This window comes from Gymnoscopelus microlampas (assembly GCF_963454915.1).
Source record: "Gymnoscopelus microlampas genome assembly, chromosome: 9".
Classification (NCBI taxonomy): Eukaryota; Metazoa; Chordata; class Actinopteri; order Myctophiformes; family Myctophidae; genus Gymnoscopelus; species Gymnoscopelus microlampas.
Genome location: NC_139946.1, coordinates 32,682,030 through 32,744,108, shown reverse-complemented (window position 1 = coordinate 32,744,108; position 62,079 = coordinate 32,682,030). Strand labels below are relative to the sequence as shown.

The window sequence follows — 62,079 nt, the reverse complement described above, 5'->3', positions numbered from 1 at the left end:
CGTTGCTTTCTCTCCCACAGGGGCCGCTGGGAAGCCGGGGAAAAACGAAAGAGAACGCGCAAGAGAGAGAGAAACATGGCAACGTCTCCTCTGATTCCACATCCCAGGGAACTTTGACCTCCAGCAGAGAAACCAAAATAAAAAAATCCCCCCTCTCACCGCCAAGCCAGCACAACAGGAAGATGGGGTCGGCGAGGAGAGATGGAAGGAGAACAATGAGCCTCTCTCTTCCCCTCCAGATGGGTGCGTTTCTTTGACAGCTCAAAGCTTTTGTTCCGTGAAAATAAGGGGGCATTACTGCACTTTACAAGGTTGCCAGACATTGTATAATCCCTCGTAGATGCTGTTTCTCTCATAGATGATCCTCTGTATTGAGGTTTAATATAACAGGGTACGATCCTTCACCCCTGGGGAGATGTGGTGAGGGAAATATCTCCCCTCAGTGTGATGCATTATTACTAGTCCAAGCCCACATACTGTATTCTCACGCATGCACCCACTGGGACAACCATGCAAACACATGTACACACCAGCATTCATACAGACAACAACTGGTTCACCTTGGGTGGACTGCGCGTGAGGGAAGATGCGAGCGTGTAGAGTATGTGTGTTTCAATGTGCGCCTGTCGTGGCAAGAGTGCGAATGCATATTATAGTGCGTGTCTGTCAGTGTGCACGCATAATATTTACCAGTGTGTGTGTGTTATGCATGTCTGTGACTGTGCATGTGTCCTTGTGTCTACAAATGTGTGTGTGTGTGTGTGTGTGTGTGTGTGTGTGTGTGTGTGTGTGTGTGTGTGTGTGTGTGTGTGTGTGTGTGTGTGTGTGTGTGTGTGTGTGTGTGTGTGTGTGTGTGCGCGCACGTGGCATTCCTCCAGGACTTGGATGGATGAGGTGTGATGCTGGTATTATCCCCCCGCGACTGAGGGCCAGCCAAGGGAGCAGGGCAGGGACCCGCATGTCTCCCTCTCACACCATTCCTCATGCTGACTGACTGAGTGGAGGAGGCAAACGGTGACTTAACCTCATTACTGCTCCAAAAATAGAAAAAAGAAAGAGTCACGATTTGTTTTCAATTACAGTCTAATTCAACTCTCCCCACTCAATCTACAATTTATTCACATTGGATAAGAAATGTCCGCCTCTGCAATCGTAAATGTTTTATGGTACAAATGTGAGTCAAATTTGATTTGATTATGCATGGGCTCGAGTGTGTGTGTGTGTGTGTGTGTGTGTGTGTGTGTGTGTGTGTGTGTGTGTGTGTGTGTGTGTGTGTGTGTGTGTGTGTGTGTGTGTGTTTGTGTGTGTGTGTGTGTGTGTGTGTGTGTGTGTGTGTGTGTGTGTGTGTGTGTGTGTGTGTGTGTGTGTGTGTGTGTGTGTGTGTGTGTGTGTGCGCGCTCGCGACAGAGAGACTGAGACCTTGAACACTGTTAAGCCAACAGATCCTCCATTTATAAATCAAAGTGGATGCACATGTTCTTGTTTTCCTCGTCCTCATAAAGCATATCACACGTTTGACTCCGGGAGGATGCTGTAATCTCCGTGCAAGTCATTCTTCCTGTGACGGCTTAATGTTTGTATGTCTGTTTTCACTAAGCTAAATGCTTGTAATAATCTGCCTGCTGCAGGGCCAGGGGTTAGTAAAGTTGTTGTATGAAGGCTGGTGGTGGATGGGAGGGGGGGCTCATTGCTCTTCACAATAATTCAGGCCATGCACACGCACACGCACGCTGCACACGCGCGCGCACACACACACACACACACACACACACACACACACACACACACACACACACACACACACACACACACACACAGTAACAGACGTGAATGTTAACAGGTGTCGTAGTTAGGTCTAATCATTATTTCAATCACTGAAGACCTTGTGCCTATTGACTGTGTCTGTGTGTGTATGTTAAACATGCCTGCATGTGCGTGTGTGCGTGCATGTATGCGTGCGTGTTTGGGAAAGCACTATTTAATTTCTTTTTAATGAAAACCGACACACGCACACACACTCTCTCTCTCTCTCTCTCTCTCTCTCTCTCTCTCTCTCTCTCTCTCATGCACACACAGCAGGTCAGCGGCCATATCTATTTCCTATACTACAAGCAGGGATTAGATTTTCAGCAATATGACAGTATGTGTAATGACAGCATTAAAGCTTGTTCTGCATATATTGAGTTTCAAGGAAAATGAAGACAGATGCCTATACACGTCCTTCACTGGCCTTACACGTCAACAGAAATAAGGCAAAAAACACATTCCTGGTGGCTGCGCTAGCTGTGTGTCTGTGTGTGTTCTGCCTCAGCACTCCAAGGGCCTAAATAACAGGCGATGGTGGATGCCTGACTCCGCACCGAGGTTCCTTGCCATCGTCAGTCGGTAATGTGAGTAATGAGCTTTGTCAGACGCTGGCGGCTGACTGACGTTTTCCACCGCAGACGAACCTCCCTTAGTGCTGACGGCTACATGCTAACGACAGCTCCATGCAAATGGTGGCACATCTGACCCCTGAAGAGGAAGGTGATGAGATGATTGGCTGATACTGTATAGGTGCACCCACTACTTTCTCAGCTCAAGGTCAGGGCCTGTTGGAATACCGATATGGTTAAAAAAAAAAATAACAATACTGTTATGGTTTACTGTATGTTTACAGCATGATTACAGTGTGAAGGACCACACCTTGAAGCCTGAGTGCGCTGTGAATTTTTGTAATTGCTAATTTGAACTGCGTTATGCACAAAAAGCCTGAAGGTGATGACTAGCTGCAGTATAGTACAACCACTACTTTCCCAGGCCATATTGGAATATTCGTTTGATGATTCACTGTGGGATTAAATCAACACCTCAAATTGATGCTTGAAAAAAAAGGTTTGAAGGTTTGAAACATGGCTTTGAATTTCTGTAACAGGGTTTGAAAGGCTGAAATGAATCTCAGTGGGCATGAATTTGTACTCGCATTAAAATGAAACAAGAATGCAACACCCATTTGACAAAGGTAGCATAGTATGTAGTGAATGAAGACTTTGAAGGAATATGTTTTGGGAGATCACAGCTACCTCGACTTTGACCTTTGTCCACCTATCTCCTGAAATTCCTTCAAGGTGTTTCTGAGATATCTTGTTCACAAGGTACTGTAGGTATAGGTAGGTAGGTTGGTAGGTAGGTGAATGTACGGACAGACGGACGCACGCACATAATGTAAAAAGGGACCCCATTCTTACTATTTATGTTATCTTTTATCACAGTTCCTCCATGCTGATAACCAGCCTTCCTTCTGAGCATCCAAAGAGAGCCAATTCCCTGTCAGGTGAGTCCTGTGGTAAACCTCAATAATAAAACCAGAATGTATGAAATAATGGACAATCCCAAAATACGTATCTCTGCATCTTGGATCTTAGCTTTTTTTTTATCACTTAACAAAAAAGCCTTAGGTTGGACATTGTCTTTCTGTTATATGACTTTGTTGTCTCCGCCAGGCCGAAGGCATGGCGAGAGAGTATGTTTTACCCTCCGTCCGTATGTCCGTGTGTCCGTGTGTCCGTGTGTCCGTCCTTCTGTCTGCGACCAGCTAATCTCCGCCACCGTTGGCCCGGTCGCTGTGAAACTGCACACACACACCCCTTGGATGCCACAGCAGAACCTCTGCCCCACATTTTTCAGATCAGCCTGTCATAGCGCCACCATGAGGCCGACTTTTGCAAAACACATTTTTTGCTATTACTCCTACAGATTTTGTCCAAAAAACACGCAAATCGGTACACAGTATCTCTATAGTCATGTGATCAACACGGATCTGTCTGATTCTCCATATTCCATCCTGATTGGCTAAAATTGGCTTCCAAAGTTTGCAGGATTGGCTCATTTTGAACAATATGCCTCAAATCATGAACGCAGCATGCGATTTCCATGAAATTTTCCACAGAGATTCCCACTTGGCCCAGGAAGAAATGCCATCCTTTTCACATTGGCCTGTTATAGCGCCACCAGCAGGTCTAATTTAGCAAACCACATTTTTGGAACAAAATGCCTCAAATCATGAATGCAGTGTCCGATTGTCGTGCAAGGCCTAAGAAGAAATGCCACCCTTTTCACATTGGCCTATTATAGCGCCACCAGGAGGCCACAATAATCTACCTGACATGGCGGAGACTTGTGCTCCGAGGAGCACTTTTTCTAGTTTCCCTTGTTTCTTCTCTATTCTCCACGATTAAAACATTGGTAGCTTTTACACAAAATAATTACAGCCACTTTTTGGCAAAACAGACCAACATTCTGTGAAAATAGCAGATCTACAAGCTCACAACGTATGAAATTGCGACGCATTGTGAGCTTGTAGGGATGAAGTAGACCCCTGGGGGACCGCAGTCAATCAAGTAAATAGGGTTTAAGTGGTCAAATGCCATCCTGGAAAATACTTTTATCGAAGGACTTTCCATTGTATTAACAATGTGTTATTGTTTGATTCCGTGTTTTTATTTCTCACTGCACTTAAGATTTTAATGCATTTTATTGTGTCTTTATTCTGTTGCTGATTTAAATCAATAACTAAAAGTGATATGGGTTACAGTAAACATGGTTGTTTGAGATTAGAAGACAGCTAAAATTGCTCAGCATTTTCTGGGATCCAAATTACAAACTTTATCCCTCACCACACTGTGCTCTAGCCTAATGAAAACATATATTATTATTTTTTTATGCTTGTCATGTGGTGAGCCATCAGACATGTACCCATTAGTCCGTTAGTGTTGGGTATGATCCATAAGAAACTCTGACACGAAAACAGTTTAACAGAGAAGCTCAATCTTATCCACACCCCATGAGATTTCTGTCTCTTAAACTAATGAAGTTTCAGACTGACTGACAACTCGGGCGTTTTGCATCTAGAAAATTAAATAGGCTAGTGTAAATGTTTTCCTATTTGTTTTTATGGTGAGTGATTGTTTCCTTCATTGGGCTGATTGGGTGGAAATATAAAGGAACAAGCCAAACAAACAAAAACAGCATTAAAGCGCTGTGCTTTAAAGAACACACCCTCCGTGTTCCTGACACATTAAGGAAACCTTGCGGCCACTCGTAAAATAAAACGACATCTTTTTCTCTTGGTCATAAAATAAAACAACGTTGGCTCCCTCTGCCAAAAAAACCCAAAAGAAAAACACACACACGAACATGCGAGCTTGCGCACACACTCACGCGCACAAACACAAACACACACACACACACACACACACACACACACACACACACACACACACACACACACACACACACACACACACACACACACACACACACACACACACACACACACACACACACACACTGTTTTTCTCTAAGAAGAATGATTGTAAATGTGTAATTAGATTAATAAAATAGTCCTGGATTGTAAATCACTGCCCCTGTGGAAGCCTGATTGTATTGTGTGTGCCTGAGTGTGTGTGTGTGTGTGTGTGTGTGTGTGTGTGTGTGTGTGTGTGTGTGTGTGTGTGTGTGTGTGTGTGTGTGTGTGTGTGTGTGTGTGTGTGTGTGTGTGTGTGTGTGTGTGTGTGTGTGTGTGTGTGTGTGTGTGTGCTTGTGTGTGTACTATGGTTTAGAATATTAAACAAAAAATGGTAACAAAGGCTGAATGTTTCCTAAACCTCAGGGTATGGCTCTGACATAGTATTACCTCTCGTGGTTACTTAGCTAGCAGGGGTGGGGTGGGGTGTTGCTGTATTCGGCCTATGGTGTATTGTGCCAGATTCTGCTGTAATAAAGGCATTAAAAGCTCCTCATTAAACTATTTTGGGCACATGGGTTGGCGTGGTGGGGTATTAGGGTTTGGAGGGGGCATAAACATTAAGACGCTGCAGCATTAAGATGCTGGCTGCCAATGGTTCTGTGCCAGGGCACCTCTATGTCGCTGGTGCCTACAGGGATGTAATTGTTAACACATGCCTATTAATGGGACTTCAGGAGACCTGTACAGTCAATGGATTAGAGAGGGAGAGTAGGAGAGAGAGAAGAAAGACTGAAAGAATTACCTTGCAGAAGATTGAGCATTGTTCAAATCAGCAAATACATTAGAAAAAATTAGAAAAACCAAGGGTTGATGTACAGTTTGACCCTACCTAACTAGCCTGCACTTATAGTGTTTAACACCCTGAGAGAAAGAACAATATGGCATTTTCTTCCATATGTGAAGTGGACTTTTTAGGTCGATCTAACTTAATTAAACAATCGTGTTAGTACCTGCATCAAACCGTTAATCAACTGTCGGGCATAAGAACTATTCTTGAATTTGGAATTTTTGAACTAATTTAAGAAATGTTGTTTTGGAGATATATGAGTGACATAAGTAATGACTGCTGTAAGTCATGGGTAGCTCTAGTAGACTGCAGTGGAAACAGATAGATTGTGTAACATCTGAGACGGCTGCTGATAATGATGATGATGGGGAAAAAGAGCTGGCACGAATGGGCAGCCTTGCCAGGCTCCCCATGGCAACCCCTCATGTTTATGTTAAATGTGGGATATGTAACAGCGCCAGAGCTCTGATGTGGTGTGATGGTAATTATGTCACTGAAAAAGGGTTTCTGTGCTGGGGAAAGACAAAAAGAGACGAGTGTGTGTGTGTGTGTGTGTGTGTGTGTGTGTGTGTGTGTGTGTGTGTGTGTGTGTGTGTGTGTGTGTGCGTGTGTGCGTGTGTGCGTGTGTGCGTGTGTGCGTGCGTGCGTGCGTGCGTGCGTGCGTGCGTGCGTGCGTGCGTGCGTGCGTGCGTGCGTGCGTGTGAGAGAGAGAGAGAGAGAGACACATAGAGAGAGAGAGAGACAGAGGAGAGAGACAGGAGAGAGGGATAAAGAGAGGGAGGCTCTTTGAGATCAACAGCAACAAACTCTCTGATGAAAGGGCTTGGCCACGGTCTGAAATGCCTCATTTGATGAATAAATTTAGACGGGCGTTAAGAAAAACTCCTGCGGTGGCGACAGCAGATATATTTTATGAGGTTGTAACTCAAATTAGATAAACAAATGGCAGAAATCAAATTACTGGCCTGCCTTTGGCACTGGACTGGCATTCAATGAGAAGATGGCCAAGGACAATTTAACTAAAGCTGTTCATGGTGCAATTTTCAGTGTCTGCGATACATGCCTCAAAAGACGAAGCCAACAGCTAATCATCAAGCATCTACCCATGTACATTATTTAGCACTTCAGCCTTTTCTCTCTCAAACGATAATTAAAACTGAATAGAGATAATGTAACACAACTGCTGTATCTCTCGTGCAATTGAATGTCTGGTTGCATCATTTTTGTGCTCTGTTAAAGCTTACAGTAAAAGGCAAATGATTGTTTCTAATTTTCTCACAGGGGTTGAGACAACAGGGTAAAAACGATTTATTGCTGCATGCAAGACATGAAGTTGGAGCGCTGGTGGCTTCTGCCGTATGAACTCCTCAACATGAGGCTCTTAACATGAACTCGACATGAGGTCCTCAACATACATCACATCAGTTATATTCATTGTCATTTCTACAACATTAAGACAATACACATCATGCAACCATGTCCTATAAAGTAAACCGATCATAATAGGGATCCACTGGAGCTTATTAATAGATCAAGATGTTCACCAATAATATGAAACAACTCCCTGCAATGCAATAAGTTCCACATGTACTGTAGCTTGTGTGTGTGTGTGTGTGTGTGTGTGTGTGTGTGTGTGTGTGTGTGTGTGTGTGTGTGTGTGTGTGTGTGTGTGTGTGTGTGTGTGTGTGTGTGTGTGTGTGTGTGTGTGTGTGTCTGTGTCTGTGTGTGTGTGTGTGTGTGTGTGTGTGTGTGACTCTGTATCCCTGTTCATCTGTGTTGTTGTGTGTATCTCTGCATGTGTACACAGAAATGTGTATTTTCTGTGTGTGCGTGCGTGCTCGTGCATGTATGTGTGTACTAAGTGGCATGAATGGGGGACAATTGCATATCATCTGTGTGTGATTAATTTGGAGGGGACAGGTCATGAAAATATTTGATTCTTTATAAACATAAAGGCCAAGTCAACCTGTGTGTGTGTGTGTGTGTGTGTGTGTGTGTGTGTGTGTGTGTGTGTGTGTGTGTGTGTGTGTGTGTGTGTGTGTGTGTGTGTGTGTGTGTGTGTGTGTGTGTGTGTGTGTGTGTGTGTGTGTGTGTGTGTGTGTTGCATACATGTGGGTTTGTGGTTGAGGCAAGGAGGGGTATGCCTGCAAGAGTGCCTGTATTTGTGTCTGCGTTCATGGCTGCATGTGTGTTTCTGATCTTAGAACTGGTTCCCATGATATCAGACCACCATGTTCCCAGCCCCCCGGTATCAGCTGGCCTGTTGTGGCTTGATGAGCCAGCACAGGAATCTGTCACCCAGAGCATAATGCTTCATGATGTTTATAATCAGCTCTACAAAATATGGACTCGGTTTTTGAGGGGAATAGTTTGGCGACATCGTCCCTGGATCTAATTAACTGTGTATTTGTATGAGGATATGGTGTTCATTGTGTGTGTGTGTACGTGTGTGTGTGCGCGCGTGTGTGTGTGTGCGTGCGTGCGTGAGTGTGTGTGTGTGTGTGTGTGCGTGTGTGTGTGTGCTTTTACAATGTGGCCCCTCCACATATCCCTTTCACAATGCATTCAAAATCTACGTAAATTAAAGTGTCCCATACATACGTTTCAGTGTCTGTTTTGTCATACAAGTGTGTATGATGTGTGTGGGAGGCGAGGCATACTCATTTATTCTGTACAGTCATTAATTCCATATTTTTTAATTATAATGCCATTCACTCCTTAGTTAATCACTTAATACAGCTTCATCTGACTACGTTGGTGCGTCCCTCTAATGATTATGAGCGATTAAACTCATTCAAAAGATTTCAAGCAGCTGGTTCTCTGAAATAGAAAGAAAGGGCAGATAAATACCACCAAAAGTCACAACAGATGTTGAAAAAGACAAAACAACATCAGATGTCTTTAACAACTGACTGCTACTTTTATGCGAGCCTTGTTTACATGAATGCTTTCTATTAATGGTTTTGGAGTCATCTTAAAGTGTATGACCCCTCATTTCAACCCACATTTATATTGTTTCATATCCACAACCAACTGTCTCCAATAAAACTTCTTTTTTTTTTAACTAATCAAATCAGTTTGATGTAATTGTTTATGAAGATCATAAAAAAGGTCTAACTTGGAGACGGTCATAAATTAGTGTGATTATTACAAGCTTTGTGTTTGGAACAATGAGCCATTTTGCTCTGCATATCCACAAACACAAGGCATACTTCATATTTAATTAAATTAGCCCGTGCAGTGTGGGTTCAGCTGCGCTAGGCATTTTGGGACCATAAATCTCTATTTTCTACTCTCAGCGGGGGCTCCTCACCCCCAGGGCTGCCAACAACCCAAATCCATGACTCCTGTTCATTTTGTTCCCCTTGTTTAGCATCTAATTAAATCAGGTAATAAGGGTGTGGCGAATGGGCTGGGATAGAGAGCTCATACACAAACCTACCAGTAACTCCAGGGGAGATGAAGCACTGCTGTACACGGTACACTGATGCCAAAGTGAGAGACTGCTAATAGGCATTATTTCACTCTTTCACTCTCTCTCTCTCTCTCTCTCTCTCTCTCTCTCTCTCTCTCTCTCTGTTGTCCTTGATTGGGAGCAGATGTGTGTGTATCTCTGTGTGTATGAGGCTGTGCGCATTTGTGTATGTGCGTGTTATACTCTGGGAAATGGCTGAGATGAGAGACACTGAGGCTGCCAGAGCCACAGTAAATTCATGGCAAGGCTAATGAATAGAACAACACCAGATTAAATGTGCCACAGCTAAAAATAATTTGATTAAAAATCTTGATTCAGGGGCCAAATTGAAGGGCCCAAGCTCGAGGCAGAAGCATCTTTATTTGAGCTCTGGTGTATTAGGCTGTATTTCTTACCCTTAACATGCCTCTGTTGTCTGTGAGACTTCAATCTAGGCCTATTTAGGGGTTTCTGTGCAAAGCATATGGTCTATTTAATCAGTTGTCATCACATGTGATTGCCTTTTTAAGAGACCCAGCTCTAACTTTATTTTGGCTGCAATTACGTTCAGTCTGGGTTGATGTGAAGTCACAACATTCCTTAGAGTACTTGGCCAATCAGCTCTCCTTAGAGTGTCTATCCAACTCCTTGTCAATTATTCACTAATTAGCTACTATCTCTGCATCTTTCTCTCTCTCTCTCTCTCTCTCTCTCTCTCTGTCTGTCTGTTTGTCTGCAGTGTCTCTCTCTCTCTCTCTCTCTCTCTCTCTCTCTCTCTCTCTCTCTCTCTCTCTCTCTCTCTCTCTCTCTCTCTCTCTCTCTCTCTCTCTCTCTCTCTCTCTCTCTCTCAGTGTGTCACTCCCATTTATCTGTTTGCAAAAGTGACAGGGTGATTCTTCCACTGGTTTCTCATTGAGCAACCTTTCTCGCTCCTGGGTCTATAGAGTTAGTTCTTGGCTAGCCTGGTTTGTGCCGCATGGGTAACAGAGGCCTGGATGTCAGAGTCTGGGGGCATGAGTGCAGGGATGGATGTGGGTTTGCTGGGGCTGTTGAAGTCCTGTTGAAACCCATCGAAAGCCTGGGAGCGATCCAAGGAGCTCACTACTAGTGTGTACAAAAGCGCCGCACATGGAGCAAGCTGCCAGGGGAAATAGAGCTAGGAGGCAGGTGAGACAGGGAGCTATTGTTTCTCAACGTTTCTCCCCGTACAGGTGGGACTCCTCAGAGCTGGGAGCACAGACCTCTGTTCAGATGGACGAGGGACACTCTCCAAGAACATTAAGAGGGTTTGGCATGAGGTTGACAGGGCAGAGACAAGGAGCCAAGTCTGGAGGAAATGGTAATGATGGAGGAGGGACTCAAGTGCAGTAGTCGCTCTGAGAGATGATAGCCCTGCTCTCTCAGGTCTCCGGACGTATTGCTGCACACAGAGAAACAGCTGTGTTGAAATGACATGACATCCGTAGCTATGTTTATATGGTTCAATAATCACTGCAGCTCAATGCTGACCTACTGTACTGTATGTTCACTGACACTGGAGAGAGAGAGAGATGTGGGGCGTTTAAAAGGGAAATGTCAAGAGGTAAATGATGATGTGTAGATAATTGAATCAAATCTCTCTTCATCATCTTCGTCACCAATTTGATTGATTGATTGATTGAAATTTTTATTAGGCAAAAAGAATGTAAAACAACACAGTTACATTTATAATACTTTTGTCTAAAAGGTCCGGCCAAAAAAGTCCTTGCGGGCTTGTTTCCATTGGGGTCCTTGAATTAATTTCATAGACATATATAGTAGCAACCAAACAGTTCAATAATCAACATAAGAATACAGAGGGGGAAAAAAATACCATTATGTACAAAAAAAATATATATACAAAAAAAAAAAAAAAAAAAAAAAAACATTAGAAAATAAAATAAAAAGTATGTACAAAAAAAGGGGGAGGGGGGGGTCGTCTGTCTACAGGGAAACTGGTACTAGCTCCTCTTTAGGCCTCCAGAAAGATGAGTTTTTAGGGCTGTTTTGAATGAGCCCAGCGAACTGCATTTTTTGAGGGATGGGGTTAGACTATTCCATTCCTTGGTGGCAGTGCTATAGAAGGAGAATTTGCCCATGTTTGTTTTATGGGTGGGTGTTACCAGATTATTGTTTACGCTCCCTCTAGTTTTGTGACTGTGGGTGTCACTAACTTTTTCGAGGTACTTATACAGATATGCGGGTATAGGGGGCATTTCGGGCAGATCTGCATTTACAATTTTGAAGACCAGTCCCATTTTTAGTTGTATAACCCTGTCTTCCACCCTGAGCCAGCCTAGGCTGGCAAAGTGAGTGGGAGAGAGGTGGGTCATGGGCCCCAGTCCGAGAAGTAGTCGAATCAGTTTGTTTTGGGAGGTTTGAAGCTTAGTCTTCAGTGACACTGAGGTGTTGGAGTACCAAGAGGAGCTAGCATAGTCAAAAAGGGGCTGAATCAGGGCCCCCGAGAGGGTCCTGAGTGCCTGAGGGTTGACAAAGGAGGAAACACTGCCCATAAATCTGGTTCTCTGGTTTACTCCTTTGAACACCTTTGTTGCCATGCTTTCACCTGACAGGTGTTTGTCAAGAATACATCCCAAATAGGTAATCTCTTCTTTGCTAGTGATGATTGTGTCATCGACTTTGACCTTGAAGTCATTTACCTTCATTTTACTGAGGGAATGTTTGGTCCCAAATAGGATGGATTCGGTTTTCCCAAGGTGTAGTGACAGTTTGTTATCGGTAAGCCAGGTACGGATTTTTGAGAGTTCGGAGCTGAGAGCTTCCTCGACTTGCAACTTGTCCTCTCCCGAAATCAGGAGTGCCGAGTCATCAGCGAACAGGAACAGTTTGCAGTTACAGGCAGCATTCATGTCGTTAATGTATAGAAGAAACAGTAACGGCCCTAGAATGTTGAGGGTGGAGAAATAAAGGAAAGGCAAAAAACAAGTGTGAGGAAGACACTGGGGGAAGAGAAGGGAGCGAGTATGAGCGATAAAAAGAAACAGTGTGCGTGATGTCAAGCCGCTGGTTAGTGCTGCAAACTGACTGCAGATGGCAGGACGAGAGAGGTCAGGGATGGAAATTAAAGAACAAATTCAGAACAGCAGCAGGGGAAGACATGCTCTGGCCGAGACGGGGAAGAAGGGCTGAGGGGTCGACGCAGACCAAGCATATGGGCTTTTTAAACAGCAATTAGACGCGCCCCCAGCTTCCAGCCCAGAGCCACGGGGACGGGTTGACCCCTAATCATCCTCAATTTCTCCGGACCCCTCTGACTCTCTGATATGCGTCTCCTCAGATTGGCTGTTTATTTTTCACAGCACTTCCTGTTTGATTGAGCGTGAGCTGCGCGTCTTTATGGATAACAGGGAGGGCAAAGGTGACGCACACACTTGCTACATGCAATAAACCAGCCCTCTCTCCCCTCCCCTCTATTAGCCAATATCCTATTCAAAACAAATGTATGTCTTAAGTTTCCCATTTCTTACATTGTAACAAGACGTACATACATGTTAATGGCTGTTACTGTTTTTCCAGGTTTCCTTTCATATACAATACTTTGCATTACAGATTTTGAGGTGGACATTTGGAATACAGTTTTCCACACCTAATTTCTCAAGTTGTCCCATATATCATGTAGAAGGTCAGCACACACAAACTGCATTCTCTTTAATTAAGTTGATCAAAAGTGACTTTAGATTGATGTCCAGTTACTGTACGTAGGAAGTTTGTCCAAACAGAGTGAGGGAACTTTCCATAGGGATTAGGGGACACACCCCAACGCGCGTGGGCGGCGAATCTGACATGTTGAACTCCTGAACTGAGCACAGGCATCGGAACTCTACCCCCACTTACACCACCCCTTCTTAAAGGAGAGTTATAGTTCTCCCACCTCTAACCCTTATGTATCCCTGAAGGTCCTCTCAATAATGAGGCCTTTGGTCCTTGGCAATCAGGGACCCAAGGCTGTCCCATCCTGGCCTGCCCTTGTCTGACACTGCAGCAAACATGCTTTAAATGGCCAGCCAGCCAGCCAGCCAGCCAGTCTCTCACTGCCATCTGGCCCCCATGCCTGGCCCTGTCTCCACTCTGCCCTGGATTTATGCCCTTCTGAGGTGTTTCGCCTTTTAACTCACATATAATTGGCCCCCAGATGCGAAAAAGATGTGGAGGCCAGTTTTTATTAGTTGCCAAGCAGGGGTCATTGTTTTTGCATTGCTTTGACTCCTCAGTGCTGCCAAGGTTAAAAAGACAGACATCATATCCATACATTGACCAGTTTCATCAATCCATCGTATAACTTTGAGGAGCACTTTCAAAGTTGTAGATAGTTGCAGGTCATGATAGAATGGAGCAAGCTGTATTGCAATGACATTTTTATTTGTAGGAAGTTGTATGTGCAATGGTAAAGAGAGCTGTAAAATTAAAGCGTTTGGATTCTGTCCTTTCCAGCAGAGTCCTAAAACACCTTCTGTCTTGTTTCCTGACCATAGACCACCACGAACCACCACCATGGATAACTCACCAGACATGACCTGCCACCTGTCAATTTGTGTGAGTTAATAGGCGATATTCATAAGAAAATAGCACAAAACACACCCATACGTTTCTGTTGAGGAAAGCTAAATAGTATTTCTCTTGGCATTCGGGGCGGTTGAATAAGACCTCCTATTTCAAAGTTATAACCTATACAGTGCTAAATTGTGGGACGCGGAATGTATTGACATTTTTTTGTAGAAATAGATGCTGTAAAAAATACAAAATTAAACAAATTTGACACCCATAGAATACAACTTTGGATCAATAGTTATACTGCATTTGTTATCCATCCAAAAGAATAAGTGAAATAAAATAAAAGTGTGTATGGCAAAAACAGATTTGAAGCTTAATAATATCTATGTTGAAATGTATGCCTCCAATTTATCTTTCATCATATTTCTACAATAACACAAATGCATTAGCAAGCACAACTACACCAATTATGCCACAAAATCTCTGCTTGAAGAAAAATCAGATTCAAATATTAAGTGGGCTTTCTAATGCAAGCCTCTATACTGCAATGGTTATGGGAAAATGCCTTAGTAACTAAACCACTTAAGCTTCTCAATTAGATTTTACAGTGCATGCTTTTCCATGCCTCCTCGTAGCATGAATTGACTTTCTCTCAAAACATTGGTAGTCTAGTACAGGGAACTAAAAGTCCAGAATCATTATTTTTTTAAATAAAAGTACAAAAGTAGGCTATTGGTATCAAAATGTACTTAAAGTACCAAAAGTAGAAAGTGCTCATTATGCAGAATGTCCCCATTTCACAAGTTTTCAAATGTATAAAATGTATAAAAATCTTTTGAAAATAGCCAATCTACAAGCTCACAATGCGTCACATTGTGAGCTTGTACATCTGCTATTTTCAAATGGCCGAAATGTATACAGGGTTGAAGTGGTTAATGTATGTTTTGTATTAATAATCACAATCTACAAAGTAACTTGAAACTAAAGTTTTCAAATAATTGTAGAGTAGAAAGTACAATATTTGCCTCTGAGATGTAGTGGAGTTGAAGTAAAAGTACTGAAAACTGGAAATATTCTAGTAAAGTAAAAAATACCTCAAAATTGTACTTATGTACAGTTGTTGAGTAAATGTACTTACTGTAGTTACTTTACACCACTGCTTTTTGCCAACCTCAACAAATTAAATAATGGCGAAACACCATTCACAGGTCACTGGGATCCCTCTTTGGGAAAATACTGTAGATGTTGTGTATGTGTCACTTTAGTGTCTATTCTGAATGACTTTTCTTGCCAGACATTTGAATGCTGAAAGCTATGATTTTTTTGTTTCGCAAAACTATATCCCTTAGAGTTATGAGTAATGAAGTGAGTAGTGATCTTTGACATCTATTTATCCCTCTACTTTGCTGAGCCGTCATTTAAATTTCATGCTTCTTTAACAGAGAGCGGATCTTTAATTAACCTTTGACCCTTATGACCCCCAGGCAATCCCTGCCAATGAGGCAAGATCTGGATAAGATGTCAGGGGGAACAGGAAAACACAAATACATGTTAACATATATTTAATTTCATATTTAATTTTGTTATTTTAAACAGAAACGTCTATTATTTCTAAACAACATATTTGTATTATCTTTGCCTTAGGCTTAGAATAACCCAGGCAACAATAAATGAATGAATGAATAAATAAATAAATGCAATTCAGTCAGAGCTGGCCCATGCAGCCAATAGGCAGAGTAAGCAATTGCCTAGGGCGCCATTGGGCTGGGGGGGGCGCCCACCAAGCCAAGATGTACGTTTTTTTTTTTTATAATAGAAAAATATACATAGTTGTTCATAAGTAGTGCCTAAATAAACTAAAGGGGACTAAAGGGGTGTGCATTTTCGATAAGCACAAACGGACGTGCGTGCCAACCGGCGTGTAAATCTCTGATATGTGTGTATCGCCGGTCTTCCTCATTTTTGTCTGACAGTCAGAGGCGTGTTCACATGGAGAATCATTTGCATTGCTCCATGTCCCATTTAAGACCATAAAAGGCAACCGGAAACTGACGGAATACATCACTACTCTTCAAAGGGGACAGATCTACAAGCTGACAAAGCGGCGCAACGCACCGCATGACAAATTGGCTGCGGTTACATGGACAGTTTTATTCCACTTATATTCAGAATGAATGAATGAATTCATTCATTCAGAATAGAAATGCTCATGTCAACACCTCAATTTATCCGGTCTGATCTGAATACATTTTCATTTGGGTTTGGAGGGGTGGTATATAGCGTTTGAATAGGTATATACCAATCGGAATTTACCATAAACTCTTTATTCCGAACGTTCCTCTCTGTTTGGAATACAAGCATTCTTTTGCACATGTCCGTGCACCGTGCTTAGTAGTGCTGTCAGAATTGGCCAAAAATGACCTATCAAATCTCTAATTCGGCCACGGTTGGTGCTGAGAAGCTACAGCTTCTATCTGTCATTTAATAAGCCAGTAATGGTTAAGCCCAGACTTGTCCAGGAGAACGGACGCTCCGAGGATCTGAGCCTGTGATGGAGGAACAATCTTTACCTGTCCTTGACATGAAACGGGAACTTATAATCAAAAGAATCTATTCAGTCAGATGAAACGTTTTTTGTTCAAATAAAATTAAGGTAGCCTATGAGAAATGTGACACTGACAAGTAGTGTAGGCTAGCCTAAGTTTTACTGTGTCTGGTACCAATACAAAAAAAGAAACTGGTCTGAACTTGTAGATCTGCTACTTTCGCATTAAAACGGCAATAACAAAGGAACACAGGCTTGCACCGCATACAGCGCTGCCTGGCCAGGAGTCGGTGTGTAGCTTCCCGGCCTGCCTACGACCGACAGACCTCCGCCGCGGAGGCACAAGGGGGCTATTGCCTCCTCCCATGCCCACCAGGGGAAGCACATCCTACTTAAAAGTGTGGCGGAACACACACGCGTTGCATGATAAACTATATGTAACAACGTCAGAGGCTTGACATGTTTGACATTTCAAATCCGTTTCAATATGCAAATAACTCGACCTGTATTGTTAGAAGGATGCATTCCAGATAATTTAAGTGCTGCATTCATCCCTAGGTATGTGCAGAAACCGGTTTATTAGTTTCAAGGTACAGCAAAGTAGAACGCGAACGTGTGTGCACAATGCACATGCAACGGCCACGTGCCATGTGAATGGCAACTACGTGCCATACAGCACATTAAGTTACATTTCTTTGATAAGACTTTCAGAGGTATTTTCTCTCTCTCTCTCTCTCTCTCTCTCTCTCTCTCTCTCTCTCTCTCTCTCTCTCTCTTTCTCTCTCTCTCTCCCTCTCCTTCTCTCTCTCTCTCCATGCCAGGAGATAATAAAACACCTTTCTATCTACTCAGATAACGCCCAATACAAATTCATTAATATTAATATATAATAGTTTTGTTTTAAATGTTCTAGCCTTGACAATCATGCAGTCTTATGCATACGTTAAAATGTAAATTAGATAGCATTTTATTTAGATGCCAGGTCATTGTTGACCTGGCATCCTAAGTGTGTGTTTAGTTTCAAAGTACATCATTTATTTATTTTTTGATATTATTATAAGACTGTTTAGACTGATGATAGGTTATTGGTTTGTTTATCTATGATCCTAGATTACTGAGGCACTACACTATGCATTTGATGTATTACCTCGAGTTTATCTTGCTTACTGAAAATCACGTCGCTAAATGCCAAAATTGTAAATTGTAATTTGGCTTTTGTAATTTACACGGTGTCCTAGTTATTTGTGTTTGTGAAATAGCCTTATTTATTATTAAATAATAGGCTATGGGGGTGGAGGGTGACTGGGGGGGGGGGGGGGGGGGGGGGGCAGGAAAATGCTGCCTATAGGGCACCAAATTCCTCAGGGCCAGCACTGAATTCACAGTGGGGGGGTTTTTCTCCTTTTTTTTGCAAAGGTAGCCTATGTGAAATTGAAATGAAATCACTTATTAATGAATGAATGAATAAATAAATACATGCAATTGTGCTGTTGTTGTTGTTGTTGTTGTTTTTTTACATAAGTATGCGAAATCGAAATCGAATTGAAATCACTTATTAAAATGCTCCAAATATGACTGTTTGATAACTAAAAGAGAGTAAAGAAATAAAGTCAGGAGAGGGTAGTCTGTAAGACCGTGCCGATAAATATGCCTACATCATCATCATGCATGTCTCCAGAATGTACGCTAAGGTACATGAATTAAATATTTAAGGACATTCTTTCGGCCCCCTTTTATCACAACGTTTGTCCTGACATGGCAAAATCATGTTCTTCTGTCCATGTTTTAGTTCATTTTATTCAGGCGTCATACGTGACTTCACTCCACCGGTCTTTTCACGGGGGTCCTTGACGTGGCAGCGATAAACAAAGATGGCGGCCGTGGGTAGCGTTTGGATGAGATAAGCCGAGTACATGGATCATTTTAATGGTTTTAACCTGAATGGACACGTAAAATAGTCCAGATATACATTGTTTTGCGTTGACAATCCACGGAGATCTACCCCCACGGACTGTAGGATGGCTGGGTGGGCAGGGTTCTCTGAAGACGAGCTCCGAAAGATTCAGCAGAAAGGTAAGAATGTTCACTATAGGGCGCAGTGGTGTGAAAAGTACTACATTTCTTTACTTTGTTACAAGTAGAAGTCCCGCATTCACATAGCTCCATAAAGAACCTCTCCCTCCGCTACGAGAGGTTCTTTATGGAGCTAGCATTCACAATGCTGTACTTGAGTAAAAGTACAAAAGTATTGGTATCAAAATGTACTTAAAAGTACCGAAAGTAAAAGTACTCATTATGCAGAATGTCCCATTTCACAAGTTTTAAAATGTATGAAAATCGTATGAAAATAGCAGATCTACAAGCTCACAAGAGCTTGCTGTACATCTGTTATTTTCAAATGGCTGAAATAGATAGATAGATGGATAGATAGATATACTTGAAGTGGTTTGTTTGTGTTTTGTAAAAATAATCAAAATCTACAAAGTAACTAAAGTTTTCAAATAATTGTAGTGGAGTAAAAGTGCAGTATTTGCCTCTGAGATGTTGTGGAGTAAAAGTTTAGAAAATTGGAAATCCTCCAGTAAAGTAAAAGTACCTCAAAGTACAGTACTTAAGTAAATATACTCAGTTAATTTACACCACTGCCAACTAGGGTGAAGTAACTATACCTGTCAGACAGATTATGTTGACAGTATTTCTGGTCAATTCACTGGTCTTTGATGATGATGCATATTATCTCTGTTTGAAACAGACCAAGCGGTGCCAGCAGCAGCGTTGGGTCGTGGTCGGAAAGCTGCCCCCACAAACCGGAGTCGGCTGCAGCGGGAGAGAGCCTTGCAGTCAGCCGCTCCGCACAACACCGGTACCGCCTTGCCTGTACTTTCACCGGGACAGCAGCTCGCCAAGCCGCCGCCGCCACCCCCACAGCCCCCACAGCCCGCGGTACCTGTTCTACCTGCTGCCAAAGATGATGCTGAAGCTGTTGTTGCCTCCAAGCCGTTGGTGGAGAAGATGAACGTAGAGCCCGTCAATCATGTTTCTGCTGCAAAAGATGACTCGCCACCTGTTGAACTGGAAAAACAGGAGGTGGAATTGTTAGTAAGTTTTCGGTACTAAACGCTGTAGCTTAATTATCACTCTTTAATTATCACTTTTGATTTGCTAGTGGTTGTGTGTTCAATTCATCTCATACTTTTCTTTAATCTATTAAAATACAGCCGTTCAAGCCAAGTCTGTTAAACATTTTTGTCCATTAGTGTACCAATTACCAATATCAACTGTCCCCATTGGATTAGTAGGCTTTAAAAGAACTTCAGATTTTCTGACACAATGATAGTATAGGTATTAAGTGTACACTCACTGTCCCTGTAAAAACAGCAGAGGCACCATCGGATAATTATCATCATAGAAGCATTTTGAATGTTGTTAATTTGCATCCACACCTCACACTATTATACCCAAAACTCCTGCCTTTATTGATCCTAGTTTTTTATTTATATTTTGTGTTGCTAATAATTAACGTATAAAAACAGAATAACTCATCAATGTTATTATAATTAATGTTATTATTATAATTAGTCCTTGAAGTTTTAATTGTAGAAATAGTTGTATGACATAACGGTGTGTCTTTGTTCTTCCATCATAGACGAGAAAAGACTCGAATAGAGCAGCTCCAGCATGAGCAGAAAACGATGGAAGAGAAGAATAAACGTAAAAAGGCTCTTATTACCAAAACTATAGCTGAAAAGTAAGTACGGGTTCATTACATTCTTATCATTGGAACTCATATTTAATCACGAACAGTGTCATTGCTTAAACTTCACTGGTGTCACTGCGACCATGAATAATGTTACTGCTTTTGGCAAATTGCTAGCAATGGCTGATGCTTTCTTCTTAGGTCCAAGCAGACTCAGGCAGAGGCTGTGAAGCTGAAGAGAATCCAAAAGGAGCTCCAGGCCCTTGATGACATGGTGTCCAATGACATCGGCATCTTGCGAGGCAGAATAGAGCAAGCCAGTTGGGACTACAGCATCGCTAGGTACAGTATATATCTTGAATAAGGAGATAAAGGGCACTTAAGACATGAGGCCGATTCTAAAAATGTCTTCCAAATTCTAAACAGTTTTCTGAAAAAATGTTATGTCATGTTTCTATATCAGTGGTGCTCAAACTTTTTCATGTCAAGGACCCCCCAAATTATATGTATTTGCCCACCGACTCCCATCTCAAAACATTTTGTTCCAGGGAGCTCCCAGAAGCAAAGATTTGAGTAAAAACAATTCGCTTTAAAAATATATATATGTTCAAAGATTTTCACATTTCCACGATTTTCTCCTAAAATAGCAGATCTACAGCCTCGTAGGGCGGCACAACGTGATGCGCTTTGAGCTTGTAGATCTGCTATTTTTGAATAGCCAAAGTATAAAATAACAGTTAAAGTGGTTAAAATCGAAAATGACACAGATTCTTTCCTGGTTTTAATGGGTTAAGATGTATGCACTTGTTTAATCAATGGAATGATCTAAGTGCAGATCCTTGTTTCCAATACTTATCTTTCCATTAATTGGAAGCCCAAATAATTATTTGTGTATTTTGTCGGTTGCTGACATGCTGTAAGAGGAGTCTGCATTGACTGTAAATCTTCCACTTTCAAACTCTGGTAACACTGCCCCCTGCAGTGTGTTTTGAGTACTCAAGCAACCTGTTTTACACACAGCACACTTGTAATAATGCACGTGTTGTCAAATGCTTTAAACCACTTTCATCAATACTAGTCCCTTCCAGATGTTCTCAGGTTTCTTTTTCTTTTTTTCTCAGACTTTGTCTCAACCCCCAGTAATTAGGAATGCTTTATATCTAAGTGATAATCTCATGTTTCTCTATTCCTATTATGAACTATAACAGTAGCAACAATCTCTGAATCAACTTGAAGCTGTTTTCACCTTTCATTGTAATCCTTATTCTCATATTCACATATCGGCCCCAGTGTGCCTCACATTGCGGTGATTGCAGTTTCACTGTGGTTGTGGGAGCTTAATAGACAGGGAGACCCAGTGAGATTAGCTGTAACACCACAAAATCCGGAGAGTGAACGTAACTCTTAATGTGTAACTTAATGTGTAAAAACATACATGAGGGTTCATCTTAACATTTAAGGTGGCTAACTGAAAGGTTGCGGTTGTGCAATTGGGCTGTTTCCAAGTGGCACAGGAAGATCTATTTTCAAAAATAGCTTTTCCATGTTCAGACATGGAATTAGGTTCTCTATCAAAACTGGGTCTATCCAGACATTTGGACTCATTCGGTTATCCCTAATTTTCTTTCCACCCTGAATATCCTGCTCAGCTCAGTTTCTCTCTCTCTCTCTGTCTCTCCTCTCTGACATGCTTAATCCTTGACTTACATGAGGTGAAATAGAATAGAGATGGAAAATCTTCTCACTGTGCTGTACAATGAAACCCTGTAAAATGAAACATAGTTAGCAACACCAGAATTGACAGTCTTTAATCACTGACATTAAAATGAAGATATACTGTAGCATGCCGGAGTGGGATGTTCTTCTTTTTTTTTACCATTATTACTCATAGGTTTCAGACACCATTCTCCCTGACCCTCTTGTCCATAATCTTCCTCTCTCCTCGTTTCAATTTCTCTGTGCACAGAAAGCGCTACGAGAAGGCGGAGGCTGAGTACGTGGTAGCTAAGCTGGACCTCCACAAGAAGACGGAGATCAAGGAGCAGCTGACGGAGCACCTGTGCGCCATCATCCAGCAGAATGAGCTTCGCAAGGCCAACAAGCTGGAGGAGCTGATGCAGCAACTGCAGGTCCATGCCAGCGAGGAGGAGGAGGAGGAGGTGGTGGTGGTGGCGAGCCCAAAAGAGGACGAGGAGAAGAACGGGAAGGGTGTCCAGAAAAACGGGGAGACATTGGTGTGTTCTACCCCAGAGCACGGGTCCACACTGGAGGGACAGACTGCCAAGGAGGGGGTGGCAGATTCCACCATCCATCAAGACCGCCCCCCAGTGACTGAACCACACAGTGGTGACCAGAACTGTAAGATGCTTGACAACTCCCCTCTAGAGCAGAACGAGAGCGAAGCTTCAGCTTCTGCCTCCTGATTGGTGCTCAGGGGAGGTGAAATATGTGTATATCTTGAGAGATGATTGTCATTTCTAGATTTGCTGTGTCGGTACACATTCAGGGATTTGTCCCTTATTCCTACCATAGGGATTGTAACACTATACACTAGCAATTATTATTGTTTAACGCTAATAATGTATGTCGTTGCAATACATTTAATATGCAACGGCCTTGTGTACTGTATCCTCGGAGACTGCATGGGAGTATCATAAGCAGTCATTCATTCACGCTGACAAGCCTGGCTGTTGCAGAGTGAATTACAATTGTATTTTGTTACCGCCTGTTTTGGTTATTTGGTCTTTATGTGGCTGCTTCTAAAAAATCTTTTTTTCCCAAGCTCTTCAAACATGTGGCTTTACATCATATGTGAATTATCTCTTCTCAAAGCAAAAGGTTGAACTCAAAGGGGCGACTGTTTTCGATTGCTCCGTCTGTGTGACAAGAATGAAAGATGGCTCGTGTTTACTTCCCGGAAAAAAACTTTTTTTGCGTAGCAGATGGAGGGAAGGATTAATCTATTTATGTTATGAACATAAAGCCATGCATTTTATGTTGTAGATCAACGTATTAGCTTGGGTTGGGGTAGTATTTCACAAAGCTAATTCAGTCGAGTTGAAGAGCAGTGTCTGCAACGGGCCTCCTAAATGGTAAGGTGATCTCTTGTAATGTATGGATGGATGGATGTATGTATGGATGGAGCTGACGTTGCCCCTCTGTATGGATTTCTGCATCTACATATTTGTATGGCCTTGGGGGATTTTTTTTCGATTGCTGCATTCGATTGCTGCATATATTGAACAATCTGTCCGAACTAATACGACAATCTAGCATGAATATTCAGCATTATATGTTGTGACCAACTGTATAAAGATGATAGTTTGTTATTTTGTTAAACTTTCTATTTTAACTACAGATTGATGAATTAATTGGATGCCAAATACACGTATATAAGGTGTTGGGAGTGGTGTTATTTAAATGGGGAAATACTGTATATTTTTTAAGTTTATTTTTAGTTATACTAATGTATGTCTGATCCATTGCATAAAATAACCAAATCGGCTTAAGAGCAAGTTTTATTTGCCAGTGCCATTCACAATACACATTTGTATTAAGAAAAATGACCGAAATAATGTAATCATGTCCGGCGGCCTTGAAGCTTTGTTTGTAACTAGGTATCTTGGTGAAACGGATTCCCTGAAGCTTGTGGTTCCAAGAAAGGAATTTACTGAGAATACTTCTCAGACTCCCATCGCTTTTTCAAGCCATTTTAAAGTGCAGTGAGTGTTTCTGTAAACCGCTTTGAGATTTTACAGCGTTCTGGTCACATCTGGCCGTCTGAATGAGAGCCCATAAAACCAGCTCTTTTAATTAGTGAGGGAGTAGTGACTGACCACCGCATGTCCCAGGCACCTCCAAGGTCAAGTTTTAAGTGCGTTTGATATCCTGCCTAACTGATGTGCATATTTCAGTGAATTCAGCTATAGGCCTTTGCTGGACATTATTGAAATGGTCCTATACATTGGTTCTCAAAGTGGGGTCCGGGGACCCCCAGGGATCCCTGGAAGGGGTACCAGGAGGTCGCGAGCAAAATTAGTTAATATAGCGATCATTTAACCACTTTAACCATATTTTATACTTTGGCTATTCAAAAATAGCAGATATTCAAGCTCATATAGTGCAGCAGTGCTGTGCTATGAGCTTGTAGATCTGCTATTTAAAAAAAAAATCCCTGGCACAAAATGTTTTTGAGGGGGGGGGGGGGTCTGCAGCCAAATGCATATCATTTTGGGGGTCCTTGACATGGAAAAAGTTTGAGGACCACCGCTATACAGGCCTATTATGCGGTAGATAAGTCTTACCGTCTTCGGCCTCTGAATTTGGTTTTGATGATGGGAAGAATAATTGTCACGGGCCCTTGAGATAATTCAGCTCTCCAGGGGGCCGGGCCTCCCTCCCTTGTGAAAAGAAATATGCTCTTGATTATCTCAGAAAAGATACAGGACACTGCAGAGATTATGCATCTATACGGACTTAAACGGCATGAATTGGTTACTTTGAAAATACATTTCCATTTATGTTTCTGCGAGGCACCGGGCCCAACTTCAGAGAGCGGCGGGGTTTTTTAAAGCACGCGTGATTTATGTGGCGCTAGCGTCCCTCGACAGGTCGAGAAAGGCCCTGTAACCTGAGAACCCAAGACCGAAAAAAAAAATATAAGATCAACTTTTACTGAAAATCTTACACATCTGGCATGCCTATACGTTTACCTTATTGAATATTGACCATGTCACTATATATAGCCACTTGTGAACAAAGCAAACTGTGGCCCAAATTTGTCCAATTGCACTTAATGGAGTCAGTTTAAATTCGTATTTGTTCAGACTATAATCAGTTTAACGGTAATTATATATCCCATTATTGAGCTGCTATAGGTGATATAGGCTAATTTGGATTTCTTTAGTCTACATTGCCTGTCGTGTAAGAAAAGCAAATGTATTCCAATCCAATTAAAATTCAAATGCTGAGAGGAGACTCGGATAACTTTGTATTAGGCTATTTTATCTATTATATTAATTTTCCAACTGAAAACGTGCTTATCCAATGGTAAAGGACCGGCGTGATAACTTTCGTTAGAAGAATAAAGAGAAACCAGAATCCAATTAACATCGTTCCTAATATGTTCAGTTCTTTTATTTCGAAGATGACATATCTTGTGAGTTCTTCAGAGAATAGTTTATAATAAAAATTCGTAAAGGGACATATGTCAATTAGCTTATAACTTAAGTTGAGCAACCAAATGAGCAACACATTTAACGCAGTGGGCTAGGCTATTCTACTGCTATCTGCATTCATGTATAGGCCTAAAAGTAAAAGCAATGACTGAAAACAAAAGTTCACTGCATTTTCTTTATATAGATATTTTATATAGAGAGAGATTTTTTTTTTTACAGCAACTGAGAGGTAGGCCTACACCTTTTTGCGGTTAAGGCTTAATGGGCCAGTAATACCTTTTGGTCATATTGATTTCAGAGTTTTAGTATAGTCCCACAACCCCAAAAGTTTGTTACAAAACAGCATCATGTCCACCTCCTCAGTGCCATGACAGAAAGTGTTATGACCCACAAGTTGATTAGTAGTCAGCAGGGTCGGTATAGTTGCTTAATTGATATTCAACAAAATGTTAGATCACCCATGTGTATTGAAAATTATTATGATGTAAATAATCATGCATAATGTGGTGTTGATTTTATTCTTTGGCATCTATCAGCAGCCATATGCACATAATATAAAGTATAGAACGAGCACGCTAAATTACAAACCTGCCAGTGATGTGCCACCAATTAAATGTTTAACTTTCAAGATCAAATTGTGCTACTGTTTTTATTTTTTTTATTTTTGTGAGTAGATATTATTATTATTGTTTTTACGGTTCTTCATGCCAAAAACTGCAATAACCAATCATGACAAGAGCAAATGTTTAATGGGAAATTACAGTATTGACCGTTATAATTACGGATAACGAAATAATTGTGTCACTCACCAGACTTGCAAGTTTCTATCTGAAATCTCAACTTTTTATAAAGTGATCACATCATATACATATTGCAGGCTAATAGCTGAAACAGAATAAAAAAATAAACTTGTTGGAAATTGCTGGGGGGTGCTCTGAGTGAGACATGCAGCTCACACCTCTCTGCTCATGTCTAAATTAGCTACACTAATTATATGATCCACCGCCCACTCAAGCTTATAGAGAAAGTGGCTGGTAGACTGCAGTGTTTCTCAAACTTTTTCATGTCAAGGACCCCCAAAATGATATGTAATTGGCTGTGGACCCCCCCATCTCAAAAATATTTTGTGCCAGGGATTTTAAAACAAATAGCAGATCTACAAGCTTGTATATCAGCTATTTTTCAATAGCCAAAGTATAAAATATGTTTAAAGACAAGTGGTTAAATGATAGTGACACTATATTAACTAATTTAACTGCTGACGCCCTGGTACCCCCCCACTCCCACCAGAACCCCTGGGGGTCCCCGGACCCCGGTCCCCACTTTGAGAACCAATGTGCTAGCACTGTACACCAGTGATAATACTGTCCCCATTTCCCCTGATGTGAAAGCAAAAGCAGCGGTTAGGTTTTCTAATCAGAATCAGCGGAGCTGAATTAATTTCACACGCGCACTGCTTTGTAAACTCTGCGTGTTGTTTAATCAGGAGCAGATTTCTTTTTATGTCGGAACACCACAGCCCGTTTACAATTAGCGTTCAACTCTGTGTGTTGAATGAGCACTGCAACAATAGACGTGCATGCAGGCAACGGCCCAAGCAGACTATCGAAAAAAAGAGCCATAAACCATGTCGAAGAAGGGACAGAGTGGCACTCATAAAGCATCGACATGGCCATCAATCCACGCAACCCGCCGGCTACTAAGTGGAAACATTTTGCACGTTTTCAAAGACAACCCTGTTGCCTCAATATGCCAAATAACTGTAAAATACAAATTTCAAATGTGGATTTTTCTGCTTGACGAAAATAGTCTATGATTTGCTATTTGACTTTGACAGGAGACTGAAGACCCCTATTGAAAGTTGTAATCAGCCCCTCAGTCCGTGCGAAAGGTTTGCAGCTCAACAGGTCGTATACGATGAGAATTCCCCAGTCGCTGCAATCAGGAGGAATGGATGGGGGAGTGTGTCGGCAACATATGGTTTCCTGCACAGGATGTAAAGAGTCAACAAGGAGGCCATTTACTCCCAATTAGGGAAATAAAACAGGACAGGGGCCAACGTGCTACCCCCAATCAGCACCAAGGGTCACTGGACAGCGGCTCAGCAAGGCGGGACACACGGCGGCGTTAGCGAGTGATCAACCCTGGGGCGAGACGAGGACTGAGCTAATACACCACTGAGTCAACACACAAAGAAAACACATTAGGTTCAAGTTAGAGTTCTCATTAAATGCGCCCGATTTTTGACTTGGCTGCGTAATGGCAGGGGCATCAATTAGAGACAATTAATTAAGCCTATTTGTTGATTTTGGCGATTTTTATGTTGATCATTATTATTGTCTTAAAAAAAATTAATAAAATGCCTAATTGTTTATTCCTATTTTTTTAGCAGTATCTTTATGATTGTGCACAGGGTATTTGATGACTCACATGGGATTTGCAGCGCACAGTGATTACACGTTGGTGACACTTCACTATGACAGCGTCTTTTGTGCTGTCTGTCATTTTGTGAACTTATGAAAAACATTTGAACATGCAAGTTATGTTTCATGTTGTCAACCCAGACAAACCATATAAAGCTGGATTATATAATTGCTGCTACTGGGCCTAAAGACTGTCACTATCTTACTTCATGCATGGGGTTGTTTCGGTCGTGCGTCGCCATATAATAGGCCGAACAGCCTACTTTGTTTTGGTGATTATAAACGATTGTTTTATCTCAGTGTTGCTGTTATAGAACCCAATGAAATCACAGGAAAACAAATAACCAGTGGTGTAAAGTAATTAAGTACATTTACTCAAGTACTGTACTTAAGTACACTTTTGAGGTATTTTTACATTAGGCTACTGGAGTATTTCCAATTTTCAGTAGCCTACTTTTACTTCTACTCCATTACATGTCAGAGGCAGATATATTGTACTTTTACTGCACTACAATTATTTGAAAACTTTAGTTACCAGTTACTTTGTATATTTTGATTATTGTTACAAAACATTATTTCCACCACTGCAAATAACTTATCTTAATTAAATTAACTAGATTCAAACCTTAAATTAAGAAAAGCCTGCGACAATCTGCCTGGATTTTAGGCTATAGTCGCGGTCTAGTGTGGACACACGAGCCTACTGCAGTGGTTCTCAGCCTGTGGGTCGGGGGTCCCCACATGTTTTTTTGGGGGGGTCCCCACAGATGACAGTAAAGTGACATTTTAAGGACTTTTAAAACCTTTTTAATACCTAGGAAAAAAAGAGAAAATAAACAGATCATTACTGAATCAAAAGTAATCAACAAACTATAGGACTACGATAAAAACTGGTCAAACATTGGCCACATTTCTAATAATATAAGAAAGAGACTTTTAAAAAAAAATAGCTGATATACAAACACAAACAAATGCCTCAAGGCATTGTGTGCTTGTAAATTTGCTATTTTCACAATATTTATCTGTCCAACCAAGTCAAACTGTAATGCCTCAATTCAAATATGATTATTTTTTTGGGCCTACTGTAGGTCCTGTCTTGTTGGGTCCAAGTCTTTCCTGCATGGTTTTATACGGTCTTCGTGAATATAGTGGTTCAATACACTGACTCCACTAAAGGTCATCAGGTCAAATGCAGCATGACACTTTGCATGCTGTGGACTTGTTTTGACATTCCCATGATGCGACACACGGACAACATTTTGCAGTCGGTGCAAAATAGGCCACTTTCCTATCGAATGCTGTACAAAGAAAGAATATAGTGGGCCTGCATGCCTGCCGTCTGCAGAAGACTTTGAGGCTGAGAGAGACTTGGGGAGGCTTTCTGCCCTCCTGGCACCGGAATGGGCTTGTAGGCAGGAAAAGAGAATCTGGGGGAAAACTAATGATGAAAAAGTCTACTCTATCCCTGCGCCTTCATTAAATACATGGAAAGAACGAGAGAAGCACATCTGGATTCAATCCGCGTCCCCTTTGATGGCATCAAGTGTTCTTTTCCCAGATCAGGGGCTGGAAGCTACGGGATGTCTATGGCAGCTTGGAGCCGAAAGTCTACTCTTGCCATCTGAACACATGGACCCCCTCCCGGACCCCCTTCACCCTCCCTCCATGCCTTCATTCCTTCATCCCGCCCCCCTGCCTATCCCCCCCGTAAAGACGCGCTATGAAGTCGGCCCAGCTAAAAACCTGCACGCCTTAAATCCGGCCTATCCGTGTTTGTCAAAGTGCACCTATCTGTCATATCAGGAACATGTCATCATATGGGTTGATTAAAACAAGAAATCATCTCAACACCTTTTGTAGACCTACTGTTTACAGTCTTTTTTTATGATAAACATTTTATTTGAGTTTTACCTTTAGTAGAACAAATACTAAAACAAATATACAAATAAACATACAATACAATTTATATTCAAAGAAAATCAAAGTAAGACATTTTACACCAAAAAAACACAAAACAACAACAATATACAAATATACATTTTTTTTAAATAAAATAATAATAGACAGCAAAATATTTTTTAAATGCGGTTATAAAACCCATTCGCCATGCCAAATTTTGACAATATTATTATTTAGTCCCCCCCAGGACACTGAAACTCTCCTTATTGGAATCATTAACATACAGTGATAATTACAACTCTATATGGCCTCTTCTGGCTGCCTGCTATTTCCTATAGAGATTCAGTAGGTTTGCCGGGGGAGAAAAAAAAGACCCCTAATCAGGGTGTTGATGTTGGTGATGGCGTTGGGTCTGTTTAAGGGGAGGGGGGGGGGCTGTGAAACGTCAGACACAGCAGCACAAAGACATTGCCACGTAATTACGGGGCTCCTATTAGAGTCTGTCCGTCCTCCAGCCTCCCAGGGGCCGCGAAGTTTCATTTACTCCCCGGCTGGTGCATGAATCCTATAGCCTGCCAACGTGTGCCGCAGTTTGAAGTGCCAGAGAGAGAGAGAGAGGGGGGGGGGGGGGGCGAGAGAGAGAGGGGGAGAGAGAGAGAGAGAGTGGGAGAGAGGGAGAGAGGGAGAGAGATAGAGAGAAGGGGGGGAGAGAGAGGGGGGGAGAGAGGGAGAGAGAAGGGAGAGAGAAAGAGAGAGAGGGGGGAGAGAGAGAGAGAGGGGGGGGGAGAGAGAGAGAGAGAGAGGGAGATAGAGAGAAGGGGGGAGAGAGAGAGAGAGAGAGAGAGAGAGAGAGAGAGAGAGAGAGTGAGAGAGAGTAAGAGAGAGAGAGAGAGAGAGAGAGAGAGAGAGAGGGAGATAGAGGGAGGGGAGAGAGAGAGAAGAGAAGAGAGGGAGAGAGAGAGAGAAGAGAGAGAGAAGAGAGAGAGAAAAAGAGAGAAAGAGAGAGAGAGAGAGAGAGAGAGAGAGAGAGAGAGAGAGAGAGAGAGAGAGAGAGAGAGAGAGAGAGAGACTCTAGTTTCTTGGAGGCGGTGGTTCGGTCCTGCCTCCCAGCGCCTAGCTGCCGCTGAGCCAGCTTTACGCGCACATGAGCTGATGTGCATCTGTTCGGCATCAGCAGCAGCTCTAAGCTCTAAAGCTCAGTCAGTTGCGATCGTGACTCAACCAGAGTGGGAAGTGAAGTGGGAAGAGAACTCTCTTTTTTTTAGAAGAAGAATTCTTTGAAAACGCGCACAGAGGACGAGGGTGTTTTACGGCGATATTTTTTGTTAATGGATTGAATGGATTGGCTAGTAGGCTTTTGATCGGGAAAAGCAGGCAAGGAGACATCTTTGTTTTCCCCCTGTCTGTCTGTAGAAGTTTATAGTCTGGATGTGAGCAGATCTGTTGTTTTCTTCTGGGAGGAAAAACAAGATTTTCTCCGGCTGGTTTGGATGCGCTGTTCGTGGATATACTTGGCTCGCTTATTATTATTGCTCCATTCCCCCCACTGTATCCTCCTGTTTGCGTCATGACTTCTAGCTATGGACATGTAATGGACAGGCAAGCGACGCTATCAAACCGCCTGGAGAGTCCGATCACGTCTAATCTGGAGAACCTGCAAGCCAAAAAGAACTTCTCGGTCAGCCACCTGTTGGACCTCGAGGAGGCCGGGGGGGAAATGGTTGGGACCCAGGCGGACGAGAGCGTCGGGGAGGCGGGGAGGAGTATGCTGGAGTCCCCGGGGCTGACCAGTGGGAGCGACACAAATCAACAGGAGAGTAAGTGAGAAGAACTCTAGCATATAGGGATCAGTTCTACACAGTGAGACCATGCAGCGTTGAGAGCAATATTTTGCACTGATGTGATCAAAATAGTATTTCATGTGAATGAAATCAATCCCATATGATCCTCATTCAGTGTTAGTGTATAATTCATGGCGTGCATCATGTTTGGGCCTCGCTGAAAAGGCGCTTGAGGTTATCAGTGAAAATAACGCCTGACCTCTGAAGACAGACTACAGAAATACAATGACAGAGTAAACACTGAAGTCATTAATTTTCATAATGTTTTGGCCTGTAGACTGGCGCTCTGTTGAAGCTACAGAATCCTTCCTGAGCGTATGTATGGCAATGCATCATTCTTGACGCCTTCCCTGAGAATGCCATTAATTTACCATTAACACTTTGATGTCAGTGAGGTATGGCCATGTTGGTCGATATGGTCAGTAAAGTAACCTACAAGTCAACTTGGCAGTAATAAATCTTAACACCGTCCAGCATTGATACATCATCCATGTTGCCTCGTACCCACGGTGGGATTCTATCACGTTGCTACCAGGTATTGAAGTATTTGAAGCTCCAATTCGTGCCTTTTAGTTTTTTAGTCCTATAGTGACGCATTAGGGAGTGAAAATGACAGAGCGGCAATAACTGACGCCTATCTGTGAGAACGTGTTGCCTCGGTGGTAGGCTACATGATGGGTAGGCTAAATGTGAAAGTAGTTTGTTTAGCCTTGAACTTTATTAGAAAATGTGAAAGAATGGACTGAAGTTAACTTGGATACACCCCAGTATAAGCAAAAGAACACCGCTTGCCCACTTCATTGAGAGAGTAAATAAACCCGTCAACTCCCGAGCGATACGCCCTCCTTCTCCTCCTCAAAGAGCCATTTGGAGAGGTTGACAGAAACGTTATGGGCTTTAATGAGTGTTATTGTTATTCTACGGGTATAAGATCGGGCCGGTGTGAGAAATATGCGGGAGGAAGTGGCGAGGTCACGTCGTTAATTCACGGTTATTTCGCTTGTCAAACACTTTCAGAATATTTACGCGTAATCATTTGTCATAATTACCCCGTGTCTCGTAGGTCTAACAATTAAGGAATCAAATAACAACACGTCAGTAGGTCTTTTTGTCAGGAGTGGAGTAACAGACCGCGTGGACCCATTAATCATTCTATTGAAGAAAATAAACAAACAAATAAATTAGGGCACCAAATATTTTTGCTTTCTTTAAGCTGATGCTGTATATGCGGCAATTTATCAAATGATATCAGAATATTTCCGAACGGTCTTCTGTTGTTTTATAGTTATGCTGTAGCCTAACTTATAGGCTATACATATTTTAGTTTTTCAATATATAGATGTGAAAGCAATGAGTCTATTCACGGCTGTTTTTATTTGAGGAATAACAAGTGTGGTGCAACCATAAGCCTATATAATTGGTCTAGTCTATATTAGGCTATTGTTGACATTTCTTTTTAAAAATAGAATAATAAAATAGAATGAAAAACATCAATCAATTGTCACAGAAAAATGTTCTATTTGGGGCCAAAACTACCTATAACTGGGCTGCATTTAGTTTGGGCTGCATTTAGTTTTTAGGCCTAACGTGAACTTTCACTGACAGTTTGTAATGAAGTACGCCTAATTACACCAGCTGGCAACACTTCAAGTTCGAGGATGGGAATGGCTTTGATTTGCAGTTTTATATCTCACCCTAGGCCTAATTAAAAGGTTTACATCGTTACATCATTACATCAATGTAAGCAAATTAAAAGAACTACAGTACGTATAGTCTACAAATTAAAGCAGTTTCACTTCATAGCAGCAACATTTTTGTTTCATTTATGCATTTTTGTCACGGGAATCAATATAACTTAATTATACTACTGGCATTAATGAAAGGGCAGACTATTATTGCATTTTAGACTATTTCAACTGATATGTTAACATTAATTATATTTTAGAACTTTTATTTAAAAAAATCAAATAACCAATAACCAAATGTTATGTCAGTTTATTTCAGAACACAGTTTAATTATTGAACACAAATAATGATAAAAAAACATATATGACAAGACAATGGGGGTAGCCTATTGGGAGAGAAAAAACAAAAACTGCTACACATTTTTTTATAGTCATAAATATTATTTATTACAAAGGTCCGGTTCTTGCATTCATAGACTTACAGAGTCTTTTATTTAAATTTAAGGCATATGAATTTATTGTTTTCAAAATTATATTTATCATCTGTAATTTCTTTTTTAAATATTTAAATACACACAATTACTATATCCAGGAGACTAAAATACTCCCAAATAACCTCTCTATATAATTTTTGTTATAAATTTCATTTTTGTAGTCTTCATAGTTTGTCTCTAATGGTAGGACTTGAGACTCCTGTTAAAAGGCATCATCATCCTCATCATCATCCTCATCATAAATGTGTCAGTGGTGTGTGTGTGTGTGTGTGTGTGTGTGTGTGTGTGTGTGTGTGTGTGTGTGTGTGTGTGTGTGTGTGTGTGTGTGTGTGTGTGTGTGTGTGTGTGTGTGTGTGTGTGTGTGTGTGTGTGTGTGTGTGTGCTGTTTCCCTCATATGCCTTCGCTGAAGAAGTGATGTTAATAAACAATGCCTTCCATTTTCTTACTATATCAAGATCCAATGTAGTATGACTATGAAATTACTTGTATGCTATTTTCATTTTACCCAAAATTGTCCTTATAGATATACTGTGTACATTCAGTGTTTTTGGTTTGCATGCCCACTGTCGGCGTTTTTGCATAAATTACCATGCATAAAGTCATCTCAGTACACCCTCGGAATGCTAAAACTCTCGCCACTAGAAAAGCCATCAAGTGAGCCCACAGCGTTTTGTAACTTTTAAAACCGATTCCCAACAATCGCTGGCTCTTGTTGCTCCCCGCAGTGGTGTTGAGTAACTCCACACAACACAGGCAGCCACTTTCAGCGGGCATCCTGTGACAGATAAAGCAGAGAATGATGGTGACAGACAAGAGTGGGCCCCTCTCTCATTAAAGCTACATGGTGACAACAAACAGGCCCATGTTGACACATGGGGAGGATAACACAATGAACAGTGGATGCAGATGATGACAGTAAGAGCATGAGTGAGACACTGAAGAAAAGGCGTGAGGTAAAAAAATAAAATGGACCCCTTACGGGCCCATTTTCACTATAACATTCCTTACTTCGCTGTGCATACACACATGTAAATGTCTGTTTGTGTGCGCGTTTATATCTGTGTCTACTGTATGCTTGCATGCGCACACCATGTTTCATGTGTGTGACACATGTATGTCTGTGTGTCTGTGCGTCTGTTATTACACACACAGGCACACACAGGCAAAGTCTCCATTTTCCATGTGAATAGAAACTATTATCTTGTGGTTTGGTGCAGCCCAACGGGGAAAGCATGGCACCAACGCTGCCAGTTAGGAATCTGATTCCTATACTGGAGCCACACATTTGAAAAAAGTACACAGTATGGTACAGTAAGTGTCCACCCAAAATATAATCATTATAATATAAAGGTGCTATCTTATGGACACCTCACAGCAGTATATTCTGTATACTTGCTAGACTTGTTATATTTTAGATGGATATGACAACAACAAAGAAAAGTCCTACGTCTTTAAGCTTCCAGGCTGCTCCTGGAAAGTTTCTAACTTTTCTCCCTCTTGCTTTTTGTCTGTTTTCCATCATTCTGTAGAATGAAGTCTCAATGTAGACTCCTGAATAAAGAATAACAAATGCCTTTAATCCACAGAGATTTTTATTATTAGAAATTGATGCATTTTGACACGGTGCCTGGTCTGGGTCTGAAAGCTTCAGAAATTCACATGTGAGCAAAATCTCTCCTTTGCGATCTGCTTAATCCCTGTGCAGAATATTCGGACGTGAGTTTGTAGCTGAGAGACCTTAACTGTTACCACGTTCACCTTGCGGCCAGTGGGCTGATGTTTGGATTCCGGTGATCCTGGTTATAAAAATCCAGTCTTTATGTCACTCACAAGGCCTTCGCTTTGTTCCTCTTCTCCGTAGATGAACAGATGAACACAGAGGAGAAGAAAAAGAGGAAGCAGCGAAGGAACCGGACTACCTTCAACAGTAGCCAGCTGCAGGCTCTGGAGAGGGTCTTTGAGAGGACACACTACCCCGATGCCTTTGTCAGAGAGGACCTGGCCCGCAGGGTCAACCTCACCGAGGCCAGAGTGCAGGTACGGAGAGACTCATTAAGCGTGATCGTGGATGTTGTGTAGGCTAATGAAAAATCCCTGCTAACCTCAACTAAGATGCTTTTCATTTTATTTTTTGGGGATTTTATTTTGTTGCTTTTATGCCTTTATTGATAGGACAGGATAGTAGGCTGACAGGAAATGGAGAGAGAGATGGGGGGTGACATGCAGCAAAGGACGCGCTGTCAGGCTACTTTAGAGCCAAGGTGGCCAACTAAGATGCTTTTGTCTTTTACTGCTTTAGATTTTTTTTAAATTATCTTGTATCTCACGAGTATTTTCACTGAGCTTCATACACCATAAAATCCATTAATTCCGTTAATTTAACTCTGAGTTAAAAACTTAACCCACATGGAACCCATACGGGACTAAAATTGTTAAATGAACACAGAGAAGCTTAATGTGCAGAAGCATCATGCTGGGGCATGACATCCAAACATACTTGTCAGTCTAAAAGTGCTGTCATGCTAAAAGATTTCAGGTATTCCTGCAAAAAAAAAAAGAAAAAACTTCAAAAACGGAATAGCTTCAGTAACAAAAAGTACAATGGTTTAGATCTGTTTGTATGAGAGAGTGAGCCGTAAACTCACCAAGACGTCAGTGCAAAGTATGTAAAGTGTTAAGCAAGGAGAGAGCCATTAGCATTATACTGCATAATAGGTTCTCTCAAACTCTCTCACTCCAGAGAGGCACAAGTACTGTAAATACGCATGTGGCCGTGGTCAGATATAGTTTTGTTGCACACTGCCAAATAGATGAAGCGGATAAATAATATCAAATGAAATAAAATACAAATGAGATTGGAACTCACTTCGTAAAATTAGTGACATAACAATTTGACATGACCTGACTGTTTATTTGTACAGAGAGAGCACCAGAGACGGCCTATTTTTGCCATTTAATGAAAGTTTAAAGCACTGCGGCTTCATAGCATGTACAGTAAAATCCTCAAGTGTTCATTTATCCCTTCGAACACTCTCAGAGTTGAATTAACACCGAGGATGTTGCTGTGTGAGACTGTTTAAAGCCCATGCAGTCACCGTACATCTCAGGGTGCTTACCTATAGATATTCTACCCAAGCAGCATCCTTTTTCCACGTCCTTCCACAACCTTCCACATCTTTAATTACCCCATTAAACCCGGGAAAGCATCTGTGTTATTTTAGATTTTAGCTATATATATAGTAACATAAGTTTTTCAGACAGCTCTTAGGATTTAGAACAGTGGTTCTCAAAAATAGCAGATATACAAGCTCACAGCGCGTCACTTCGTGTTGCGCTGCAAGCTTGTTCATCTGCTATTTTTGAACGTTTCAGATTTAAAAAAATATATATATATATATTTTTATTACACAAATCTTCTCTTCAGGGGGTCCCTGGCACAAAACATTTTCAGATGGGGTGGTCCGCGGCCAAATACAATTTGGGGGTCCTTGGCACGAAAAAGTTTGAGAACTATTGATTTTGAAGGCATTTGTAGAATCGGCCTCAGGTCTTAATGGGGTAAACCATATTCTTACATATTACATATATATTTTAAGCAGGCAGCAGCACAGAGTGATTTTGGTGGAGGCATTGATCTCAGCATAGTGCATTATGGGTGGTTCATCATTTTGCGGTTTATTGTTTTGTCACACGCCACGCAATACACCAACTCAGGGTCAGACGTCGATAATACAATCTGTACTACTGATTGGGACCCAAATTTCATTTAATACAATTTTAAAAACGGAATGAAATGTCGTACCACAAGCACTGATATCTTTTATGTCGCTTGTGATAACACATTTTATTAGCTGTTTACACACACACACACACACACACACACACACACACACACACACACACACACACACACACACACACACACACACACACACACACACACACACACACACACACACACACACACACACACACACACACACACACACACACACACACACACACACACACACACACACATAAACACACACGCGCGGTGACCAGATCAGAGGGTGGATGTAATTATTTTAAATTAAGCCTGTGGTTTTCAGCACAGTGATGTAATCAAAATGCACAACAGCTGATGGCCAATTCAAGCCTAGGGAGATTAAAACGGTAGGAATGATAATATGACTCAAAAAAACAAACACCAAAATAATGCTGCCTATGACTCCCAAAATGTGATAAGCCAAAATGTAAACCGATCTGTTGGTTTTAGATTATGGTGAACTTTGAGATTTATATAAGGTTTGAAATGGCTTATTACATTTTGTCTTTCTATTATTCTGCGCAACATTTATATTCAACATGGTGCGGAATTCAGTCAATCTATGAGGATTGCCCATTATTAAAAAAAAGATTAAAGTCTCGCAGTATTGTAACTTTGAAACTATTCAAATGTAATGAAATGGACCCTTATGGGTCCATTCTTTACATTTGTACACTCTCAGACTTAAATTAACACTGTGTATTTTTCTGTGTATGTGTGCAGGATTGAGTTAAGTTTGTTTAACATTTCACTGCACTTTTACCATAGGTCATAATGAGGATATTTTTAACTGGGGGAGAGAGACAAAGACAGAGAGTTAGAGAGTACAAGAAATGAAACAGAGATGGGGAGGAGTAAGAGAGAGGAAAAGAGAGGGATAGAGAATGGGAGCACATCTGTGATTAATGTGTACCAGAGAGCGATGCAGAAATCCTTTGATAAAAGAGACTTTAGGCTCATTCCTGAGGCTGTACGTAATCGGACACTGTGCCTCCCTGAGCCCCTGCGAGCCCGGAGCGTTTAATAATGGATTTGATTTCACAGCGAGGAACAACATTAGCACCCCCAGTCAGGGCCCTCATCATCTGTTTAGCCAGGAAACTGGAGAGTATGTGTGGACGTATTGGGTTGGTGGATTGAGGGAGTGAATTGTCTGTGTTGATGAGTGGTGGACTGTTGCAAAGATCATTGGTTCTCAAACCTTTTCATGTTAAGGACCCCCAAATGAATATGTATTTTGCTGTGGACCCCGATCAGAAAACATTTTGTGCCGTTAAAATTTGTCAAAAACATTCATAAATGTTTACATTTTTTTCAAGATGTTTTGAAAATAGCAGATCTCCAAGCTCATAGCACGTCGCATTGCAACGCGCTATTTTCAAATAGCCGATGTGTCTATAGGTTTAAAGTGGTTAAACTGATTTTGATGCTATATTAACTGATTTTACTGGGTCCCCCCTGGAATCCCTTCGAGTACCCCACTTTGAGAACCACTGGCATAGTAAAAAAAAAAGTGTCTGCATTTTTTTGTCTTGTCCCTATTGGGACAAGACATACATTACAGAGGACAGTTCAGTCTCTCCATGAGATCAAGTCAATAAAAAGGAGCACGATTTAACCACTTAAGCCATATACACCATCGTACAACAAGTGAAAATAGCCCATCTATAAGCTCACAACGATGCACCGTGAGTTTGTACATCTGCTATCTTCGCTACTTTTAATGTGTTTTGAAAGAAATAGAACATTCTTTTAACATTTCCCAAAATAGGGATGCCAGTTAATATGGTTAAGCTTCAGAAAAAAATACCATATTATTGGACATTACATTTTAAGAAAAGGACTTTTATTTATTTATTAAATGCAGTTCTTTCATTTGTGCAGTCTATCAGACACAATTATGGCTAAGATATCCTGAAAAGTTGTATGCTTGAACCTAAAGAGGTTTCTATTTTTTGTCTCATATAATGCACATGACATGTGAACATCATCATGCTTTTAATTTTAAATGTATTCTATTATTTATTCACTTTACTTTTGTATCCCCAGGTTTGGTTTCAGAACAGGAGAGCCAAGTTCCGCAGGAACGAGCGTGCCATGCTGGCCAGCAAGAACGCCTCGCTCCTCAAGTCGTACTCGGGCGACGTGACGGCGGTGGAGCAGCCCATCGTACCCCGGCCTGCACCCCGCCCCAACGACTACCTGTCCTGGGGGAGCGCTGCACCCTACAGGTACACCCTCTCCTCCCGCCTCAGCACTTTAAACCTTTCATATAGCTCTTGTCCATGCTGATGCGCTGTGTATAACCACACACACACACACACACCATCGCCTTCTCTCAAGGAAATGTCACACAATCTGTCGTCAGGAAAACCCAGTCTCTCCACAATAACAGTTAACAGTTATTAACCACTTAAACCTTATATACTTTGTTGACCGGGGTACCGCAAGGGTCTATAATTTTCCTTCTACACCAAATTTATTTGCAGAGAATAGCCGAACTACAAGCTCAGAACTGCTGTTTTTGTCAAAACCGAGTTTAATATTACCACCAATATTACCCCTAATCCTAACCTCTAACAAATCTGTGTGCCCATAGCCAGCATAGATAAAGTATTCCCATTTTTTAGATGCTTGCAGTGCTGCCGCTCCACCCTCTAGGGGAATTCCTGCTGCATTAATACGCTCTCTTCCTGGAAAATACGTCAGCTAATACAGGCTTGATACAGGGTGGAGGGGACATTGACAGTGGCTAGAAAGGCTGCTACTACTGCACAGTGTGTATCTACTCTCTTGTTGCTGTGCATGGCTCTTTCCTTTAATACTTGCTTTCTTCTAATATCAAACCTAATATCTGTCTCCCGTGGAAAAAAAGGTTTGGTTTTCAGGCACAGGCTGACACCACAATAACCGCACTTTAACTCCAGCATAACATCACCCCCCAACCTCAAGCCCCTGACACACTCACACACACACACACACACACACACACACACACACACACACACACACACACACACACACACACACACACACACACACACACACACACACACACACACACACACACACACACACACACACACACGCTTGCACGCGCACGCACGCACATACTCATACACGCACGCACGCATGAACGCATGAATGCACGCACGCACGCACGCACACGCACGCACAAGCACACACACACACACACACACACACACACACACACACACACACACACACACACACACACACACACACACACACACACACACACACACACACCACCTTTCCCAGCTCTGACCCTGTTATGGCTCACTGTTATTGTTTCATTTCCTGTCCACACATCTGTCCAGCTCCTCTCCCCTACCTGTGCATACTCGTCATATTCCCTCTAACCCCTCTTTATCTCACTCAGATCCACCTGGATTCAATGAAACTGTCACTGCCTCTGACCTTGGTTTTGGTAAGCAGGCAGTCAAGTCAGTTTACCCTCTGAAGTGTGTTTAAAGTCCATGTTCAGAGAGCGTGGCTTCGTTTGTTATGCTTGCAGCGGTTGCTTTCTAAAAGGTCGACTTGGCCTTTCCCATCTCTTCGACTAATGGCATGATCGCATCTCCTTGACGCTACCCTCTAACCACGGCGGCCTATTGGGACAGACCTCTATTTCTGCATGATAACTGCATGATGTAAATGATGACCAGTAGTGTGTTAATGAAGGGTTTCTCGCTTCTTTTCTGTGAATGTGAAAGGGCTGGGGGGGGGGGGGGGGCAGAGGGGTGGAGAGAGGGGGGCTGGGGTGTCCCGTGACCCTCCTGACGAGGTGATAATGTGAAAACAAACCATATTAAATCCACCGTCGACCCCTGTGACCCTCTTTGCTATACTATACCAGATAATGAACGCTAGAGAGCTACGGCGCTCCGCTGGGCAACATTCTTTTTTGTGACTCTGGTTACACTGGTCATGATTTACAGTAATCCTCCCGTATGAAACTCAGTATAAAATGTCCGACACAGCAGCCACGGCCAAAGGCTTCCCGTTGAACCTCAGCGAGAAAATGCTTTGGCTGGATGCTGTGCAGTGGGAAATCTCCTGACCAGAAATAATGCTATTTGGGGCATGCTAATGTGGTTCTAACACTTACACCGTCATTTACTGCCATTTACTGTATATTATTTTTAAGCTGGTATCCAATGCCTGTGTGGGGTTTCAGTAAGCGCCACAGCAAAGGCTGTGGCCCAGACAGCAGAGTATGTTTTACTTGACTAATAGTCCCTTTTTGTTGTAGCAATTTTACATTATGAGTGCCTTAAAGTCAGATTTAGTCAAAATCCATCATTTCATATTGATGAATGGGTTCCTGCTTCAAATTAAAATGTTTCCCCTATTCGTATTTCCACAGCTGCAGCTCGTATAGAGTTTTTTTTTTGCAATTCAACAGCAACAGGTGATCTAACCTTTTTCCCTCTTTACCATTCTCTTGTCCCTCAGCGCCATGGCCACTTACCCTCCCACCTGTTCCAACACCAATACATCCCAGGGAATGAACATGGCCAATAGCATCGCTAACCTGAGGCTCAAAGCCAAGGAGTACAGCTTGAACCAGGTGCCCACAGTCAACTGAGGAGGAAGTGGCGAGAGAGAGAGAGGCTGCGACCAGGGAGGGACAATGAGACAATGGGGGGGGCTTGCACAGGAAGGGAGGGGACCCTCTCCACTGCCTGGACACCCGTAGACACACACACACACACACACACACACACACACACACACACACACACACACACACACACACACACACACACACACACACACACACACACACACACACACACACACACACACACACACACACACGCACTGTCTCCGGTGGTGATGATGATCATCTCGCACTCCGACCATGGAATCTGACCCTGCAGTCTCCTCTCCACTTTGAAGCGGCATCACTAAAGCGATGGATGCCACATGTCCCAAAGTGCTTTTTATTGTATCTGATTTTGGGACACCAAGCGACGGAAGGCTTTCTACAAGGTCACCTCTCTCTCTCTCTCTCTACCGAGCACCGCTGAGCTCGTTTGTACCAAAGACATCTAGATTGGATGCTGTATCTGTGTAGCCGAGTAGTTTTATCTTTCGATTCTGGTGCGGACTGAAAAAAGGGAGGGCACGTTCCCGATGCCTTTTTTTTTACTGGAGAGCTTATTCTCATGCAACCTGACGCAGTCAGTGCCATACCAAGAGTTTACATTCAACAGCACCATGCCTTGTTTGAGATAAGGAGACTCTTGTATGGACTACTTGGATTCCCCATCTCCCGCTGGCTCTGGCAATGGATCGGGTGAAAACACCAAAACTGGGATCAACAGTTTTTGTTTTTAAACGGACAAGAACAAAAACATCATGAACTTCATCATCCATGTACATTGGGGTTTTAAAACATTTATGCTTTTTTTTCTCCAAGATAGTTTTTTTTTCCTTTCAATTTTATACCACTGACAAGCAAACATTTTCAACACATTTTGTTTAATGTAATAGTCCAGTATACAGGAAAGGCTAATGTATTTCTGAATCCAAAAAACAGTAAATTCTCTTAATTTCCTATGATATCCTTTATTTGTAACAGAAAAAACATGTATATTAATAAAATGCATTTCAAGCAAGGCCATGCCACTGTGTCCAATTCACACTGGTTGATGAGATCAACAAATATTCATTTTCAGATGAGATGAACTGAAGCCTAAAGTAGAGAATGTTGTTGATAATACAGAACACCAAAATGATTCAACAGAGTTTTGTAGAGAAATGAGTTGCTATGCATTTTGTTTTGAGTAAAACGTATTGTTGGAAGATATGCAGTCCATTACAAAAAGAATATACCCCTCTATGTAGCAGAGTCCAGTTTGACCTTAAATTATCCTCAAAGCCTATATAAAAAGTTACTTTATGGCAGGGACCATTTGGAGAGCAAAATGATCTTGGAAGTTGTACAAGCATCATAAAAGAGTGATTTACAACTCGAGGACAGATTCTCCTTCAGAGAAAGCAACTCTGGAAACCTCAAGTGGTTCCCGCACTGCGTTTTTCTGCTGATTACCACAAACTGAAATTTCCATCTTAAAAAACAGGATATTTATGAGTGGGGGGAAATCCTCTCCTTAATATGGAGGGGCCCGTGGGCCTCGTTTAGCTCTGCGGCTGTCACACAAGGTGTTTCTTCTCCGTGGCCCCTCATAACCTGCCATGAACAAACATATGTTGACATAGCCGTGGCACGGCACGCTCTGCCATTAAACTATGTCCGTTTGAAATTACAGAGACATTGTTCGTTGTTTTCTCAAGATGACGTCCGTGGTGCAGTGCATGTAGTGCCATATTTTAATATGTCGATGTTCTTTTTGTTGTTGGCTGTTCTGTGTACGGCTGTATTGGTATAGTAGGACCTCCACAGCACAATCCGGAGTGTTCATTTAACTGGAAAAAATAGACCCATAATGGACCTTAATGGTCAGTTTTTACACTTACATAGTTAGATGAATACTCCAGATTTAACTGTATAATACAGAACCAGTGCTGTGCAAGTATTTCTTTTTTTTCCTGAGCTATTATGCTGACAAAACCATTGTGTTTTCTAACAGAGATCACCGTTCGCCCACTTTTCACCCGTTTTGTTCCCCGCTGCTGCTTGTTTCCCTGATCACTGATCCATGACTATGGTATGTCCAGTGTCAGACCCCTGTCCCTCTCTCCCCTGCCAGGCGCCCGGTCTCACCTTTCACGGCCAGAGCCAGGCTGACCTGAAGTGATTCCAGATGTGGAGATCTCTTTGACCCCCGCCCTACGCCCCCAACCTCCCCCACCCTCCCGCCGTACCCCCCTCTCCACCCCTCCCCGCCCGCCTCCACCCCCTAGCCCCGGGCCCTGGCCACTCCATCAGGGCTGACAGCGTCCCCTCGGACGGGCGTCTCTCCCCGCCTGAGCACATGACATACAAGGCAGCCCCCCCCCCCCTCAGCAGCACATCTGGAGCTCATTACAGAGGAGACAGTAAGAGAGAGAGGGGGGGTGGGAGTCTGCATGCAGCGTGTGTATGTGTAAGAGAGCGGGAAAGAGAGTGTTTCTCAATTCTCCTCCTAAAACATCTACCTTTTCTCTCTCTGTCTTCTATCTATTTCGCCTTTGTCCTTCTCTGCGTCTTTTTCTTTTAATTTCCTACAGCTTTTTGCCGCTCTCCTTTGCTTTCTTCCCTTTCTTCTCGTCTGCTCCTTCCCACGGCAGTGTTCTTTGTCCCGCTGTCAGTGCCACATGATCACAAATACTTTATTAATGAGTGGTTTTGGAAAGAGCTTTGCACAAAAATCTCTGCAGCGAGAGAGAGAGCGGTCTGAGTGAAATACTGCACAGCTGTTAACAGTGTGTGGTTTGGGTGAACAACCAAAAGAATGTCCCGAGATGTGGAGTTTCCACGCAAAGTCAAGTTGACTGAGAGGTTGCACTGTTTGTGTGATTAAGTCACTATTATTACACACTTTCATAAACACAGATGCGGCCCAAGAGTGCAGTCACCATTGGATTGTAAAAAGAGAATATAATTAACTTCTAACTGCCATCTCATCCTGTCACATGGAGATCTTGCATCTCTAAAGGGTCAGTTTTCTAGCAAAGACAAATCTAAAATGGTGGTCCTTCAGCAATGATCCACTTTTGGAAGTCTTCCATAGTTTTTGAATGGGGTTTCATGTGGCCTAAGATTACAGATCTTGTTCAGAACATACAGCACCACGTGTAGCTTAAAAGATGTGTGGAGGGGCAAATAACATTGCTGCTGTGAAGTGACATCAGCAATATGCTTAATGGCTGCTTGGAACTTTAATGAAAGTTGTCATTCCAGTAAAACAAAAAAAAACCTTGATGTTCCTCAAAACATTAGTTTTCCAGGGTGAGCATTGAGGAAGTGGGTGCAAGTCTAAAATGTCATATAACATTCTATGTTGCGTGTAATGGACTCACAAAGATAGTGTTTGTCTTGTCTCAAAGCAATTTAATTATGGTGCGATAAACATTTGAGCCAGGCTAAATGACGGCTGTGGCTATGCTGGTGCTGGGTGAATTAGTATTTTAATTTCCTTGGCTCTGGCTTGATCCACCGGGGCAACAACCAAAACAACAATTATGGTAACTGACATGACGTGTGTTCCGAGACACCGTCACCTTATAATCATCGTCCGATTTCCCCAGTGCTTGCAGTGCGTATTCCCTGATGGCACATGAACTATTTTAAGTATTTGCTTTTGGAGGGCCTTTCATAAGAAGAGGTCTCTTACAAGAAGTTTGGCCCGTGCAGTGGAACACATGTGTATGACCTGGGAAATATGCAAGAGGTCTCTGGAGGAGCTCAAGAGGATTGAGCTAGTAGCTGTAATAAGCAGTGCTTTGAACATTTACTCACCACAAAACTATATTGCAAGTTTATTCCTTCCCCACAGCTCTGTCAACAGTGGTTCCTTGAAACAAAGAAATGTGTTTGTTTTTTGTGCTCTCATGGCCTTTAACATTTGCCATGTTGATTAGTTCATGACATGCCCCTGTTAATTTCAACCTGAAGAGTTAAATTACTTTAACCACATGAACCATAGCGTCACTATTCTGGACATGTCATAATAGCTGAACATTCTGCGAAAATAGGCAAACATTATGTGAAATAGCAGATTTACAATCTCACACTGCATTGCGTAAAATGAGTGTTGTGAGTTTGTAGATTGGTTATTTTCGGAGAAGAGATTTGTTTTGGAGGTTAAAAAGGAGCGGGCCAAGTAGGCCAACAGACCTTTGGGGGACCCTGGTCAAAGAAGTATAGAGTTCAACTACTTAAAAATGACCCAACAACAAAATGTATTTGGGGGTGCCAACCATGTTAGGTATTGTAGGATAGTGTTTCTTCTCACTAGCCAATTCATATCCACTGCATTTTCTGTAGACCTACACCAAGGTGGAGTGAGGGACGTACCAGTGCAACTCCAGACTTGATCAGGCCTCATGAAAATGCAAAATGAGGGCTAGGTCCAGCTCAATGTCCATCCAATGGACTCAACCTGAGGTAACACATCAACAACCCATGTTTTAACAATTCAAGATAATTCAATGGGGGTGCAAATAGGTAACACTGTACCATCATGGTTTCACCCTTCAAAACTCACACTGATCATGTCCCATTTACTGAGAACCTTTCCAGCTATGGGATGCAGTGTTGACCAAGCCTGGACGCCTCCTCAGATTATCAACTGTCTCACTCCCTCTGCTGGATACTGACTGTCCATACAACTCAGCAGGTCAACAGAGGCCACCCGCTGACCAGTATATAGGCTACAGTACAGTATATGGTTTATATAGTCAATGATACAGCAGACGCTTTAGTTACACAACTCTAAACTTGACATCACTGGAACATTTCCTAAATGAATCAAACCCAACTGTGTAATGTGAGGTGATTCTCAAACATTTGGGATTCCAATCCCTAAACTGATGTAGGATAACGTTTGTTTCTTTGTTAGAAAATGCTGGGGTGTGGGTCTGTCATCATGGAAATATGATTTTGAGGGAGAAGAAATTTTATAATATTGACCTTTGGGAGGTTCCTGCAAATGACTCACAAAATGGCACGAAAGCTGAATGCAGCCTAGGCTGATATTTAACAGACTCCTAAAATATTTTACATTATTTATGATGATAATTCAATTAAATGCAATTAAATGCAATATATATATATATATATATATATATATATATATATATATATATATATATATATATATATATATATATATATATATATATATATATATATATATATACAGGAATATACTGTAAAGCATGTCATAGACACAAGTGTGTCTCTCGGTTGACCACATAATACGTTACTGACCAAGGTCTCTCAGGGGTCTATCCTTGGCCTACTCCTTTTTTTAGTCTACACCAAATCTCTTCGCCCAAACATGCTAATCTTCAGGCCCACAAGATCGGCAATTTTTGCAGAATGTTTGCTTATGTTAAGCCAAAGGTTTGCCTATCATGATTCATGACATGCCCAGAATAGGGACACTATAGGGCTCAAGTGGCTAATATTGGGTGCTCCTCCATTACACATGGGAGTTCTGGGATATTTATTGCAGTGATTAAACTAATGCTGCTTTCAGACCCTGTTAGTGTCGTCCTATCTAAGATCACTTTCACATCACAGACCCCGTCATGTTTCAGTCTGTTCTTAACTCGGGCCAGAAGAGGAAACCCGGTCAGCCGTGTGTAGCAGAGGCTCTGTAATCGACTCCATACTGGACAGTTGGAGATGATTATTTGGGGAAACACGACACTGGATTGGATCAAATCTACTGTATGTAGGCATTCTGTACGAGCGCTCGCCGCTCTGGGCATAGGCATGTACATATGTGTGTAGGGCCAAGCGTGGGATGGAGGTGTGTGTGTGTGTGTGTGTGTGTGTGTGTGTGTGTGTGTGTGTGTGTGTGTGTGTGTGTGTGTGTGTGTGTGTGTGTGTGTGTGAGAGTGGGTGAGTGTGTGTGTGTGGATGTGTGTGTGCCTTTTGATCAATGCCTAAACTTGGGGCTACGAGGAATGTTTCTTTTTTTCCCCTTTGAAGGCAGTTTGAGTTTTGTGTAATAGTTTTGGTTCAACTGGGGTTTGTGTGTGCGCTCTGTATAAATGGGGGCGAGCTCTGAAATGAATATCATTGTCACATCTCGTGCCAGAGCAAATTCCCCGTCCAAAACGAGCAATTTGGAGCCGACGCCTGGCGTGGAAAATCTGCCTTCAATTTTCCCCACTGGTGGCTATGCATGCACTCTCTCTGCAACTCTCTCTCTCATTCACACACACAAATACACGCACGCACACGCACACACACACACACACACACACACACACACACACACACACACACACACGCACACACAGAGCGAACTGAAGGGCAAGGGCTCACACACTACTTCACATCTAGCTGGCCTACAGCAAGTGGACCCCACAGTTTATTTTTTTCTCAATTATCCATTTAGTGTAAGTGGCAGGCGCCTGATGGGATACATGTCGACAGGAAATGTTTGTATTATCTTTATTTAACAATGGCATTTAAGCTAATACCTGATTAGTTGGCGTGAAATATATTTTAAAGATAGCCACCCCCTTGTCTGCTTTATTTCTTTGTTATTGAAGTTCCACTAATTTCCTCCTGCCATTAGGACTTCTACACACGCACACACACACGCACACACATACACACGCACACGCACACGCACACGCACACGCACATGCACATGCACACACACACATGCACGCACGCACGCACACACACACACACACACACACACACACACACACACACACACACACACACACACACACACACACACACACTTGCATTTGTTAGAGAGAGTCTTGGCTTTAATTAGCCATTGAAGTACTTTTCCAGTGTGGGAATTACTGTAGGGGTTCTTATAAATTCTGAGCAATGAGTTTTGGCAGCATCAACACATGAATGAGCCAAGTTTGAATATATCTGGCACTGCGTGTGTGCAAGCATATACGTATGTGTATGTGTTCAGAGATGATCAAGACATTGAATGCTTTTGTTTTAGAATTAATTGACGGCTTTTGAATGATTCGATTTTTATCATCTATTCATGGATTTTTTATTTTTTTCTATAAGAAAAAAATTACATTCATGGATTTTCTACACAATGAGTGCATGTGGTCGCTGTCTCTTGAAGTGACTATCCTATTTATATAGATCGGAAGTGGGCTTCACATTTCCTCCTCCTAGCTCTGTATGTCAGTCAAGAATATGCATGGGAAAGCTTTACAGTGACCAAAGGCAGGGCACTCAGTCAGTTCTATATTACACATTTAAGATGACAAGTAAACCTTGCTATCTAGCTCTGGCCAGCTTGCACTCCTGAAAAGAAAAGAAAAAAAGAAAAACTTGACTAAGCACTTTTCCAAATTCTGTCCGTACTGATCTACTATAATTACAAGCCTCTGTTTCCATGGAAGGGACCCACTTGGCCGAGTTTTTAGAATAAATCTAAAGCTGTATTTGTATCAATGATGAAACAGCGGCATGGTAATAATACATATGATTATTAGATAGCTATCATTTTCATTTAACGTCGCCCAAGGCTTTCTGCTTAGATGATCAGCTCTTTGGATGGCTTTCTGTTTCTGGTGCTCTCCTTTCTTTTTCTCCTCACTCGTCAGTCTGAATGGGCCTTATGAAAATCTAGCTGACGCCTAGCTTTCCCCGGAGAGAACGTTCTTCTTCGTCTTTGTTTTCCTCCTTCCACTTATTGCGCGTGCTGTTGGAGTATTGTGCTATAGGCGATCATCTTTCTCTTAAGGAAAGCGGGCATTCTGCCCTGTACAGATATTTAATATGTGAAGAGAGTGGAAATGATGAGAGAGAGAAGGGAAAACGAGAGAGAGAAAGAAAGAAGTAGAAAAAGTAAGAGTAAGAGATAGAGGAGTCATTGGAAATAATAGATCTTAGACCAGTAGAGATAGATTTCATTCGAGAGACATGGCTTTTCCAAACAAGATAAAGCAAGGTTTTTCTTTTTCAAACAATGATACAGTCCATAAACACATGCAGGAAGGAATATGGTGTATTTCCTATTGGGTAATATTTCATTGCCAAATTGGACACTGCTGTTTACAAAGAAACAGACAAATTGATAAATATACTGTATAAGTCAGGAGGAAATATGCAAATTAACTTTAAAATGTCCACTCACGTATAGCTCAAGCTCACCCAAAATTCACACTTCAGTCATTATCTCACCTTCATGCCAGTTGAAACATAAATGAAGGACTTTGTTCCCTGTTGTCAGCATAACTCCTCATAGCAGCCTTCTCCAAAACAACTGAAATCAGTGGTGACCATCTTGAGAAGTTACAAAAAGGGTGAAAGAGGACAATAAAATTACTCGATACAGCTTGTGCAGCATAATCCAGAGGAAAAGACATAGTGCTAGCTTCAGTACAGATGTTGTTTTTGAAAATGCTTGCGCATGTGTAACCCAGACCACAGGTGGGTAAACACAAAAGTGAAGGAGATTTGAGTTCAGCGTGTTCTAAAACAATGGTTCCCAAACGTTTTAGCTCAAGACCCAAAAGAGAAACCAAAGTGAAAATAACAGATCTACAAGCTCAGCTATTATTTCACTACTTATTGAAACTTTTTTCTGTAAAATGTTCTGTTTTTGATCAGGAGGACCTCTGTGTTGTGGGGCCACTCTAGGTCGTCAGACATCTGTAGGCCCACGAAATGGACACAAATGATTATTTCTATGGGTGTACCATAGGCCACGAGTGAGCTCCATAGTCTTGCTATCATTCAAAAACGTTGCCCTTGCAATGTTGCCTCCTACTACCTCAATTTGAGGTAGTAGGTGATCTAATTGCAGATGGGGATGCCCAAGCCAAGGTCCCTCAGTTTTAGGACCAGCTTGGAGGGAATGATGGTATTGAACTTGGAGCAATAGTCAATATAAAACAGTCTGACGTAGGTGTGCCTCCTGTCTGTGTTCAAGGGCAGTGTGTAGTGTCAGGGATGCCATGACCACCTTCTCCAAGCCCTATATGCCTGTGTTAAAGGAGTAGTTAACCCTAAAAATGACTTTACTTCTATCATTTACTCACCCCGTGTTGTCTTGAATACAAGGAGAATGTTCGTGTGTAAATTATAACGTTCCTTTACGGTGAATGAAGAATCCAACAACAGAAAATACACTTATTAAACTACTAAAATCATCTCATGCTCAAATGACGTACACACCTGTGCGCTTGTGTGTGTGTGAATGAGCTCTTCTTTTTTTTATTTTATAGTATAGAGATTGACAAGAAATGGGAGAGAGTCAGGGAGTGACACGCAGCATGGGTCTGCCGGGCTCGGGAATCGAACCCAGGACTCTGTCAGGCTGCATCAGAGCCTTGTACAGTATGCGCCTTAACCACTCGGCTATCGGCGCCCACAATGAGCTCCACTTGAACCTCACAACCACGTTCTTCACTTGTGCATGTCATGGTTTGAACCGGAAGTAGTATACAAAGTTTATTTTCTTCTTCTATGGTTATATTTTGGAAAAGGTAAACATTGCGAACCACAATGAGAGGCTTTGGATTAAACTGTGAGTGTTGTTTTGGAGTTTATAAACAGATTTGTTTAATATAGTTTTGCTAAATCTTGTTTTTTTTTCATTTTTGGGATTCTTCATTCAACGTAAAGGAATGTTATACAAACGAAAAATGTCCTTGTACACAAGACACCACAGGGTGAGTAAACAACAGAAATAAAGTCATTTTTTTTGATGAATACTCCTTTAAAGCCACTGGCCGATAGTCATTGAGGCCTGTTACTTTGGTCTTCTTAGGTAACAGACAGCACAATGGTTAACTTAAGCTCATCTGGTATAGGGAGGGGCTGGTGTTGGTGACTACTTCTGAGCTCCCCTTGTAGTCGGTGATGAACCTCAGTCGGAGCCCCCATACTTATTCTACTCTATTATAGTTATTATACTTATTTATTATTATAAATTTCCAATTTGTTTTTGTAATGTATTTTGGCAGTTTTGATGGCTTTTCTGTGGTTGTACTTGGCCTTCTTGTAGAGATTAGAGTCCCCTGATTTGAGAGCTTTACTCTGTTCCCTTTGTGGACAAAGAGACTTCATCTTAATATCAAATGGCATGGGGATGAGTAGATAATGACAGAATTCGTTTTTGGGTGAACTATTTCTTTAAATAAGAGACAGGCAGAGTGGATGACACATGAAAGAAGGCTCTTTCTGGGGGAATTCAGTTCCCCAGCACACAGTCACATGTGGGTTCTTAGATGGGGTTCTTCAGCACTACTGCTCCTCTGGACACAGGAAGGAAGCCAGATTAAGGGTCTGATGAAATCTTCTGACTGGGTGTTGCATACAGACCACTATGACAGTTTCAAACAAACACCATGGTAAACCGATGGGGATGGTTGATTATTTTCTGGTAACGTCCCAAGGCTACATATGTACAGTGCACACACATGCAAGCGAGTGCATGCAAGCAATCTTACTCAACATTGCACGTGTCAACACAGAACACAAAACCTATGTGCATGCACTCAAAACATGTACATATGCATTCTGCATACATTCTGCATACACAAGTACACACACACACACACACACACACACACACACACACACACACACACACACACACACACACACACACACACACACACACACACACACACACACATAAAGACTCTTGCACTGCAGCGGCTACTGAGTGACTCATGGTTTAGTTAATTGGAGCTCTTGGACTGCATTGTGAGTATCTGACCTCAAGATTATCATTAAACTGCACTTCATTCTCTCACCCTCTCTCACTCTTGCTATGTGTGCTTGTGTGCTTCTCCCTCTAAAGTTGTTCTGTTTCTCTCTGAGTATTTTCTGTCCATGTGCCTCTGTCCAGTCTTTCTACAGTATCTCTTACTTTCTGGCTGTCCATCCATCTTTTCTCTCGCTCTCCTTTTTCTTCTGTCTGTCTTCTTGACAGTGTTTACATCCACATTGTAGGACAGTGTGCCAAGTTGACTAGGCCTTGAGTTGGAGACAGCCGCGTGTGTGTGTGTGTGTGTGTGTGTGTGTGTGTGTGTGTGTGTGTGTGTGTGTGTGTGTGTGTGTGTGTGTGTGTGTGTGTGTGTGTGTGTGTTCATGTGCATGCGTGCGAGCGGGTGTACGTGCGTGCGTGTGTGCGTGGCCGTGTGCGTGGCCGTGTGCGTGTGTGCTCCACAGTATACAGCCTGCAGCTGGAGCCATCATGATCTCTGCTGAATATAATGAGGAACTCCATTGCTCAAACACAGAAAACACATTGGGCCCATATGTATCGTGACCGGTAACCTTATTCACATCACTGTTTGAGTAAATAAAATGTGTGTGTGCAAGCGCACACATGCATGTTCACATGGCATTTAGTAGTGCATGTGTAGTGTGAGTGTATTTATTATCATACAAAAAGCTCCCCTTTTTCGTCACCGAATGACAGTGAACAAAAACAACCCAATCAGATGTTGTAGTTCATGGTTTGGCCACCAGAGGACATTAAAGCAATAGTTGGCAGTGACATTCTTCTAAACAGGACCATTTTCTCAGTTCCAAGGCTTGGAGGACAGCCTGGGATAGGTTTCAGATAAATACTTCTGCCTCTGCAGCAACAACACAACAGCTGCCATCAATATTCTTATTGTCATTCCTTGTGTGTTCAGGGCTTTACTCTCATTTACTAAATGAGCCGGAAAGCGCTGCCTACGACACACAATGACTGGAACATTTGTTCATTAGGATGTAATTTTAGACAGAAGAATCAGTCTTCACTGCCATTTCACATTGCGTGTGTGTGTGTGTGTGTGTGTGTGTGTGTGTGTGTGTGTGTGTGTGTGTGTGTGTGTGTGTGTGTGTGTGTGTGTGTGTGTGTGTGTGTGAGTGTGTGCACATGGATGTGTGTGGGAGAGCAAAAGGAGGAGGTGGAGGAGGGATAGCTTCAATAGCTTGCTGCTTTTCAAGTTATTTAGCCTAATTTAATGTCTTTGTGTTACACGTCTGTGAGGCGTTGGTTTATTTTTAACCCGCCTTTTATTCTGCAAGAAAGAATCGTTTTCATGCTCAAGCTTTTTAAGCATTCTTAAAGTGTAATGCAACCACTAATTAAATATAGCTTACAACTGCAGTTAGGTAATTAGCTGCTCATAGAAAGTGTTTTAGGAACTTTAGGCTAAATGTTGAAACATGGACTTGTTTAAATAGGCCTAGCACTACTTACTGTATGCTGGGCCTGTGGGTCAGCTGTGTCATCATTTCACTACATAATAGTAATGCTCATTAGTCTAATTTCTTTGCTGTATATTCAATCAATGGCCCGTCAGTTAACTACAGTATTGCAGTGTATGGATTTCATCCTAAAGTCAGCCTGATCGCCAGAGAATTAGTATACATTGCACGGATTTGTGCACGTCATTCCGTGCATAGTCGCCTAGAAACCCCCAAATTCCGTGCATATGTACGGGGAATCCCACGGTGGGCGTAACCAGTCGCAACCCGGAAAAACCAGGAAGTAGAGCAGTCCCCACAACAAAATTTACGATTCTGTGCCTATCGGTACGTAACTCAAACGGCGCTGAGTAGGCTCAAGGGAATGTCGCAATGTTCAGGACGGCAACTCGCTCGCTTTAGCTCGCTCGGTGGTCCTTCACACGGCGACAATTCCCTTGAGACTGCGCGCCTCCGAAATGGTTTAGTCACAATGGGGGAGATGCGAGGCGGCTATGCACGGAATTTGTGGTTTTCCAGTAGTCTATGCACGGATTTTGAGAAACGTTGAAAAACGTTCAATGAGAACGTTTCCTCTGGCGATCGGGTTGCCTAAAGTATATGATAGGCAACAGTGGCCTACTGATTTCTGATAACATGCTGTTTCTGGTGTTGGCTATTCTAGAAGCAATATAAATCGGTGAGGAAAATGTTGAGCTCTGAAGAGCCCAAAATGTTAGCATAAGGTCATCTTAACCAGCACTTTAGTCAACCTTTTTGTTTTTCACAAGTCACATTGACACATTCAACACAGCTGACATATTCACACCTCACCTCAAGGGGGCCTTTACCTCACTCTACCCTCTAGTCTAGTCTAGACCCCAGTGGTTTTCAACCCTTTTCATATCAAGGTCCATTTATTTGGCATTTGAGCCATGGACCACCATTTGATCAGATTTGGACGGTCAGACCCAAAACTTTGAATATTTTGTTGTCGTTGGATAAGATTTCCACAATTCCATGCTCTATTGATGTTGGTACCAATAGGAGCGACAAAATAACAATTATTTAATTAAGTAATGCAGATGTTTAACACAAATGTAACTCTTGAGAGCATAAAATGAAACCAAATGGACCCTTATGGTTTCATTTGGTTCCATTTTATGCTCTCAAGAGTTAAAGATCTATAAGGGTTCATTTGGTTATCAACTCTCCATCATTTAGCTGGGGACCACCTGGAACCCCCTCAAGGACCACTGGTGGTCCCCGGACCACTGGTTGAGAACCAATACTCTAGACTACCTACTATATATAACTTTAACATAGACTACAAGGATTGTTTAATCGTGGTTTCATAATTAAAACAGTGCCTACCTGAGTGATATAATTCGGTCTCTGTAATGGGACTGGGGCTGACTGACAGGATGCAGTGCTTTTCATGAGAAGGATGGATTGGAATGTTGGAAGATGCGACGGCAGGTGATTTATCCACTTCCAAAGGGATATGTTGGAAAGAAAGCTCTGAGTATCCTACAAATTTGCTCTTTTTTGACTCGTGACGCGTGGAGGACGACACTGACTCCTGGGGCCTCTCAGATAAAGTTATTATCGGGGCCTCCGCCGCGTGAGAGGGTTCTCCCAGGGTTCACCCTTTCATCTCCACACACGTGCATCGCATCTCCTGCTCTGCCGCTGTTGATTGGCTCGCGGGAGGGCTTTCTGTCAGCTGATTGGCTCGTGGGGGGGCTTTCTTTCTGTCAGCTGATTGGCTCGCGGGGGGGCTTCTGTCAGCTGCCAAACCAATGAGCGGAAACGAGAGCATCGCTCCCGTTTTGAGTTGCCTCGCGGATTCCACAAGGTATTCGGTGTGGTTTGTAGCCTATGATAGCCTAATGCATGCTGTCCGCTGGCCGGTGCATTGATGTCGATGGACGGTTTGACATGGATTATTTGACCACCGTAATATGACGGATGGATGGAGTGGAGCCGAGCATCACCACCAGACCTGTCATCATCATGGAGAGGAGAGGAGGAGGAGAGGTAATAATGGCATCATCATTGTCTGTCATCACCATACATAAGCGTTATAAAGTCCTACTGCTGCGGTTCACTGTTCAATTCATTCAAAACATTATGGTAATGATATGGCTTTTATGTTGTGTTATTTGATTAACATTACGTTGTTTGTTTTATGGCGTTATAGCTTGCTGTTCAGTTGCTGCTTTCAGACACAGTGACAGCATTGACCATGCTTATACGTTTTTCTGCCATTTACCTTCACCGTTGTACTATTGTGTTCATCTAACACAACTAGCAACTGTTCTTCCTGTCTGGCTATGCTGGTCGAATAATGGCTTGTGTGATATCAAAATAGCCTGTTTCCTGTGCAATATTGATTTATTTAAAGGACCTGGGGCTAGAATGGCATACTTTACTACATGCAGAGTTCTATTGAAGCACACTGGTTATTTGTATGGTGCAAATGACCGCCACATGAACCTGGCAAAAACGTTCAGCTGGAGGGTATAAAATAGCTTCAGTCAGTCATGAGTCACAATGTTAACTTTCCTGTGGAGTAAAAAGAGTTTCACTTCAAACATTCAGTGTCATATTCACTTTTAACACACCGCGCAAACACCTGCACATACAGACCCTTAACACATTGTATCCTATACAGCAGAACATTTTAAACCTTTTAGTTACTCAGAAAACCAGGCTTTGCTTGAGCAAGTTATCTTTTTTTTTTTACAATAATAAATTCATATTAACACTCACCACTTGAAGCTGCCCATTACAAACAACACAGTGCACAGGGCACACTGTTGAGAGTCATGATTTAAATAACATTTTATATTTTATTTGAAGAATCTCTGGTAGCTCCACCTTCTTGTTGTCTCCTTTCGAGACAGTAGACAGTGACACAAGAAATTGAACCATGCCCAAAAAACTTTAGAGCATGTTTGGCAAAATTGAAAGGTGATGTGCACTGGACAGCTGTATTCACTCTTGCTAGGTGTCATCATGACAGCTTTATGTGGCCATCTCATCTGTCTCAATGAAGACAGGATGTATATAGAGAATAGGCTGTCATCTCTATGTATATAAACTAATCCCCCTCTGTCAAGCCTGTCTAAAGATACATAACTATATACTGCCTGCTATTGCTAACAGTTGTCTGATTTTCAAACTGCACATCAAAATTAATTGCACGTAAAAATATTACATTTTATTGTATTCTCTTATAGATTCCTTAACGACTTAAACCGGTGTCCCCTAGTGGTCTTGGTCCCCTCCTTTTTTCTCTCTACACCAATCTCTTCGCCGATCTACAAGCTTTTGCAGAATGTTCACTTATTTTCACTTTGCCTATGACATGTCCACAATAGGGCCGCTAGGGTTCAAGTGGTTAATTCAGCAGTGAACAAAATTCTGTATGTTTCATAATATCCTCTGTGTGGGGGCCATGTCAAAGTACCCAGTGTTGACCAGCAACAATAGATTTATCAGTGCTAGAAGTGGCTCTATGTTAGCAGAGGTTGAGTTTGTCTATACCAAAGCCCAGCCACCCCTGTCCTGTACTTTAGCCTAGTTAGCCTAGTGCAAAATTCTCAGTGTTAATTGAATCCTTATTGGACTAGTTAGGGTCCTTTTTTTACTCTCTTGGCCATTGAGGATTTTACTGATTGTCACGCACTACCCCAACTTGCCTAATCTGCTGACCTCCTCCTATCACGTTCACTGCTTCACAGCGCTGTGTCACATGCAGCCAATGCAGTATCACCACACTTTTCACTGGTACTGTATGTTTGACTTGCCTACTGTATTGTTTACATCACTGACCAGCACTCTCAACGAAGGCACAACCTTCTGTCACCCCATAAAGTCACATGCATGGTTTATCATGCATAGGATATACAAACCTTTACTTTTGCCACTAATACATATCACCTTTAAGTCAAGTCAAGTCAATTGAAAGCAATTTTATCTGTATGGCACATTGGTAAACCCTCTTTCACTAAGCTGTTTGTAAATAGCGTGTACCGTAAATAAAGTGACTGAAGGGGTGCGTATTTTCGATAAGCACAAACTGATGTGCGATTCACGAAACAGCGTGTACAACCCTGATATATCGCAGGTCTTCCTCATTTTTGTCTCAGAGGCGCATTCACACGGAGAATCATTTGCATTGCTCCACAGCCCATTTAAGACCATAAAAGGCAACCGCATTCATCCTACGTCAGACGAAAAACGTCACCACTCCTCAAAATGGACAGATCTACAGTACAAGTTTACAACGCGGAGGGACTCATCCACTTGACAACTTGTAGATCAGCACAAGCGAACGTTAATAAAGTAAATAGCCGATTCTCACGTGTAGTATGAGAATAAGAAGTTTGTTTACAAAGTTTAACCTCACAACCAAAGGCTAATACAACTTGGAATGGATATTATATTAAGCCCTTTCTACTGAACAATTGCTCACTCACCTTTGCTGAAGTAAAAAGATGATGCTGGAATCCACCAATATCCGTAAATCTTTTTATCAGAGCTTTATTGATTACTGAGGGGAATCTGTCCTTTGGACGAACACTTCACTGTTCTAGTAATGGACACAGCTAGATTTCATCCATACTGTATCCTCATCAGATGGTAAGACTGTGTTCATGTGATGTGGTCAATATTATAAATTAATAGCGTGACGTTGGAGTTGGCATGAAAGCCCAATAGGCAAAACTGTGGCCACACGGAGAACACACAGAGGGAATCTAATAATTTGGCTCTAAATTCGTCAACTGAAAAGAAAAAATTGCATCATGTCATACAAGCAATAGATCGTTTGACATATGTTTTCTTTTTTTTTACAAATGTTGGGCACATACATATTTTATTTGAGGTTTGGCACTATTGTAATTGATTCTGCATGAAGAATAAGGCATTCTAATGACATACGCAAGCTTTGGTTCTATGTACTGAGCAGACGTGAGAAAGAGTGGACGTCCGTCAAAATTCACAGACAAAAAAAGATAGATGAATCAGGCTCCTAACGTGGGAATTCGCGTAAAAACGAGCTTAGTGAATCAGGCCCATTGTCTTTCACATTAAAAACAGCAAAGAAGAATTATGTACAGTTTATACAAACAGATAAGTAAGTCATAATAAAGCCGCATGGGGCAGGCTTTTTTGGCCCCAATCTTTTCATAGACCTGATTACTTGTTTTTTGGATTGCTTGTTTCTCTCGCCAAACCTGGCAACATTAGTCTTAGCGTCGCAGATTAACGCTCGAATGTTTTTTATATAAGTGGTGGCAACATTTTGTGACACCACACGGGTCTTCCCAACAATATCTGAGATTGAAGTCAGTGTGAACATGGGCAAATAATAACTTAATAGCCAAACTAGGTCTAATGAAGCACGCTAGCATTTAGGCTAACCCTCCTGGCTGAAGCTGTCTCCCTTTCTCTCTCTCTCTGCTGTGTAACTCCGTGCGTTGCCTTGTTGTGATGTGTGTTCGTCCATGCTGGCCCCTAATATGGTCTGCTTCCGGGTGGTTCAACCTAACTTAACAATGAGGATCGTTCTGATTGGATCCCTTCCCAACTAGTCCCTCAAAAAGAGTAATTCTGATTGGATCTCTTCTCCATTCGTCCCGCCCTAACATTTTCGTCTCGTCTAATTCGTTGACTAACGTGTCCATTACATTTTCGTCTCCCCATTGGCTTAAAAGGGGGGAAGTGTGATGGACAGCCAGGACAGCCAATGACACTTAGGTGTCGACACTTTTCACTCAGGTGTCGACACTTTTCACTCGGGTGTCGGACTAAGACTAGTGCTGTTTACAGAGCCGCTCGCTAGCGCATGCGACTAAAAAAACACTCACTGAAACCTCAGCCATCAACAATTCAAATGATACAACATTCACTATAACTCACACACAGACACACACATGCACACCCGGAAGCATGCACGCACACACACACACACACACACTTCTTACAGTCTTTTGTGGGAAGTCCAGCAATAAAGTGAATTACAGTAATCTAACGTGCTAAAGACAAATGCATGGACCAGTTTTTATGACATGAAGCTTCTTTGGAGAGTTTTTATGGCATGGCTCTGCAGGAGGCTAGCCGTCTATAAGGGTGTGTCTATGTGTCAGTGTATCTGGAGCCAATGTCACAAACCGCTGGACTGGCTGAACCGATCAGTGCTAGATTTCTTGTGCACACTACCAGTAGCCCACAGAAGTACCTCCACATTATTTTTAACGCACCACATGTTGAACATGTTTTGAAATATTTAACTTGGGTTTCGTATTGTTTATTAAAGAATCCCATCAGAGACACGTGTCTGAATCCTGGGCTCCTGAACAAATGGTTTTATAATGGAAGTCATGAAGAGATCCATGCTGTTCCCAGGTGGATCCCTAGATCCACATGATTCATTATGAATCATAATGAATTATGATTGATTGATTGATTGATTGATTGATTGATTGATTCATGATTATGATTATGATTAAAAAGCTTTGACTATTTTACTGTATCGTAGAGGGTATGAAGGTACCCTAAAATTGGTTATTGATCCCCCCTGAAAACGTGAGGCGCTGAGCTATAGCAGCTTGTACACAGTAAAATTCTGTGTTAATTTAACTCTGAGAGTGTTACGTTTTGGGGAAAATAAAATAAACAAAAAATACAATAAAGATGAATTTAATGCTCATCCTCCCCTGTGTTAAATCTAACAAATACCCCACTGATTTGCAGTAAGGGCGAAAAGAGCAAGGCACAGCCATTTCTTTGGCAATGCCTTCTTCCTAATTGCATTCACATGTTCTGCTTTTTTGTGTAATATTCAGATTTAGATCATACGCACATTTTTTGATTCCTACACAATCCAATTTCCATTACATTCCCATTATACAGACATAATGTTTACTTTATTTTGTGATGACATTGTATGATCTCTGACAGGCCCATGGCCATGCACACACATTGGATGTGTTAAAAGGCACCCATTAGCAGCTTGTAAAGACATGACAGAGTTAATTAGATAGTTACATTTCTCCCAACATAGGATGGAAGGTATACAAGCCCTGGTTCCAATCATAAGAGTGGCAGAGAGAAACTCAGAGAGAGACAGGAGAGGGAGAGAGGAAGAGAGAGAAAGACGGAAAGAGAGAGAGAGGGAGAAGGAGCGAGAGAGAGGTGCGGCCTTTGCCTCCTTGACAACGAGGCCACACAATATACAGTGGATCTCTTGTATTATAATGACGTTGGATAACATTTGGCCTGCAATTGACACATCTGCAGCCAGGTTTGGAAGTACTAGGCTCTGGTCTTGTGGTGGCCCAACGTTCCCTGTCTCTCACATAGAGGCCTGTCACTGCAGATGGTGGAGAACAGCTGTGCAAACATTGAGGAGAGTGAAATGCACATTTTTTGTGATTTTGTAAGCTAGTTTTTAAGCTTTTTACATATTTGACTGGAAATTTTGAAAAATGACTGCTATTTGTTTCAAAAATGTTATACCAAGTTATCCTTGCTTACACACATTTCCTTTTAATAGTATATACATTTCTTAGTTTTGATTATTTTATTTCGCACTTGCTT

At 42.0% G+C, this 62,079-nt stretch overlaps 2 protein-coding genes across 4 annotated transcripts; both read left to right on the top strand.

Annotated features, from left to right (window-relative positions):
* The first annotated feature begins 18,475 nt into the window (after nucleotides 1-18,475).
* On the top strand, nucleotides 18,476-23,822 carry gorab (golgin, rab6-interacting). 2 transcript variants are annotated; one of them, XM_084066862.1, is made up of 5 exons: nucleotides 18,476-18,676; nucleotides 19,356-19,698; nucleotides 20,250-20,351; nucleotides 20,502-20,642; nucleotides 22,267-23,822. In XM_084066862.1, exons 1-5 carry the CDS (start codon nucleotides 18,622-18,624, stop codon nucleotides 22,721-22,723), a joined length of 1,098 nt encoding a protein of 365 aa, XP_083922988.1. In that variant the 5' UTR covers nucleotides 18,476-18,621; the 3' UTR covers nucleotides 22,724-23,822. The 2 variants fall into 2 exon arrangements, with proteins under 2 accessions (XP_083922988.1, XP_083922987.1); XM_084066861.1 differs by having other exon boundaries at nucleotides 19,356-19,713.
* Nucleotides 23,823-30,961: 7,139 nt separating this feature from the next.
* prrx1b (paired related homeobox 1b) lies at nucleotides 30,962-43,296 on the top strand. 2 transcript variants are annotated; one of them, XM_084066446.1, is made up of 5 exons: nucleotides 30,962-31,616; nucleotides 35,682-35,857; nucleotides 39,678-39,859; nucleotides 41,032-41,079; nucleotides 42,108-42,247. In XM_084066446.1, the coding sequence occupies exons 1-4, from the start codon at nucleotides 31,367-31,369 to the stop codon at nucleotides 41,048-41,050; spliced, it is 627 nt and encodes a 208-aa protein (XP_083922572.1). In that variant the 5' UTR covers nucleotides 30,962-31,366; the 3' UTR covers nucleotides 41,051-41,079; nucleotides 42,108-42,247. The 2 variants fall into 2 exon arrangements, with proteins under 2 accessions (XP_083922572.1, XP_083922571.1); XM_084066445.1 differs by lacking the exon at nucleotides 41,032-41,079 and having other exon boundaries at nucleotides 42,108-43,296.
* Nucleotides 43,297-62,079: the final 18,783 nt, after the last annotated feature.

Bases quoted from the DNA above. Each gene is read 5' to 3' on its own strand.
- gorab (XM_084066861.1), top strand. From the start codon at position 18,622: ATGGCTGGGTGGGCAGGGTTCTCTGAAGACGAGCTCCGAAAGATTCAG. The intron at 19,714-20,249 runs GTACTAAACGCT...CTTCCATCATAG, and splicing joins GAATTGTTAGTAAGTTTTCG to ACGAGAAAAGACTCGAATAG. The intron at 20,352-20,501 runs GTAAGTACGGGT...CTTTCTTCTTAG, and splicing joins ACCAAAACTATAGCTGAAAA to GTCCAAGCAGACTCAGGCAG.
- prrx1b (XM_084066445.1), top strand. From the start codon at position 31,367: ATGACTTCTAGCTATGGACATGTAATGGACAGGCAAGCGACGCTATCA. The intron at 35,858-39,677 runs GTACGGAGAGAC...TTGTATCCCCAG, and splicing joins TCACCGAGGCCAGAGTGCAG to GTTTGGTTTCAGAACAGGAG. The intron at 39,860-42,107 runs GTACACCCTCTC...CTTGTCCCTCAG, and splicing joins GGGAGCGCTGCACCCTACAG to CGCCATGGCCACTTACCCTC.